Raw genomic sequence first — 72089 nt, 5'->3', positions numbered from 1 at the left:
CTGATAAAGTCACTGCAGCTATTCGAGTAGCTAGGTCTGCCTTGGTATTTCCTTCAGAGAGAGGACCTGGTAGCCCAGTGTGGGCTCTCAGGTGTCCTATAAAGAATTTACACTTTCTCTTCAAAATTAATTGCTGGCACTGTAAAAACAAATCAGCTGCTTCTGAGGAATGCTTTATCTGTGCAGCAGTTTTTAACAGAGGGATAGACTGAGCTATGTATGAGCTATCTGTATAAATGTTAATGGGTTGATTTGGAAATGCTTGAAACACAGCAATAACAGCATGTAATTCAACCAATTGAGCTGACACAGATGATGTAGCAAAGGAGATTACTTGATCTTTAAAGGCATAAGCAGCTGTTCCTGACGAGGAACCATCAGTGAAAACTAGCAATGCTTCCTTGATAGGTTCATGTGCAGTACGAGATGGAAAAACAAATTCATGATGATTACAAAACTGAACCAATTTATCTGGTGGATAATGATTATCTATCTGACCAGAAAATGAGGCACATGCAATAGGCCAGACTTCAGAATTCTGCATAAGCCAATCAACCTGATGCCTTGTATAAGGTTGTACTATGACATCAGGATCTTTTCCAAAATATTTTTGACTGTTATCTCTGCCTAACATAATCATATCTGCTACAGCTGCATAGTATGGATTAAGAACCTTCTTGGGGGATGAGGGAAGATGAACCCATAATATGGGTGCAGTTTGCCAAAAAACTGCAGTAGGAGTTAGTTTAGTGTTAAAAATAAGAAAATATAAAGGCTTAGAATAATTAATATGAGTTACAAATTGGGATGAAATAGCATTCTCTACCTTCTGTAAGGCTTTTCTACCCTCCTCTGTTAGAGCCCTGCCAGATTTAGGGTCAGGATCTCCCTTGAGAATATCAAACAGAGGCTTCAATTCTCCTGTTGTAAGTTTCAAATATGGTCTTAGCCAATTAATGTCTCCCAGTAGTTTTTGAAAATCATTAAGTGTCTTAAGGGAATCAGTCCTCAGTGTGGCTTTACTATTAATAATACTTGGACCATTAATCTGAAATCCTAAATAGGTATATGGGTCTTGTAATTGCACCTTTTCTGGTGCTATTTGTAACCCTGCAGTCTGTAAAGCTGTTCTAAGATCATCAAAGCACTGGAGTACCTGTTTTCCATCTTTTCCAGCTATCAAAATATCATCCATGAAATGAATCATGTAAATTTGCTTCCACATAGTTCTAACACCCTCTATGGCAGAAGCCACAAACTTTTGGCACAAGGTAGGACTGTTAGCCATACCCTGAGGCAATACCTTCCATTGATATCTTTTCATAGGTTCTCTAAAGTTTATAGAGGGAATACTGAAAGCAAAACGTTTTCTATCATTAGGATGTAAGGGGATAGTAAAAAAAACAGTCTTTTAAATCTATAACTATTTTAAAATAACCTAAAGGTATGTCCACCGGTGTGGGCAGCCCAGGTTGTAAGGCTCCCATTTTAATCATGGTTGCATTAACAGCCCTCAAGTCTTGCAACAATCTCCACTTTCCTGATTTTTTCTTAATGACAAATATTGGGGTGTTCCAGGGAGAGTTACTCTCTTCCAAATGCCCTGCCTGTAATTGCTCCTGCACTAGCAACTGGGCAGCTTGTAATTTTTCGGTGGTTAGGGACCACTGATCCACCCAGACGGGCGAGTCCCCTTTCCAGGTGATGGGATCCGCACAACGTCCTAGGGGTGCAGCTGAATCAGTAGCCCCCATCAAAAATACCCCAAGCCTCTTCTTTCATTGTTACCATAAACTTCAGTAGGATGAATAATTTCATCTTCACCTTTTCCTAATCCTTTGTCTGGGGAAAGCTCAGAGTTTACCATTTGAGCCATGATTACTTCATTAGGGCTGCACATAATCAATCCCAACTGGGATAAGAGATCTCTGCCCCAGAGATTAATGGGAAGGCCTGAGATGACATGGGGTTGTATATTTCCTGTATTTCCTTCTTTATCTTTCCACGTTAGCACCTTAGAGCTTTGTAGTGGATTTTGACTTTGGCCAATACCCCTTAAATTGGTTAAGGTTGGGGTCAGAGGCCAGGTAGCAGGCCAATCACTTTGTTTTAGGATAGTCACATCAGCTCCTGTGTCAACCAAGCCTTGGAATGCCTTTCCATCTAGCCAGATTGTCATCATAGGTTTTTGTTTAACTATAGGCTGTACCCAGTATGCATCAGAGGAACCAAAACCTTGATCCCCTCTTTTAGGATTCTTATATTTGTGATTAGTAGGGTACAATGGAAGTAACAATAGTTGAGCTATCCTCTTTCCTGTAGGAATGGTGACTATGTTCTGAATTGCCTGCACCATTACCTTAATCTCACCCTGATAATCATTATCTATAACTCCAGGAAAAATTTGTAATCCCTGCAGAGTAGTACTGCTTCTTCCCACTATCAGGCCAAACACATTTGGATAGAGTGGTCCAAACACTCCAGTGGGTAAAGCCTGAGGTCCCATTTCTGGGGTTAATACTGTGTGGGTGGCAGAACTGAGGTCCAGTCCTGCGCTTCCTGGTGTTGCTCGACTAAGTTCAGAAAGGGATTGGTATTTGCTGGTAGGACACTGACTGCTCCATAAGCCTGTTTTGGCTTGTGTCGGTTCGGGGCCTGGAGCTGGCCCCTGTTCCCGTTTCCCTGATCATAGAAAAGGGTGTTACCTTGTACGTCTCTTTTAGACATACAATGACTAGCCCAATGCCTTCCACGTTTGCAACGTGGGCAGAGCCTAGGCTGTTTTCTGGGCTGTCTCTGGCTTAACTCATTTTCTACTTTGCAATCTCTTGCAAAGTGTCCAGGTTTACCACATTTAAAACATACCTTTCTGTCTCTATTTACCAAAAAATCTCTTACAGATTTTCCTTGCATAGCAGCTACCATAGCTAAGCCCTGTTGATAAGAGGGACCTATGTCAGAACAGAGTCTGATATATCCCGTAAGGTCTGTCTTTTTCCTATAAGGTCTAATGGCCTCTTGGCAGGCAAGATTAGCATTTTCATATGCAAGTTGTTTCACATAATCTACACCTGCCTCTGCATTGCCAAAAATCCTCCCTGCTGTTGTCATTAATCGATGAACAAAGTCAGAAAATTGTTCATCAGGCCCTTGCCTGACTGCTGTTAAAGATGCACCAGGGTCTCCCTTACCGGGAGTTTACGCCAAGCCTTCATGGCTGCATTTTGAATTTGAGCATATAAACCTGGGTCATATTGCATCTGGTTATCACTAGAAGCAAATTGCCCTTCTCCTACTAAGGCATCAAAGGACCAACCATTGCCTGCCTTAATGTTTCTCCTAGCTGTCTCTTTACAATTCTCATGATACTCTGATTTCCAAATAAGATAGTCTCCACCACTAAGAACTGCCCTCCCTAACATATTCCAATCACTAGGAGTTAGCCACTCCTCTGCAACAGATTCTAAAATTGCAAGAGTAAAGGGAGCAGTGGCACCATATTGAGATACTGCATTTTTTAATTCTTTAATAATTTGAAAATTAAACCCTGTGTGATGTCTCCAAGCAACCCCTTGAGCGTCTCTGGTCTCTGATACAGGGAAAGCCTTAGCGTCTCCCTCCTCTGGCTGATCTGTAGCTGAACTAAAGCTAGAGGATAGGGACTGCCTTTGGACACCAGGTTGAGGAACATGAAAATCCGGGGGATTTTCGCAGTTAGTCTCTTGAGACCTCTTCCCTGTCCTTAATTTCTGTAACTGGTTACTTAAGCCCTGATACTCTTTTTCTAACTCTATCAGTTGTTTAAGGGTAGCAATTTTGTCCTGTAACTCCTTTTTAGGATCTACAACCATTGTCTCCATTGGGGGAGCACTTGGAGGTGGAGGCACATAGAAAGAGGGCATTTCAGCGTCATAAAATTTGACTTCCTCTTCCTCTCGGTCAGCACAATCTGGCTCTGACAAATTGTCATCAACCTTTGGCTGTATTTTGGATTCTAACTTACGCTTCTTTTTATTTTGAACCAAAATGACAGCATTCAAGAACAAAAGCAGAAAATTAACACATGTGAGCAGCAAACAAAACCGAAACAGAGAGTTGAATTCAAGCTGACTAATTTTGGATTCAGGTTGACTAATTTCTTGTCCCATTTTTCTTACCTTTCTCAATGCGGCAGATTCCTGCGGCAACCAACAGATTCTTCTTCCGTAAAGTCCCTCACTGGGTCTCTCGTTCCCGCTGCCTCTCGTTGAGTGCCAAACTGTTGCGAACCCCCCAAGCTTGGGCACCAAACTGTTGCGCTTACTGGAGCCCCACGTTGGGCGCCAAACTGTTGCAGCCCGTACTGCCCGTTCCGGTCCAAGGGTCAGGGTCTAGCGAGAGAAAGAGTGGGGATAAAGGGGAAGAGACGCGAAGAATGGAGACAAGACAGAGGTTCTGATCAAGTCTCGTTTATTGAAGGGAATTCTGAGCTATTTATAGGCTTTTGCCACGTGCCTTGTAGGCGCGTGGATACCACATGCCTTGCAGGTGTTGATATGACGTAAGCCTTACAGGCGTCTATAGCGTGGACAGCACGTGCACCGCAATGCCTTGCAGACGTGGATAGCACGTGTGCCTTACAAGCATGTATGGCGTAGATAGCACGTGGACAGCACGTGAACTGCAATTCCTTGCAGGCGTGGCCACCACGTGCACCTTGCAGCTGGGGCCAGTAAACAGCAACACAAAATATGTGGGCTATCAGAGTGTGCTTCAGCTGTTGTAGGCTATTGAAAACCAAATCTTTCGTCAGGGTATATGGTTCCAGATGGCTGCAAAGTTGATCTAGCCGCTTTCTGCTAAAGTCGGCTCCCAACACTTCATGACATTTCCTACTTGAGCTCTGTTTATAGGGACTCCACAGAGAGTTTGTTTATTTTTTTGTTTCCCCAAACAGGGTTTCTCAAGTGTGTAGGTCTATTATTTGTTTTTCCATACAGGATTACTCTGTGCCCTTGGATGTCCAAAAACATGCCCTATAGATCATGATGTCCTTGAACTCAATGATCTGCTTGCCTCAGTCTCACAAATGCTGGGATTAAAGGCATGGATCAACCCTGCCTCGGTGTGTCACCAGTAATTGGCCTCAATAGTTTTAATGCCAAATTCTCCTCTCTAGAATATGAAACCTCCACAAAGTCCCCTTCTTCCAATACCATATTCAAATCCAATCATAACTTGGAAGAATACATTTAGCTGGAAAAGGACTTCAACTCAGGGAGATCAGCCTTTCTCTGTATCACAAAAAAGTAGTATTTAAGGCATATAACACAAAAATATCTGCAAAAACACATTCAGTTTTTTGTATTCTTTTAGCCATATATGTTTTCCCTGCATAGGTGTTAGCAATGCACTATCCTCAGAAGGCAGAAGACAGTGACAGGGCTCCTATATTTGGAGTTGTAGATGGTTATGAGCTACCATGTGGAAGCTAGGAATAGAACACTGGTCCTGTGGAATAGCAGCTCTTCTTGAAAATTCTGCACCATTTATACAGACCCTAAAAGGTTTTGAACTCATCTCCTGCAATGATTTAATCAAAAACAAAGCTGGTACAGAAACCAAATCAAATCGAAGAAAAAAAGAAAACGAGAGAGAGAGAGAGAGAGAGAGAGAGAGAGAGAGAGAGAGAGAGAGAGGCAGAGAGATAGGGAGCGCTTTTGGAGCTGCTTGGCAGGAATCTGACATTGGGTCACGACAAAGAAGTAAGTTCAGGCAGGAATCCAAGTCGTAAGCTAGAACACAGAAGTAGGCCTCAGGAATGAATATGACTGTGGGCTAGGACAGAAAAGTAGGCTCAGATATTTTTGCCATCCTGATGAGCCCTTAGAAACAGAGATCATGCTGGGCGGTGGTGGCCATGCCTATAATCCCAGCACTTGGGAGGCAGAGGCAGGCGGATTTCTGAGTTCAAGGCCAGCCTGGTCTACAGAGTGAGTTCCAGGACAGCCAGAGCTAACAGAGAAACCGTGTCTTGAAAAACAAACAAACAAACAAACAAACAAACAAACAAAAAAAGTGATCATGAGCATCATTACCTGAGTGATCGCGGGACTTTTTATATTGACTTGTTTGTTCCTTGACTGTTTGTATCTATTGTATTGTTGGTTCCTCAACCTTAAACTGACCTAAATACTTGCATGTAATTAAAAGAGTCTTTAAAAAAGTGGAAATAAACAAACCTGCCTTCAGCCTCAGAACTGGCTGGGGTCATGCTGCAATATTGTCTAATCACCTCTTTTTTAATCTTCACTCCTGCACTAGAGAACATGTTGACTGACTGAGTGGGCTTGGTCAGAGAGAGACATAGAGAGACAGAAAGAAAGTTACAGAGAGAAAAAGACAGACAGACAGAGAGAGGCAGAGAGACCAAGAGAGTCAGAGACAATGGCAGAGAAAGAAACAGAGAGTTATATTTAGTGTTTGCACACTGACTTGCCGAATGGTTCTTCATTTATGGGTCCTGCCTTCCCTGCCTGGAGGTCTAATCATAGTGGACACACCCTAACTCACATCATCACAGTCATTCCTGTTACCCAGACCTGCAAATAAACTCAGGCTACCTAATCATTCCAGAGAGACCTGAGAAGTAGGCTGCAAATTAATGTGGGAGAACAAAAAACATCACAGAGTTCAGACTTTGAGGAGAAATATTCTAGCTGAGCTTGGATTGTGACCATAAGTTCAGATTTTCTACATTCCCACATGAGAATCTGATTCACTCTAGCTAGGTCAAAATAAGATTAAATGGATGGAATCTTCATCATCCTATCAGGTGGCAGCTTTGGCCTGAGAGGTGTGGCTTCAAATGGAAGGTGTGAGGGGGAAGGAGTATATAAGGACTCAGTTGGCTGCAAAGACCCTGTGAGCCTTGGAGTCTGGAGTGACTGCCTGACTTACTGAGATTGGAGCTTCTGAGAGTGGTGTCCAAAGCAAGTAAGTCATTTATACCCATCAGGATACCCCTTCTGACTTGGCTTGACAGTGTACATTTCATCTTAATGGTTTTGGTGTGTTTGTCTCCTTGCATGTTTGCTTGCTTTCTTCTTTGTGTGGTTATTTTGAAGCAGCCAGCCTCATTTAGCCCCAGATAGACCGAAGTCTGTTAGGAGCCATGCTGCGTTTGCTGAAGTAGCTATACGCTCGCCATTAGAAGATGGCGCTGGCTTCCTGTTCCTGGTTCTTCTTGGCCTTGGTGTCTGCAGCTGTGCACACGCGTAGGTGTGAATTTTCCCGCTGATAGTACTATCAGTGGATATGTAAATGAGACCCCAGTCTGTAAGCCAATGAGGACAGATCATGTCTCTTTGATAGTATATAAGTCAGTACATTCTGGGGCTTGAGGTCCTTCCTTTGTCCTTCCTGTCCTTCCTTTGTTCTCCATCTTAACTAAAGGTCCTTCCTTTGTGCTAACTAAAAGTCCTTCCTGTCCTTCCTTTGTTCTCCATCTTGCATCCTTCTAACTAAAAGAGCTGTAACAATAAAAGATGCTGTCAGAAGAATCTTGAATGTGGCGTGCTCCTTATCGGCGAGGTAGCGTGCCACAGAAGTCCATATGGAGTCAAGTGTCATGAAACATTAAATGTTCAGCCTCTACTCCCTGAGACCAGAGGCTGCCCTGCTCTGCTTGTGTACAGTGTTAAGGAAGCACGATTCAAGGACTCAGGCATTGTTGAGGTCCACATTGCCCCACATTGGGGGCCAAAATGTTGAGACCCACTCTGCCCCACACTTGGGGCCAAAATGTTTCAGCCTGAGTTGCTGTTGTAGGCTGTTGAAAACCAAGCCTCATGTCAGGGTATATGCCTCAGGAAGGCTACAAAGCTGATAGTTGCTTTCTAGCCGCTTTCTGCTAAAAGTCTGCTCCCGACAAGGCATACTGGAAAAATGCCACATATCCTGAACTACTCTAATCTACCTTACAAAAATTTTCATTCAAAACAAATACAGATTTATGAAATGACATGAAGGAAAATTTTGTATGGGAGAATACCTGGGTATGAGTTATTAGAAAGCATTAAATTGACAATTTTAAGCATTCAATCTATTTTTTGATGATTGATTGATTTGTACTTTCTGACTGCCATGTATAACCATTCCCTCACTTCCCTAGCCTTCTGCTCTGAGTGGTTGGCCCCTTCCTGGGTATCTCCCCACACTTTCACATCAAGTCTGTGAGATTAGGTGCTTCCTCCCCTGCTGTGGTCCCACACGGCAGAGCAGCAAGATAAATATAACACAAACATATAGTCAACTGCCTTTGAGATAGACTGCTTAACCATTTGTTTGGGCCCATGTGAAACCAAGCTGCATTAAAGCTACATATGTGTGGAGAGCCCTAGGTTTTGTGTCTGCATATTTTTTTCAAGGGGGGGGGGGCTCACTCTCTGAGAGCCCTGAGGGTCTACATTACTTGGCAGTGTTGATCTTCCTATGGAGTTCCTATCCCTTTCAAGGCCTGCAGACCTACCTCCTATTCTTCCATAAGAGTCCCCAAGCTCCATTCCCTGTTTGTCTGAGGGACTCTGAGTCAGCTGCTGGGTGGAGCCTCTCAGAGAATAGGAATTCTAGCCTCATGCCTGCAAGCATAACAGAGTATCATTAATAATGTCAGTGATTGGTGCTTCTCCATGGGAATGGTCTCTTGTTGGGGTCATTATTATTTCACTATCTCTTTAGTATCTGTTCCATGTACCATCCTGGTATTTCTTGGACACAAGATAAATTTTTAGTCATGATTTTGTAATTGGGTGTTGTTCCTATTGCCCTACTGGAGTTTCCACCTGGCCAAAGTGGGAGGCTACTTCAGGTTCAATTTCTCCTAAGCTGAGAGTAACAGATAAATTCCACCCCATATTATTGGGCACCTGCCTTATCTCATTTTTATGTCTGGTGCTGGAGATTCCCCCAACTACCCATCCCTGTCAGATTTCCATTCATTCTCATGGCCAATTTGCATCTTTGCTGTTTCTGGACACACCTGGTCCTGACCTTAAACATTATCCTCCCCATCCTCTCTCCCACCCCATTTCTTCCTACCATCTACCTCTTACAAATATTTTATCCTCCTATGTGAGATTCAATCATCCTCACTTGTTCTTTCCTTTTTGTTTAGCTTCTTTGTGTCTGTAGAGTATAGCATGCTTATCTTCTATATTGAGGCTACTATCTACCTTTTAGTGAGTATATACCATGCATAGTCTTTTCTAACTGGGTTATCTTACTCAGCATGATATTCTCCTATGCCATTCATTGGCCTGGACAACATATTCTGCCTTTGTTTTTAATAGCTGAATAATATTCCATTGTGTAGATGTGCCACAATGTCTTTGTCAGTCTTCAGCTCTGACCATCTCTGCTTGTTTACAGTTTGTGACTATTAACAGAAATCTTCTATAAACATAGTTGAACAGGTGTCTTTGTGCCATGACAGAGCATGTTGGAGGTCACAAGGGATTACAGATTCCATTGGGATAAAACTGTGCTCTGGGCAGCTTAACTTGCCCCAGAGGATTCATCATGTGGAGAAAATAAATGGCTTATCTGTATAGTTCAGGACCCACAAGTCTGTTTAAGGTGTGAGGAGAGGAGGCAAGAAAATTGAGGGTCCCCTGATGTAACGAACGCCCCCAAAATCCCTTTTCGCCCGAGAATAAAGACAGGAGGCGGTAGTCGGGTTTACTGCCACGAGGAACTTTTTTACTGCTCCATACGATAAAGCGGAAAGACCCAAGAAACCGGAAGAGGGTCCCTTAAATACACCCTAGAGTGACGTATTCACTTCTGAATGGCTGTTCGCTCACTACCCAGTATTACGCCTCGGGATAGGCCAGTGGCTTGGCGCTCTTTCTGCCTAGCAGCTGCGCAGAATGATTGTTTACTGCTGGGGAAACATGTGGCCAGCGCCATGTTGGAAAACTCACGTGTGTAGCCACTGAAACAGCGGCTCACTACATCTCTCCCTGTTTAAATTATTAATATAGAACAGCCTTTTGCCCATTAAACGCAGTACCAACTCAGTGAGGGAAAGCAGAGGCCTGATCCCCTGTGCAAAATGAGATATTGTAATTGGTTTAATTCCCATACCCAATCTCGATACCTTTTGACGGGGAAAGGAAGCCTCTATCCTGGGGCGCCACCAGGAGGAGGTAATTGGCATCAAACCTTTGTGCAATCAGGCATACTTTCAAGAAATCTATCCACACTCGTGGAACATTCCCTGTCGAGTACCCACTCGCAAACACCTCTAACTGCTCAGGTACCGGTTATTCAGGCAAGGGCTGATTGGACTTGACCTCTCATCTAACCCAGTGCAATGGGAAACCCCCTGGGGTGCATAGACTGAGAGTCGCAGTCCCGGCCTAGATAGTCAAATTTCAGGGAGGGATGCTTTGCTCCAAGGCTGCGCGTGCTTAGGCTTTGAACTACCTTGTCACGTTTTTGTTGGGCTTTGAGCTCTACAAACCAACCATCTATGAATACTAATTCACATCATAGGGGTGTATCACGCAGGCCTATTCCGGCTCTTTGGAAAGAAAGAAAGAAAGAAAAGGCAGAAGAAGTTTAAGAAGTAAAATCTCCACGGGCAGCAGGTTCCATCCGCTGGAAATCCGGGCTTGTAATCACTGCTGTACCTGGTCCAACTTCCCATTCCACTTTCCTTTTAAATAAGCAGAAAGATTATGGCTTTAAATAAATGTATCATTCACAAATCTCAGAGGTGAAATACCTGGATATGGGGTTGTTGAGACACAGCTCATTTGAGCCACATCTGCAAGCTGTATCAAATGTGCTTGGAGCGAATTAACTCTCTGATTGACCAACACATCCACTTTCTGTGGGAGGGTCAAAGCCTCAGAGGTTTTTTCTGAAGTTTGATTAACAACAGTAGCTGCCGTAACTTGATTAACCATGTCTGAGTCAGCTGTCACAGCTGCAATTTGTAGGGATGGTAATAGCAGCGATAAGGGCTGCAGTTATATTAAAATCTCCTTTCTTGTCAGGATAAAATCAAGGTCTCAGACGTCTGAACGGGGATAGGGATCAGAGTGGTAAACTGGCTATTAGACCTGCCTATAGAAAAGCAGACCAGCACTGTAATATAAAGCGAGTTACATTGGTACAAGTTAGCAGCAGCAACGCCTTTTAAGAAGGCAAGGGCATAGGTTTTTGAGAAGCAGATAGGTTAATCATCTAAATTCACTGTATATACTAGGAACCCGATTTTGGAGAGTCCAAATGGGAGCTGAGAGCGCCTGCAGATGAATCCTTCGGGGGTCTTTTTCAGGAACCGCGAGTCGACGCATCAGTCGCTCTGGCAGCCAAAATGGATTGTCTTCCCCCTGTGGAAACACAAAGACTGCTCCCTGGGATCTTATTAAAATAGGATCCGGGCCTTTCCATAGACCAGTCAAAACATCTTTCCATTTTACCATTTCTTTTGGCCTAGTTGGTTCCAGGCAATGGCGATCAGCCGCTGTATTGCCCTGACTGTCCAAATTCAGAAAGTTGAGGGTAAAAAGTGCCAGAGAAATAGTAGCTCGTGGCACCGTGGGCAAAGCTTCCTCAACTTCTCCTTTTTGTTTTATCAAATAAGTTTTAAGGGTGCGGTGAGCACGCTCAATGATGCCCTGTCCCTGGGGGTTATAAGGGAGACCCGTCAGGTGTGTCACTTCCATATGGCGACAAAATTGTTTAAATTTTTGAGAAGTGTAGGCTGGCCCATTGTCTGTTTTAAGGATTTTAGGCTTTCCCCAAGCACTCCAAGCTTCGAGGCAATGTTGAATAACATGGGCCGCCTTTTCTCCGGTCAAAGAAGAGGCAAATATAACTCCAGAACAAGTATCAATAGAAACATGCAAATATTGTAATTTACCAAAGGACGGGATGTGGGTAACATCCATTTGCCAGATTTGTAAGGGCCTGATTCCCCGAGGGTTAACTCCTGTATGGGGAATAGGTAGGAATTGACAGCAGTTTTGGCATTGAGTCACAATATCTCTGGCCTCCCTTCTAGAGATGTTAAATTGACATCTTAATGTCTCAGCTGTCACATGAAACCTTTTGTGAAAAGCTTTAGCCAAATCTAACTTTGGCGAAAGGGCAATTGCAATTAACCTTGTGGCTCGATCTGCCAGGTCATTACCGCGGGACATAGGTCCCGGTAAGCCTGAGTGAGCCCTAATATGAGTTATAAAGACCGGGGATCTACGCTTAGCCAGGGTAAGCTGAATCTTTTGAAAAACTTCCACAAGTCTGCTAGATGTCTTAATTAACCCAGCAACTTCTAATGCTTTTACTGCATTAACCACATAGAAGGAATCTGAAACAATATTTAAGCGGCCTGGAAAGATTTCCAGAACCTCTGACACCACTAAGCATTCCACAATTTGAGGTGAGGTTTCATGATATTGTTTGGATGTAACTTTATCATTAACCACATAGGCACCTACTCCTGTTTTTGACCCACCCGTATAAACTACCATTCCATCTGGGAGCGGCTCCTGAGACACAATATGTGGAAATATGATAGCTTGAGTTAAAGCAAATTGTAAGATGGGATGCTTAGGATAATGATTATCTATTTGACCATTGAAGGAGGTAACCAGCACTGCCCACACATCAGAGGTCGCCGTTAATATTTGGACTTGATGGGCAGTATAAGGCACTATCAAAACCTTAGGCTCTCTTCCAAAATGAGTAATAGCCAATTTTAGCCCTTGAAGGGCAAGCTGAGCAACTGCATCTGGATACCTTTCAATGATCTTTGCAGGAGACGCATTAGGGTGGACCCATAACAAGGGCCCCTCCTGCCATAATACAGCAGTTGGTAAGTGTCTAGTTTTAAAAACACATAAGTCAAAGGTTTTGGTTTCATCTATGCGTTTCAACTGGGCATCTTGCAAAGCTCTTTCTACTACTTGCAGAGCACGGCTCGCAGCTGGTGTTAAGGCCCTTGGTGAGGAAATATGAGCATCCCCTTCTAAAATATCAAATAAAGGTTTCAGCTCGGCCGAGAGAATTTTTAAAAACGGTCTTAACCAATTTATATCACCTAATAATTTCTGAAAATCATTTAAAGTATGTAAATGGTCTCTACGAATCTCCAATTTCTGAGGAATTATCTTTTCTGGATAGATAACTGTCCCTAAAAAGGAACCAATCTCTGAAAATTGAACTTTCTCAGTAGCAACATGTAGACCCCACTGTTCTAAGGTTTTTAATAATAAGGGGTATGAGGTCTGTAAAGTACCTAAATCCTTATGACACATAATAATATCATCTGTATAATGAGCCAGCAACAGCGAAGGAAATTGCTTCTTAATTGGCTCGAGGGCCATTTGTACATACAGCTGACATATGGTAGGGCTGTTCGCCATGCCCTGAGGCAGGACTTTCCACTGATATCTCTTATCAGGTTCAAAACGATTAACAGTAGGTAATGTAAACGCAAATCTTGGCCTATCTTGTGGACATAAGGGAATAGAGAAAAAACAATCTTTAATATCTATAATTATAATTCTCCACTGCTTAGGCAAGGCAGAGAGTAGAGGCAAACCTCGTTGCACAGAGCCAAATAGTCGCATCTGTGCATTGACCGCTCTTAAATCATGTAAAAGCCTCCACTTCCCGGATTTTTTTTTAATAACAAATATAGGTGTATTCCAGGGGGAGGTAGAAGGTTCTAAATGACCGAGCTGCACTTGTTCTTTAATTAGTTTTGTAGCAGCTTCCAATTTCTCAGAGGATAATGACCACTGAGGAACCCAGACGGCCTCCTCTGTGAGCCAGGGTATGGGCATAGAGCCCTCAGTGGCAACTAGGAAAAACTCAGTCCTTGCCTTCCTGTGTTTGATTCTTGTGAGACAGGATCTAACCTTCCTTGTTCGTTCCTTCCAAGACCTTTTCCTTCTTTAAATCCCATGCTTTTCATAATGTTTACAGCTTGTGGGGAGTATTCACTGGTCAGAACTAGCCCTAGGCCCTGTAAAATGTCCCTTCCCCAGAGGTTGACGGGGAGGGGAAGCACATAAGGTATAAAACTTCCTGTCTGACCCTCTGCTGCCTTCCAAGTCAACGAGCGGGAGCTGACTGCAGGGCTGGCTTCATATCCCAATCCTTGTAGGGAGTGAGATGATTTCTCTACAGGCCATGCCTTAGGCCACCAATTAGCGGAAATGATACTTTTATCTGCTCCTGAGTCCAGAATTCCGGTAAATTTCTTCCCCTCTATTGCTAACTGTAAGGTGGGTCTAGTTTTAAAATCAACCACCAGATGAGCGAAGTCAGTTCCTGAGGAACCAAGCCCCTGAGAACCTCTAAGCTTCTCAGTGGATGGAAAACAATCATGCAAGCTTGGAAGAACAATTAATTGAGCAATCCTGTCTCCAGGGGAGATAGAGAATACACCTTGTGGACTAGCACAGAGAACTTGAAGTTCTCCGGTATAATCCTGATCTATTACACCGGGGTGTACCACAAGCCCTTTTAAGGTGAGAGAGGAACGGCCTAATATAAGACCAATGCTTCTCTCTGGCAGGGGGCCTCTGTAATCGACCGGGATCGGCTGCACCCCCATGTGTGGCATTAATAAGACTCGGGAGGTGGAGCACAGGTCCAGTCCTGCGGAGCCCCTTGTGGCTCTGCAGTGAAAAGAGTCCCCTGAGTGTTCCGCAGTGTCCCATATCTTTTGGGGCCCTGGGATCTCGGGCCCGCATATCCGTTTTTTGAAAAATTTTCCTCCTTAATGGCTGAGAGATTTGGGGGGAGAATTTGACCTTTTATATCTCTAATAGAACGGCAATTTTGAGCCAAATGATAGCCTTTTCCACACCTAGTACAGAGCTTCGTTGGTATTTGATTATTTGGGCACTCCCTTTTCCTATGTCCGGCCTTCCCACAGGCATAGCACCGGGCCATATGTTTTGAAGGGAAGGTTCCACGATTCTGACCCTTAAGCAGCATTGCCGCCATTTCTAAGTTCGCCGCCGCGAGCCCTGCATTAGTAAGGGGACCTCCCAATCCTCGGCAGACTCTTAACCAATCTTGTAACCCCTTAGCTCTCCGCGGGCGCAATAGCGGCGCGGCATTCCGTCGTGGCATTTTCAAAAACCATCTGTTCTATTAATGGCATCGACTGTTCTGGATCCCCAAAGATTCTACCCGCTGCCTCGGTCATCCGCGCCACAAAGTCAGAGAACGACTCATTAGCTGTCTGAATTATCTTGGACAAATAAAGGTTACTGCCTTCCTTCCTAGGGAGGGACTTCCACGCCTTTATCGCAGCTGCTGCTATCTGTGCGTAGACCTGCCAAGGATGAGCGGTCTGGTCATTCGCGTGTGCGCCAACTCCCGCTAGCATATCAAAAGTCCATAATTCCTGTCCCTCAGTATTTGCATTACTCCTAGCTTGTGCTTGTAACGCCTCATGCCACAAGGCCTTCCACTCTAGGTATTGGCCCATATTGTTAAGTACCACCTTCACTGTGTTCTGCCAATCTCCTGGAGTCATGGCGGCTGTAGCTAACCTCTCTACTTGGGCTACAGTAAAGTTAGCTCCAATTCCATATGCGCGCACTGCTTCCGCTAATTCTTTGACCTGTCTATAGTCTACGGGAGCATAAACGCGGGCTCCTTCTGCCGATTCAAAGACCGGAAATGCAAGCTGTAGCTGCCTCTGATCTGCCGGGCTGAGGAATGAGTTAAGGCCTCCGCCCGAATCATAAGTTGGAGGCAAGAGTGGGGCTGAGGAATTCAAAGGCTTTCTTAGTCTTACTTTGGAACCGCCAGCCTTAGTACAGGCCGCTGGTTCCTGCCCCAGGCCCTCTTCCTCTCCTTGTGTTAGATCTTCCTTGGAGCTGCTAAGGTGTATGGAAGCAGGCTCCTTAATTGGGTGCGGGGGTTCCCACTTCTCTTCACCAGCCGGTGAAGGTTTTGTAGCTTTAACAGGCCCTGCAGTGGCCTGTATTCCTCCTGAACATTCTTTCCTATAACCAAACTCTCTGGCCAGTCTCTCTCCAGACTTCTTCATCTGTTTCTCTTTTCCCAACCCTATGGCTGAGCACCTGTTGCCACATCCTGGTTCTGATAGCTTAGAGCAGACCTTTTTTGAAACCTCTCCACTCGCCCTATTAGCTGTGCCTCGAGCTAGTTCCTCACAACAAAAATAGACTGCCAACGAAAACCACACAAGGCCAGCTACTACAGCAGCGGCAGTGAATGAAAATTCGGTCGCAACAAAGGTCTCCACGCCAAGCATACCTTCCAAGATGCACCTCGCGTTCCGCGGTTTTTAACCCGTCCCCAAACTTGGGTGGTCTCCCGCAGCGCCTTAAAATTACCCGGGTTTCTCGGCACCAGATGTAACGAACGCCCCCAAAATCCCTTTTCGCCCGAGAATAAAGACAGGAGGCGGTAGTCGGGTTTACTGCCACGAGGAACTTTTTTACTGCTCCATACGATAAAGCGGAAAGACCCAAGAAACCGGAAGAGGGTCCCTTAAATACACCCTAGAGTGACGTATTCACTTCTGAATGGCTGTTCGCTCACTACCCAGTATTACGCCTCGGGATAGGCCAGTGGCTTGGCGCTCTTTCTGCCTACCAGCTGCGCAGAATGATTGTTTACTGCTGGGGAAACATGTGGCCAGCTCCATGTTGGAAAACTCACGTGTGTAGCCACTGAAGCAGCGGCTCACTACACCCTGAGATAGAAGGATGCTCCAGATAGCTTGGTTTGCCCCAGGGGTCTTGGAGCAGAAAAGATGGGAGAAGGAATAGATCCTTACCTGTATGGTTTCTGATCCACAAGTCTGCTGAAGGCAGCAGCAGATTGTATATCCAGAGGGAACACAGGGTACTTAGGGCAGATTAGGAGGCCTGAGAGGACTCAGGGAGAGGGGAAGATTGTGGGGAACAGAAGGTTCACCAAATGGTTCACATTCCCTTGTCTGATGAAGGTAGGAGGATATGTGGTGGGAAGAATGAAGGAAGCCTTTGATAGAAGGCTGAAGAGGGCATCAGTGCATTCAATCTTTTTTAAAAAAATTTCCAGACAAGGTTTCTCTGTATAGCCTTGGCTCTCCTGGAACTCACTCTGTAGACCTGGCTGGCCTTGAACTCAGAAATCCAATTGCCTCTGCCTCCCAAGTGCTAGGATTAAAGGCATGTGCCACCACTGTCTAGCTCCCATTCAATTTTTAAATAACAATTTAGAGCTCCAGTTTTGGCTCCTGCTTCGAAATATCATGGAAGTAAAATTTTATCCATTTTATACAACATACTGTTCCATTGATTGTAGTAAAACCATAGTTGTTTTCCAGAAATTCATGTGTGACTCTCCTGTTACAGTGTAGAGTGGAACTCACAGGAACATTGTATCAGATTGTGCAGATTTCAGGGAAGATGTGTTTAAATGGTGCTTATATATTACCAGGAGGACCTTGAAGGAACTGTGGCAATGAGAAAGACAGATATCCAGTAATCCAAATTACATTTTTGCAGTGTCACCAGACTAGGGATTAGACCCATGCCTGGTTTATGTAATTAGTGTGTGTGTGTGTGTGTGTGTGTGTGTGTGTGTGTGCGTGTGGGGAGAGGCTTGCTAAAGTTCTTCTAAATGAACTACTTTTTTGGATATTTCCACAGCATCTGCATACCTAAAAGTCATGATGAGCTTCAGGGCCCCACCAACACTCCAGCAGCTGGCAAGAAGAAGCCTTCTTAAAGATGAAGCCTTGGCCCTTTCTGCTCTTGAGGACCTGCCCTTGCATTTCTTCCCACCACTCTTCAAGGATGCATTTACCAGCAAACAACTTAACATCCTGAGGCAGATGGTGGCAGCATGGCCCTTCCCGTGTCTTCCATTAAGAGCCTCGACTGGGACTCTTCATCTGGAGTCTTTGAAGGCTATGCTAGATGGTCTTGATTTGCTGATGGCACAAAAGGATCGACCCACGTAAGTAAGACCTTGGTAGCATGGGGAAGGGGAAAGTTTGTAGTATGGAAGTGAATATAGTATTCAAAATGTGGTCCAAGGTGAATCAGAGGATTCTGATTGTAGGAGTCAGTATCTTCTAGAATGGCCATGAAGAAACAGGACAGTGATGTATGTAGTACAGCTGAGAAGAGAAATAGTCAATATGCAATGAGTCTGTCACTGCCTCTTCCCCAGGCACTAGAAGTTGAAGCTGTGTGTCTTCAAGGAATTGATTTAGGAGAAGTTGAATTATGGGTCATGCAGACTACACATTGTGTCTCCTGCCATATGAATGTCCTTCTACTTTACCCACAGGAGGTGCAAACTACAAGTGCTTGATCTACGAGACACCCGCCACGACTTCTGGAATGGTTGGGCTGGAATAGAGTGTTGGGAGCCGACTTTAGCAGAAAGCGGCTAGATCAACTTTGCAGCCATCTGGAACCATATACCCTGACGAAAGATTTGGTTTTCAATAGCCTACAACAGCTGAAGCACACTCTGATATCCCACATATTTTGTGTTGCTGCTTACTGCCCCCAGCTGCAAGGTGCACGTGGTGGCCACACCTGCAAGGTATTGCAGTTCACGTGCTGTCCACGTGCTATCTACACCATACATGCTTATAAGGCGCATGTGCTATCCACGCCTGCAAGGCATTGCGGTGCACGTGCTGTCCACGCTATAGACGCCTGTAAGGCTTACGTCATATCAACACCTGCAAGGCATGTGGTATCCACGCGCCTACAAGGCATGTGGCAAAAGCCTATAAATAGCTCAGAATTCCCTTCAATAAACGAGACTTGATCAGAATCTCTGTCTTGTCTCCATTCTTCGCGTCTCTTCCCCTGTATCCCCACTCTCTCTCTCGCTAGACCCTGACCCTCGGACCGGAACGGGCAGTACGGGCTGCAACAATAGAGGATATGGACTGCTCTCCAGATGTCATTGGCAACAACGGAGATGTGGGAAATCATCCCATCCTAGGCAAGAAACAGTCCATGACTGTATTGTTAAATCATTTCCTCATGTACCACCATCCTTCTAATTATCTACAATATTTTTATCGGTGGGCCAAGCAGAGGAAAGATGTGATACAGGTGATCTGTCAGAAGTTAGAGTTTTGGGACTTTCCTACCTTTGACCCACGGGATGTTTTGGAAATTTTTGCTAAAGACTCAATCCAGGAAGTGGAAATAAACACATGGTGGGGCATTCACACCCTAGCATTGCTAGCCCCAAGCCTGGGCCAGATGAAAAACCTACAGAAACTCATTTTCCAGAAAATCTATGAACCTTTGGATTTGCCCCAGGACCAAGAGATGGAAGCCTGTTGTTTTACAGAGATATTTTCCCAATTCTCCAAACTGAGTAAGCTCCAACATCGCTTTTTTAATACTGTCTACTTCCTGGATGGTCGCCTGGATCAAGTGCTCAGGTAAGAAAGGACAGTGAGCTTTACCCTCAGGTGAGCAAAGTATTTTGTTGTTGGTTTCCTTTACATTAAACATCAGTTTATATAGTGGTTTGCCAGCCAATGTTAAATTTATATAGATGTGAGCTTAGAGAACTTGATAGAGTACTTTATGCTGTCATTGCATCCTAATTTCTCACCTTAGTAAAGTCAGACTACAACGACTGTGTCTATGATTTAGAAAAGGTGTCTTGAGAAACCCAGATGACAGGAATGTTGATATTACACCACATGTCCACTCATGTCAACTCTGTCCTGATAACTATATGGAAGTTTCCATCTCCTCTGACTTTTCATGGCTAAAGGAAATTTGAGCATAGGAAGAGGCTGAGTAAATGGGAAATGAGTGAATGACTGTGGCCAAAGGAAAACCCTATGAACAGAACAGAGGTTTTGTGTGGAAGCTGGAACACATTGAGATGAAAGTTAGCAGAGCTAGGAATAGTTCTGAGTGGTTCCCAGTTGATCCTTCTGGCTACTCCTGCTTACAGCATCTGTCCCCAAATATGTTCTCTGCTTACCAGTTCAGAGGGAACTGTGGAGCTGAGGCAGTAGCAGACACAGTGATAGCTTATGTCCTACCTAGAAGAACATGACATTAACTGTTAGCCATTCTTCATGGAGCTTCCCGCCTTGATGTTAATAATGGTCTGAGAATGACCTAGGAATAAGGTGACTCTGCTACCTTAAAGTCACAGGGTATTTTTTTTTTTTTTTTTGCAACTATTGATCTTGAGTGATGTAAAGTTCTTATCTTTCTCTTTCTCTCTAGGTATTTGGAGAGTCCATTAGAGATGCTTGCTATCACTCACTGCTTGCTGTCACAATTAGATATGAACTATCTGTCCCAGTGTCCAAGCATCCAGAAGCTCAAACACCTGGACCTGAGTGGTGTCACCTTCATACATTTAAATGATGCATTTCCAGGAAGCCTGCTACAAAGACTGACAGCCACTTTGCAGACATTAAAATTGAAGGGCTGTATGATCATGGACTCACAAATCCTTGCCCTCCTCCCTTCACTGAGCCAGTGTTCCCAGCTCACTGAAGACAATTTTCTGAAGAACTTGTTGTCCATGGGCATCCTGAAGAAGCTGCTTCAGCATACTGCCAACCTCACACAGCTGACCCTGGAGAAGTACCCTGCCTCTGATGAAGTCTATGATGATACTGGTCTTGTTATTTCAGACATATTTGTACAATGTTGTTTTGAGCTTATGGACACTCTCCAGGATATAAGGCAGCCAAAACAGGTCTACTTTGTTAGTTAGATAGTTTAGATTGTCAGAAATTCTTTACCTATAATTTGGAGGCCAGGCTATGTTCTTGTTGGGACTATATAAAGTGAGGTAATTGTTGGGCTCTGATAAATGGAATGCAGGACTCAAGTGATTGATTAGAGGTATTTGCCATGTGTATTCAACCATTTCTGAATGAACTTTGGAAAGATAATTATTTTATTTCATTTTAATTCCAATCAAATTCTTCAGATATAAAGGACCCATTTGACATGGAGAACCAGAAGCTTATTTTCAGCCTTATGTCTATAGGAAAAACACACTGTTGGAGAGCAGTGATCTATGAAAGTTGTATTGCTTCCCTCCCAGCACTTTCATAGTATGAGGGACGTTAGAGGAAGTGAAGGAGATAGAGAGGACATTAGAAAGATCATAATGGACATGAATAGGAGGACTCTGTGTCATTCTGCCTCTGGATGGCATCCACCTTTTGGCTGTCCCCTTACACTATTCTGCAGTGTATGGACATATATTTTTATGAAATATATAAGCCTGACCGAATCCAGGAGCTTTTTGCTATTAGATTGCTATGACTTTTAAGCTGTGTCTCTATCTTGGTGAGGCCCTGCAGCCTGATATTATGTTTTCCTTCACCATTTCAATGATAATTTGTCATATATTCCAATAAATCATTTCTGAATAAGAATATTTTTGTTTTCTTCTTTTACTGAATTAGTTTTCTAACAACATAATGCTTGTGTATTATACTCACCCTGGCCCAAAAATCATGTGTCCCTTTGTCTCTGCCCCTTTCTCCTTCTAGATTTTTAAGAGTAAATAATGACCCTACATGTTCTTTCTTTATAATCTTATGATTCATGAGACCCTATCTAAAATGCTATATGGAATCATTTGGAGACAGTGCTCAGGGGGAAAGCTTGCAGCTCTTCTGGAGGTGCAGGGTTTAATTCCCAGTACCCACAACCTGTATCTCCAATTACAGTTGTGTGACATTTTCCTCTATTCTCTAGGAACACTTGCATCACCTGCACATGCTAAAACACATAAACTGACTTACCTAATTAGAAACAAATGGAAGTAAATATTTAAAAATGAACGTTAATGAATCAAAACAAATATTAAATTTCTCTATACATTGGTTAAACCTATTGGGATCACTTTTACAAAATACAAAAATCAAAAGGTAGTTTGGCTGGTGATGGACCTGTGTAACCTTCAGGACAGAACTCAATGATGAATATGTCCTCTGGATGAGGATATTATGGATTCTAGCCAGGTCCTCCATGAAGAAGTGTGACTTTTAGTGCATTTAGAATGCAGAGTACAATTTTTTTTACTCTTGAGAACTGACAGGACATACACAGAAATCTCATCCCAGTCCTTGCCATCTTGAATGCCTCGGGACAAATGCTCCACAGCAATGTTCTCTTCTTGCTGTCTCTCTCTCTGTCTTTTTTTTCTTTCCTTGTCATTTTGTCTTTCTCTATTTCTGTCTTCTTTCTCTGTCTTTCTCTCTACTTCTCTATCTCTGTCTCTGTTTCTCTATATCTGTCTGTCTCTGTCTCTTTTTCTTTTTGTGTGTGTGTGAATGAGTGTGTGTGTATGTGTAGCTCTGTAGTTCTATAGCTTGCCTGTCTGGAACTCATGGTAAGAAGACTAGCCTCCAGGTCATGATATTCACATGCAATCTGAGTGTGGGGATTAAAAGTGTGTACTACCAGAGCTGGCAGAATAGCTGTTCCTATGCCCAATGAAAGCCCTGGATGCAGTTATCAATACTAAGAAAGAGGAATCCAAAGAAAGAATGGGAAACAGTCCCCAAGAAGGAAGCCAAGCTGTGGCCTGGGTATTGAACAAATATAGAATGTATGCTTGAGGCTTCTCTACATTTTGAGACATTACTGGGTTGAGAACCAACTACAATGTAAATCAATTATTTTTTGTTTTAAAATTGGGGGATTTATACTGGAATTCCCAGAATTATCACTTCTTAGCACATTCCCAAAAGATGTTCCACTATTCCATAAGGACACTTCATTAATAATGTTCATGGCAAGTTAATTTCTAATAGGAATCACAAGAAACTTAGATGTCCCTCAAATGAAAAATAAAGAAAATAGATTTTAAAAATGTGGTACATCTACACATTGGACAACTATTTAGAGATTGAAATCAAGGATATCAGGAATTTTGCAAGGAAATCGATTCAAATAGAATACAAGATATTGAATGAGGTAACCCAGCCACAAAGACATGTATGCTATGCACATGTATGATAAGGAACATTTGAAATGGCTCAGCATGTAAAGTTGATGCCTGCATCAGCATCATCACCCAATTTTAATCTCTGAAAGGAGGGTACTGATTCCACAAAATATACACTTGACCTCCATGGGAGTGTCATGGAATGATCACATGCACCAAATCTCAAAACTAAGAAGGAAACTTTGTTGTTGTTTAACTAAAACAATAATCTGTCTCCAGTTCCAGGGAACCTATTACTCTTTGATAGCTTCCAGGTGATCCGTTCACCCACATAGTGCACAAATGTTAAATACAGGCAGGCAGACAAGTATCTGTTGATGTAATTATTTTAAAATCTGCTGCTGGTCAGGCTGATGAAGCTGCAGTGGCTCTGCCTATCTCAACCACGTGGCCAGAGGCCATGTGTGTGCCACGGCTATAATTGTCCAGCCAGAGACACCAGCCCTGCCACCCACAAGGCACCAGTGTGGGAGATGACTCTGCCTATCTTCCACAGTCTGTGGAAGGCTTGGCAGTACCAAGACTATCCCGACAACCACACAGGTTCAGTACAGATGAGGCTGTAATGCTTAGATTTTACAAAGACTTATATATTTAGCAATGATCAATAACAAGATACCCTTACAATCAGAGGTGTAACCCAATACCCAACCTAGATAAACTAACTACCTTTGACTGCTACACACAAATGAACATCAACCTTCATGCCCCCCTCTGTTGTTCTCGGTCTCCCACTTAGCTCCAGCTCTTCCTTCTCCTCTTCTCTTTTACTCCTTATCTTCCTCTCCTGTACTCCTCCCACATTAGCTCCTCCTACATATCACCATTCCTGTTAAAATAAAAAAATCTTTCTCTCAAAATACAATTAGAGCATAACTATACCAATTTGTATCAGTAAAATACAAGATATACCTAATACCCAGTCCATCATTTTGTTGACTAACCAGAACCTCTGTCATCTCTCCTAACTAAAACACTTAGTTCTGAACCTGGCTTTTTTCTTGGCTTTAGAATGAATGTCAGCTGAAAACCATCCACTGAAATCTTTTGTCTCAAAGTAAATAGCAAGGATTGGCTATGAGACTATAAGTTTTCAACCCCGGAATAAATCCAGAATAACTGAGTTAACTGAAATTATGGGAAGCACAAAGCATGGCTTCTAAATCTTAGCCAATTTATAGAGATGGCTGAACACCTGGACAGTCCCTATACTACAAAACATTGGAGCATCTGATCTTCAGCCTTCTGTCCCAGGACTCTGTATTAGGACTATCTTGTACCTCACTGGTACAAATTGGCATTATTATGCTCTAATTGTATTTTGAGAAAAAAGATTTATTTTAACAGGAAGGGTGATATGTAGGAGGAGCTAAGGTGGGAGGAAGAGAAGGAGTAAGGAGAGGAGGAGAAGAAGGAGAGGAGAAGCTAGGTGATGAGAGAGAGAAAGGGGGTGGGATATGGAGGTAAATGTCCACGTGTCTCCCTCCACTAGTCAAAGATAGTTGATATATCTAGGTTGTGTATTGTGTTACACTTCTGATTGAGCATTATCAAACTTATAAAGCCTCTGATTCATGTTTTTTAAGAAGTGTATAAAAGCAAAAAGAAAAAGGGGCCATAGTATAGGGGTTTTCGGGGGAGGGGTATAATGGGGAAAGGGGATGGCATCTGAAATGTAAATAAAATATCCAATAAAAAATAAACAAAAAAAAAACAAACAAAAAAGAATTTTCTTGTCATGTAATCAATATATTCACTTTGAATGAAAATTTTTGTAAGTTAGATTAGAGTAGATCAGGACATTAGGTGTTTGTCCAATGTGCCTGAGTCCTTGAATATTGCCTCTTTAGCCTGTTGGGTGGTGGGCTGTGAGAGGCAGCTGGGTACTTTGGTGAGTGCAGACCTAGAACCCCAGAACTCTAAAAAGAAGGAAGGAGTTTGGCCTTGCTCCTGGGCCATGGTTCCTTTAATTTATTCACAACCCCTCCCAAAGAAAGGTTTGTGGCCTTAGGTCAACTTGCACAGGTAGTACAGGAAGAGGGAATGACTAGAGGCCATAGAGCCTCAAGAAATCTGCACATTAATGAGATACCTAAAGGCCAGAGGGCAAAGCAATTAAACATTCCTCCCCAGACCCTCCTCCTTGCAAAAGTTATTTAACTTCAGGCTTCCCTTGGGGACACGGGGTACAGCTTTATTCACTTTCTGCCATGACAATAAACATTTTAGAATCATGGAATTCCTCTTGACTTTGGGGCCAGCCATGGGGAACTGTTGAGGCCCACACTGCCCCTCACTTGGGGGCTAAGTGCTCTGGCCTGAGGGAATCAGAAAACAGGATCTAGCAAGAGAGAGTGAGGATGGAGGGGCAAGAGACACAAAGAATGAAGACAAGACAGAAGGTCTGATCAAGTCTCTAGTCTCTTATATTGAAAGGAAATCCTGGGTATTTGTACGATTTACTGTGAGCCTTGCAGCAGTGGATACCACATGCACCTTGCAGCTGGGGGCACTAAACAGCAAAATAAGTTATGTGGGATGGATAAACAAGATGTTTATCAGAGTGTGTTCAGCTGTTGTAGGCTGTTGAAAACAAGTCTCTTGTCAGTATATATGGCCTGAGATGGCTGCCCAACAGGGAACTTTAAAGGGGGCCTTCAACCAATGAGCCACTGCTTAATCTCCTGCCTGATGACCTCTTTGCATTCCAGCCATGGAGGCCACCAACTAGAGCAAGCTAGCTGAGCCAGCTATGACCTAGCCAAGCAAGTCACCTAGACCAAGAGTCTCTACCCTGCAGGGTGCCACCAGAGCTTCTCTTCCTCATCCCCCTCAGCTGCAGGCCAATCCAGCCCCAAGTCTCAACTGACCTCAGGCTCCCAGTGGTGCCTGGGAGCCCAGGAGTCTGAGGCCAGTCAATCCTCACATGCCTTCTTGCCCAGGGGCCACACCCAAGAGCTCTGCACCTGCTGGACTCAGACTGTGCTCTCCCCACACCCTAAGCAGTGTTCTACGACTTCTCATGACTCTGCTTGGAGTGAATTTGGTCAAATTCCTGAGCTTCTGCTCCCTCTCTGAGCTGTGGTCACAGACACATGGGAGACAGAGACATAGGAACCACAATTCACCCAATGGGACCCATGCCCATGCCCACGAACTGGCACCACATACCCAACTTAGCCCACTATAAACAAGCTTGACAGGAAAGAGGCCTCAGAAGGTAGAGGTTGAACATTTAGTGTTTTATGGCTCTTGCCTACATATAGACTTTTGGCTATCCTTGGCTAAGTGAGGTTTGCTTCTTCAAAATAACCAAATAAAGAAAGCAGGCAAACATGAAAGGAAACAAACAAATCCAAAAAAAAAAAAAAAAAAAAAAACCCACCTTCAGATGAAATGGACACTGTCAAGCCAAGTCATAAGGGGTATCCTGATGGGTATTAATGACTTACTTGCTTTGGACACTGCTCTCAGAAGTTTCAATCCCAGAGTAGTCAGGCTGGCAATCCAGACTCCAAGGCTCAGAGGGTCTTGTGCAGCCTTTTGAGTTCTTATATACTATTTCTCCCTCACACCTCCCCTTTGTAGCCACACCTCTCAGGCCAAAGCTGCCATCTGATAGGATGATGAAGATTCCACCCATTTCATCTTAGTTTGACCTAACTATAGTGTATCATGTCCTCATGTGGAAATGCACAAAATCTCATATTATGGTCAGGATCCAAGTCCACCCAGGATAATTTTCCTCAACCTCTGAGCTCTGTGATATTTCTTTGTCTGCCACATTAATTTGCAACCTGTTTCTCAGGTCTCCTTTAAGTATTATGTACCTTGAGCTGACAGGTAGGTCCCAGTAACAGGATTCAATATGGTGACATGAGATAGGGTGTGTCCACTATGATTCGATCTCCAGGCAGAAAATGAAGGACCCATAAATGAAGCACATTCAGCAAGTCAGTGTGCAAACACTAAATATACCTCTCTGTTTATCTCTCTGTCATTTTCTCTGTCTCTATCTCTCTGTCTCTCTAAGTCTTTCTGCCTCTATCTGTCTTTCTCTGTCACTTTATCTGTTTCGGCATCTCTTTTCTCTCTGTCATTCTCTATCTTTGACTCTGTCTCTGTCTCTCTCTTTCTCTTTATGTCTCTCTCTTTCCCCCCACTGACCCTCTCCCTCTCCTTCTGCCTCTCTCTCTCCAACCCTCATCTATCTTGATTTGATTTGATTTCTATACCAGCTTTGCCTTTGATGAAATCATTGAAGGAGATGAGTTCGAAACTGTTTAGGGACTGTATGGATGTCTCAGACTTTTCAAGCAGAGGTCTTCTTCCATAGGACCAGTGTTCTATTCCTAGCTTCCACATGCCAGCTGATAACCATCTACAACTCCAACTATAGGAGCTCTGTCAGTCTCTTCTGCTTTCTGAGAGTAGTGCATGCTAACTCATAAGCAGGGGTAACAAATATTCCTAAAATAATACAAAAACTGCTGAATGGGTTTTTGGAGATGTTATTGTGTTATATGCCTTAAATACTACATTTTTGTGAAGCACAGAAAGGCTGATCTCGCTGAATTTAGTCCTGCATGCTCTCTCTCTCAAGAGTTCAAGGACAACCTTAGCTACACAAAGATACCCTAACTTAAAATAAACAGAGATAAAAGAATACAGAAAACTGAGTGTTTACATTTAACACTTTAATACCAACACAGCACAGGAAGAAGAAGGGAGATCTCAATGTGTTTGACACCAGTCTGTATAAGATATTTGTCATTACCTAGATTAAAAGTTTTTTTCTTAAGAAAAGCCAAAAAAACTGAGACTGGCTTGATAGCCAAGAGCCCATTAACTAAACCAGTCTGATTCACTGAGTTTTAATTCTTCCTTAATTTTGTAGCTCGTTATACATTGCTTTTTACATTTATTTTTGAGGAAGAGACTTTTATTCTAACTGAAGTGATCTGAAACACCAATTAGCAATAATCCTCCTGCCTCAACACTATTGTCTAAATAAAGATACCTACAGCAAATAGCTGGACAGAAGAGAGATGTGTGAGACTTTGGCCCAAGCTTGGGGTCTGAGGAGAGTAAATGAGGAGAAGTGGAGAAAAGAAAGAATCACAACAGCATGAGGGTTGGCCTGATAAAGTAGGAGCAGAGCAGAGACACCATGATAAGTTATCTCCTGGGGATAGTGACAGTGACATAGTCAAAATAGTATAGACAGTTATATGTGCCAAGCTCCAGTGTTATTAAGGCTTCCTAGAAGTATAAAGGTTCTATGTCACTTATTTGGAATCTGAATGATCAAAAATGGTGTAAAAACTCCCAAATAATTTTTATTACAAATGTCCTGGAGAGTTTAGCACTGGCTATTAATCATGGAATCATGGGCTGAGACTTAAATTTTCCTGGTGATCCTTTCCCAGCCAGATGTATTCTCCCAAGTTATGGTTGGATTTGAATATGGTCTCCTGGAAGAAGGAGACTTTGTAGAGTTTTCATATCCTAGAGAGGAGAATTTTGGCATTAAAACTATTGAGGCCAGTTACTGGTGATTCAGCCAGCCAAGGTTGATCCACACCTTTTATCCCAGCATTTGGGAGACAGAAATAAGCAGATCAATGAATGGAAGGACATTGTGATCCATAGGGCATGTTTCAGGATATCCAAGGGCACAGAATAATCCTGTCTGGAAAAACAAATAATAGACCTACACACTTGAGAAACCCTGCTTGGGGAAACAAAAAAATAAACAAACTCTCTGTGGAGTCCCTATAAACAGAGCTCAAGTAGGAAACATCATGAAGACCAACATATGGATGGAATTAACAACGACACCATCATTATGTAGGGTTTTTCTCATGCTTTTGTTAGCAGAAGCTCTTTTTACCTGTGTCTGCTTCAGCTGAACATTCCTTCACCAGTCTCCCTTAGCCTTCTGCCTGTTTCTGCATCCGTGAAACATTCCTTCATGTGTTTGCCAAAACATGCCAAAACACCATGCAGTGGAGTGTCTCAAGAAGGCTGAAGAAATGAGGACATTGTCTTAGGATTGATCTCTATCTCCTTCCTCACTTTAGTTAATCGAATTCACATCCAGGCTAGTGTTGCTGCTCTGGATTTAATGCCCTGAGCCTCTCCTTTACAGGTTTGTCATGGGTCTGTCTCCTCTACAACATCTGGAGTGCTTAGATTAAAAATGTGCACCACCATTCTGGGTTCTTTTTCTTAAAAGAGAATGTTTGTTCTTGGATGCTCTTCATGATGCACTGTGAATGGCCCAAGACAATTAAAAACAGGGGTTTTCTGGGCAGGGCCATTGACAGAGAAGATGACTGTCCTGGATGGATTCAGGATTGAAAAGATGAGTGCCTATGCAAGGGTTTCAGGTTGTATGCATCTGGGACAGATATGACCAGAAGTGAACTTTAGCTTCACAGATTTCCAAAATAATGAAGATAATTTCATTTACACTACTCAATCCAGTTTAGACTGATTTGGCCCTGAACTGAACGATACCCAGATATACTTACTCAGACACTTGAACAGAAATTCCCTATAATTTATTATTACTGAAGGCAGAGAAATGTAAACTATTCTTCAGAGAGTGAAGTATGTATAGCTCTGTATAGGCAGGGCTGACAAGTTGTACATTCTGTTGATGAATTGTTTGTACAAGGGTGTGTGTCTTGGACATGCATATAAAGATGCTGGAATGCTAACTACATTAATGCAAATAGGAAGTGTGTACAACTCATATAATTGGAAACTATTGCCCATGTTTTTCTGCCTTCAAACAACTTCAACCTCTTATTGTCCCTACAGGCAAACATGGAGTTGCAATCTTAGATACCTTAGGGGCTACAGAGTGTCAGATGTGAACAGAAGCCAACAAGTTGAGTTTCTTTCAAAATTTGATCCTTTTAAACTTGTGTTTTTTTATATATTCCACACTAAGCCTGATCTTGACAGACAGCTCAAACATCTTTACCTGCTCTTAAGGTAGAGTTCTTTATGGGACCATAAGGGTCTCCATTGTCTCCACTGAGGATGTTTGTTGTTGTTGTAGATTTTCTTGTGTCCTAGTCTTGGCATGAACATTCTATGGAGCAAAACTACAAAAGGGGTGCAGAGGTCACCTTGGGGGAGTGTCACCAAAATAAAAACAGGCATCTCAAAAGAATAGTGACATCTCAGGTTTGCACACAATAAAAGCTGAAGACAATGAGAGAGGCATTAGTCTTACACTAGTGTCTTTTGTACACAAATGATTCTAAAAGAATATGCACCCATTTACATGTTCTGTGCATTCTGGGTATGGTAGTACTGCACTCTATGAGAGAAAGTAGGTGAATGAGGAGCTCAACGACCATCTGGGATACAGGAGAGAATTTTTGACATCTAAATTAAAATGTAAAAGAAGCAGGAATACTCTCTCCTTTGCTCTTTGAATCTTTCACTGTTACTGTTGAGTCTACCCTCTAGTTGTCCCCATAGAAATTTAGGGTTGTCTTGGATAGAAATCTCCATAATTCCCCAAAATTCCATTCATAGGAGGAAAATTGGCTTCAAACACATTAGTTTCACCATCCTGTAGTTAGAAACCATTCAAGAGCCATATAAGAATATGACTAGTGAATGAGCAAGGGAAACATATAGGATAAAAATGGCAAAATAGCTTTATTTGTATTGATGCCAGTTGGTTATGGAACTCAGTGTGAGACAATAGAGTGAATCTCCTCTACTCAGTATACTGGAACTGACTCAGGCTGCCACAGAGCCCTCAGGATATTTATGAGGTTAGAACAAAGTTGTACTACAATATAATTCATGTCACCATAGCACTACAGAGGGGAAGGATACAGCTCCATGATCCACTGGATCACACTGAAATATCTGCAATGATAGTATCTCTCTCTGTGTATCTCTTTGTCTCTCCATGTCTGTCTCTGTCTCTGTCCCCCCTCTCTCTCTCTCACACACACACACACACACACACACACACACACACACACACACACACACACACTACATATTCGGGGGCTCCATAACTACCAAAACCTTCCTGCATGACTGTTGTTTTGGGGCTACCTAAGATAGCTGGTATAAAATAAAGACTCTGCTGTGAGTTGCATCAGATCTGTTCCTGTCTGCTTTTTAGGGAGTTCAAACACTTCCTTGGCACTATAGGAGATGTTTCACTCTCACAACCAAACATGCCATTCAGCCAAAAACTAAACAAAGAAATCAATCAATCAATCTTTCTTTCTTTCTTTCTTTCTTTCTTTCTTTCTTTCTTTCTTTCTTTTGTTGGTTTTTGTGTTTTGTTTTGTCTTTGGTTTTTCAAGACAGGGTTTTTCTGTGTATCCCTGGCTGTCCTTGAACTCACTCTGTAGACCATGCAGGCCTCAAACTCAGAAATCTGCCTGCCTCTGCCTCCCAAGTGCAGGGATTAAAGGTGAGACCCACCACTGCCCAGCAAGAAATATTTCAAGAGAGTTGTTCATACAATGAAACCTGCTATTGTGTTATTCACAGAAAAAAATCTAGGTGTGGTGTGTGGTGTGGCTCAGCACTTAACACACACATTTAATCCCTTGGATAGAGTATGGACACACCCTTAGTAGACACCTTTAATACCAAAACATGAAGAAAATTTAATTTGTTGGAGAATGAAGGAACCATATTTCAAAGTGGTGTTTAACTGAGTGGCAGAAAAAGTGACAAATCAATGAATGATGCCCAATGATCATGAACAAAATAAGGAAAGACAGTACAGACACAGAGAGGAAGCACTTACACTGAAACAGTTCTACAGAGATAGGTTGCAAGAGTGAACAAGCTAGACACATGCGAATGCAAAATGAGCCAGAGAATGAGAAGGATAATGAGATTAAAACATATTTTTAAAGTTAGTATGAGGTAAATGCAGTCAGAAGCCCAGAGAAGTCAGACTGGATCAATCAGCTCTGCAAGAGTTTAAAGAAGAAAAGCTGAGTTGAACCAGTCAGTCAGAGTTCAGAAAGTTCAAGAAAGCCTGATCATGTTCAGCAAAAGTCTCAAAGGCTGAAAACATTCTAGATCCAGATGAGATCGCACAGAGGCTAGAAGCATCCAGGACTAGATCTATGTTAGCAGAGGGAAGCTGTGAGCCACCAAGATGAAAGTTACATCAGGAGAATAAGAGATAAGTTAACAAACAAACACTGGAAGCTTACAGATACTAACCAAGTGGACATAGCAAATACTATACAATGTTTCACCCTAAACCAAAGCATATACATGTTTCTCAGCACCTCAGAGAACTGTATCCAATATTAACCACATACTTGGTTACAAAGTAAATTTCAACAGATACTAGAAAATTGATAAAAGCTCTGCTTGTCACCAAATTACCATCTATTAAACTTGGATTTCAGCAACAAGAAAAAAAAAACAGAATGATACAAACTCATAGAAACTGAACAACTCTCTACTCAGTAAAACTGTGTCAAGAGAGGAATAAAGAAAGACTTTGAAAATTCAATAAAAATGAATACACAATATAGCCAAACATATGGGTACAATGAAAGTGGTGCTCAGAGGAAGTGCATAAAACTAAACACTTAAATAAAACATAGAGAGATCCAATACTACCATATTAACAACACAGCTTAAAACTATAGAATATAGAGAAGTAAACATATCCAAGTGGAGTAGATGACAGGGAATTATCAAACTGAAGGTTGAAATCGATGGAATACAAGGAGGGGGGGAGAGAGAGAGGAGAAGGGGTGGGAGAGAGGGAGTGAGTGACGAAGAGAGAGAAATACACATAATCGATGAAACAAAAGGTTGGTTCTTAAAAAAAGAATCACCTAGATCAATAAACCCTTATTGAAACTAACTGAATTATGGAGAGAAACTATTCAAATTGATAAAATCAAAAGAGAAAATGAGGACATAACAAATACTTAAGCAAAATCACAAATAATTATGTTATATTTAAAATCATGCAGTGCACAAACCTAAAAAATCTAAAAGAAATGGATCATTTTCTAGATAAATACAACTTACCAAAGTTATATCAAGACCAGATATACTAGAATTTTGTGTTTGTATTTATTTTGATATAAATGTACTTAACTATATGGTGTATGAAAATATTAATTTAAACATATAGATGTAAATATAAAATTTTCAAACCTATAATTGGCAAAAAGAAGAAGAAAGCATTAGTGTCTGTGCAGTGACTTTGTAAAAGGGTTCTCATTTTCATCAGGTCTCAGTTCATTTTCTTATTTTCACAGAGATTGAATCAAACTGTACACATTCTATTTTATAACACTACTCTGAGGCCAGACGATTACTCTGACATACAGGTTAGCATAGCCTATATAATGAGTTGCAGATAGCTGTTAGGGATACTAGGAGAAATTACTTAGGGAAAAACAAAACGTCCAATAGCAAGCTGGTCAGAAGATACTAGAAGGAAAAGTCCAATACAAAGAGGTTAACTATACTCAAGAAAATATAAGAAATAAATGATTTCACATCACTAAAATCAAATAAGAGAGTCACACATACACATACTAACACTAAAAATATACAAGGAATTAGAAAATCTTGGCCATTAATATCTCTCAAGATCAGTGAACACAATTCCCCAAAATAATGATCCAGGCTCACAGAATGGATGTATAAACAAAACCCATCATTCTGCTGTATACAAGAAACACATTTGAGCAACAAAGATAGACATTACTTCTGAGTAGATGGCTGGAAAATAGAGGTTATAAAGTAAATGGTCCAAAAGGGAAAATATAGTAACCGGTTTAATATCTACTAACAAGTTTTCAACCAAAAGTAAGCAAAAGAGACTGGAAAGGACACTTCATGTTCATTAAAGGAAAACGCACCATGAGGACGTCTCCACTGTAAACATCTATGCCCCAAATGCAAGGGCACACACATTCATAAAAGAAACACTCACTATATAATAGTTTGAGAAGGTGAAGGCAGGAAACAGCCTTCCTCAGTGCTGACTTCCACTAGGCTTGAGTTTGGAGTTGAGGCTTCCCCCACTCTTGTTCCCCCTCAGCCTGCAGCATCTGACCATGTTTGTCCCATGGAGAAATGCAGTAATCAGCTTGAACCTGTACTGCTGTGGGGCTAGCCTTGGAGTGGCTGCTTAAGTTGCTCGGCCTCGCCATGCTGCTGGAGGAGGCCAATGCCATCATGTGTCCTGAGTAGGAGCTGGAGGTCTGTTCACAGGAAGTGCTCAGCAGGCTCCAGGCAGCACTGCTCCAACTCAAGTGGCTGCAAAGGGTTCCAACACCTGCAGCTCCTAGGCCTCCTCACCCCTGCCTGAGGAGGAGGATGAGAAACTGTACCTGCAGTCACTAGAGATCATCTCATACTACCTGCAGGAGCATGTGACAAGCTCCAAGGACAAGAAGCTTCTGGGCAAGGCCAGCAGGGCTGGACAGAGGGCTCTGGAGTACCTTATGGCACCTGGGTCATGTCCTGGAGTGCAACCGCAAGGTGGCCTTCGAGGGCATGCTTCAGAAACTGGACATTGAAAATGAAGAGGAAGTGGAGGAGTTAGAGAAAGGACTGAAGAAGCCAAAGGAAGAGCAACAGTATGAAGCAACCAGACCCACAGAGCTCCCATGGATTAAAGCACCAACCAAGGAGTACACATGGAAGGACTCAGTGCTTCATTTGCATATGTAGCAGAGGATGGCCTTGTTGGGCATCAATGGAAAGAGAAGCCATCCGTACCCCAGTCTACAGGAATGCCAGGGCAGGGAATAGGAGTGGGTGGGTGGGTGGGTGGAGAAAAACACCCATAGGAGTAGGGGTGAGTGGATGGGATAGGGTATTCCAGGGACGGGAAGGGGACCAGAAAAGTGGATAAGATTTGAAATGTAAATAGTTAAAATATCTAATGAAAAAAAGGAAAAATACCCAAGATGATGATAAATCTTTTTCTCCAGTGATGGTGTATGTTTTCAAAGATGGCATAACAAACTGGGGTTGAATTGTGACTTATTCCTTTTGGTGCTTTTGTGGCCACTTAAAGAGTATAAACCAAAAAAGCTGCATTGCACCATTAGCAGAAAGTATCACAGATGTTCTTGTATGGATGAAACACGACTCACAAACAAAGTCAAACAAAGGGACTGGGATGGGTTTGTAAAGTTCTTCCACATACAGGACTTAGAAGGCAGCATCAGAAACGTACTGCTGGTTTGTGCTTGTGCTGGAGTAGGGACTGGTCTGGCATATCTAATAACATAGGCTTGAGAGTGCAATAGATGATATTTAAATTTTCAGCCAGCGAACTACATGCTTCTGTGAAAACAAATGTATCTATGAAAGTGGACTTGAAGTTGCCCAGGATTTTAACAGTCCAGTTCTACTTGTAGCAACATTACAGAAAGAAAGTGGTTACAGGATTGTGACCAATGAGAATAAATACATGAGAAAAGTGCTCCCTCTTGAAAAGTCACTGTCTGAATGAAGCGATGTTCACTGTAGTTTAAAACTTTGTCATGATCAGTTCTAGTGTATATGCAGATCCAGTGGTGTTGTGTGGACTGGTTGTAGTAGAACAAATCAAATTTATAACTATGCAGGTTTAACCATACAATCTGTTTTTGTATTTAAGGATCATAGGCAGATATAAGACATTCGATCACCCATTGACTTACTAAATTGTAAAGTGGTTTGGGAAAGTAGGCTAGAATCTTAGCCATGGTGCTATTCACAGGGTTTCCTTGTTTAACACTGGTTTAAGCCTGGTGTCACTAAGATAGATATGTATTTCTTTTTACTAATGATTGCTAGCCTTTGTTTTGAATTTCTATGTTGGTCTCTCTAGGTGTCCTACCTGTAGTATTGAATTAACGTTTACTTCCTCTCCTTCCTTTACATGTTGGCTTGTTATACTTTGTTCCCCTATAGATATAGTCATCTACATTTCCTCTCTGGGCTCTTTACTGGCCATTTTAATTATCTACATTAGAACTCTCACCCCCACCCCCAAGACTTCTAACCTAATAATTCCTCATCCTAATCAGAGTCCGTACAATTTTCTTGTTAGAGGATAGTAATACTTCCTCTTTGAGCCCTGTGACCAACAGTAACAAAGTATGGGTAGTCTTGAATTGTCATGTTTTCTATTATTACTTATCCCATTTTGGTAAGAAAAGCATCAAAGTCCCCTTGGGAAGTTCAAAAGTTGGAGTGAGATGCATCATAGCTTCATACTTTGCTCCAAGTGAATTTGCTCACTTAAGTTTAGAAAACAAGAGGTTTTGTTAAACCCAGTTACATAAAAGCCATTGGTAAACTGAGGGTGTTTGAGATAGGTTCATTTGAGAGCCTCAGCTTGAAAATGTGACATTTAGTCAGGGCTGCAGATGAAAGTAGGCATGAATCAAATGGCTAAGAATATAATGGGGAAGACGTGCCCTGTCTGCCCATCTCAGCCCTAAAGCCATCTTGCTGGAGCGATTTGTACCTATGTATTTATCCTTGATCATAATTCGCTTACGTATGTTCATCTCTTTGGACATAAGAGCACTTTATGTACTTGAATAAACCCTATAAGTTGAAGTGACTAAAAGGTTAGCCTCTCATAATCCAGTCATGGAAGTTTTTTTACTAGGAGCCTGACTTCCCAGCTCACAAGGTGTGAAAGCAGAAGTACAGACAGGATCTTAGTAGGTATTTTAGTGCAGGGCCATGGAGATTTGGAGAGCTCAAGTGGTTGGAAATGGGGTTGATTTAGAGGAAGAAGAAGCATGTGGTCTGAGTGCTGACTAGATGTATAGTTGAGGCACAGCTTCCAAAGAGAAGAGTGAGGGGCTGCTTGGAGAGATGGTCTCAGCAAATTCTGTTTGTCTCACATATCTTTCAGGGAAAAAAGATGCAATCTTCAAGCATCTTCCATGTTCTTCCTGTCTGAAGAAAACACCTAACATTTTAAACAACTGTTCCCACAAGGGTTAGGACCAACTGCAAGTTAATGTGGATTGTAAATATTTCCCTAACTTGTTTCTTCTGAGGAAAAAAATCTTTTTATTCCCCTGAATAAAAGAGAAAGAAAAAAGGAAAGAAAGATATAGTATGAGGCCAGCCTGGTCTACATTGAGAGATCCAGAATAGCCAGTGGTATACAGAGAGCCTTAATGTCAAAACAAACAACAAAACAAACAAATTCCCATGTTTTCATTTCATACATATTAATCTCATCACTCCAGAGTAAGAAACAGGCAGATCTCAATGGATTGATAGGATAGTGTCTAGACTGAATGATTTTCTTTTGGGAAAACCACAAAATTGAAACTGGAGTGGAACTCGAGAGCCCATTAACTAAACCACTCCCCAAAATGAGGATTTTGTTCATTAATTTAGTAGCTATTTATCTACTCATTTTAACTTGTGTTTTGGCAAGGTCTTGATCTGTAGCTAAGGTTGATGTAAAACCCCAATTCCCAGCACTCCTGCCTCAGCATTCCATGTGATAGGATGACTGTTGTAAACCAACACACATGGCTGAGTTTTCTTTGCATGTGATGCACATGGTCCTGAGTGTGTGTCCCATTGGCAATACTCTGTTCCTGACTCTAGACGTGTACACAGATTCTCCTAAAATTATCCTCTGAGGACTTTGTGACAAACACATCATCCCAACTGTGCATTCTTTCCTGTAATATATAACTGAGTTGGATGCTCTGTCATTCATCAGTTGTGTTAGCTAGCTACTCAAGAAGGCTGAGGCAGGAGGATGGCTTGCAACTTTTGGTGTGGAACAGCAATTTTGGACATGCGGTTTCCAGAACGGCTTGATTGAATTTGGTCATAGGTTCCACAGTAGGGAGAGAAACTCACAAAGAGGCTAGCCTTCATTCCTGAAAGGAACAGAGGGCAACAGCCTCTCAGGGAAGACTGACACCTAGCTAGCTCTCTCTAGTTATTTTATTCAAACACCATACAGGGTTAATTGGGGGTGGGAATGGTTCCAGCTGCAAAGGTTATTTTCCTCTTGCTGCTTAAGAGATCACACAAGCCACACAAATCTCAGTCCCATTTGACCTTGGTTAGCTATAATCAAAAGAAAGAACTCCAAGCTTTTTCGGATTGTCTTAGAACCAAGATGAATGCAACTGCAAGCTCTCCTATAGCAACAAGTGCAGATATTCCAAAGGCACAATATTTCTTCAAGGTTCAAACAATCTCATGACAATTTCTCAGCTTCTACTGATTGATCCAAACATACCAAAGACTTATTTGTCCTTTAAAACAGTTTTAAATTTACTTGATGGATAGAGATTATGTCCTGGATGCTCAGTCAAAAGAGGGAGCCTCAGAAGAAATCAGTCAGGACACTAAGTAATAGATGTCAATAATTTGAGCTGAACCAGGCATGGTCAAACACACCTTTAATCTCAGCATGTTGGAGACAGAGGCAGGTTGATCCTTGTGTTTTTATGGCCAGCCTGGTCTACATAATAGGTTCAGAAAAGCCAGAACTGCATGGTGAGACCCTGTTTCAAAAACAATTAGATTTAGGACAGGATGTTGGCTCACACTTATCACAACAGGACCAGAAATGGTGTTGTCAATCCTTCTGGGCAAACAAACAGTTAGTCAAGCTTGTCTGTGTGACTATTTTATTTTAGTGCTCCAGAGGCAGAGCTAGGCTAATCTCAGTGTTCAAGGTCAACCTAGTCTACATAGGAACTCCAATCCCAGTCATGTCTACACAGTGAGACTTTGTCTTCATTAATATTTGCAGCAAGAAAGGTGACTCGTGTTTAGAGCACAGAGTGATCTTTCAGAGGACCCAGCTAGAATCCCCAGCAATCATATTAGGTAGCTCATAGACCCAAAACTCCAGATCCAGAGAAATCCAACTCCTCTGGCCTCTGGGAAGTTTTATCCCTGTGAACATTTCTCATTAAAGACACACATATACACATAATTAAACATAAGAAAAAAAACTTTAAAGTGTGAAAAATAAGACAACCACCCCAGCAATTTAATGAATGAAGAAATGAATAAATGTATATATACAGATGTATGCAGTAAAATTGAATTGAAGATGACGTCTAAGCAGTATTTTTTTTGTGTGTGTGTGCACAGAGGACTCGACCAACCTTGTGATTAAATATTCACAAGCCCATGTATATTGGCTTCTGTTGCTCATCATCTTGCCCTTGCCTCTTGCCATCTGGATGTCCATGGTGTTTGTTGGTCTGGGTGACTCTGTCTAGAGTCTGTCTCTTTTGTCCATGGATTGCTTTAGGTCTTCCAATAAACCTTCGGCTCTGGCTGTAGCACACCACCTGTGAGGCCTTCCAAGTGGGGGCTCTTCAGAGGAGCAGAGAAGTTGCTGCTCCGTTACCCTGGCTGCAGTAGATCTCCTAGGAGGACTTCAGACTATGGGGTCTTCAGTGGAGCAGTGTGTGAAGATGTTCTCCGGGGAGCCTAGGGACCCTGGTTTCTGTTTCCATGTGTGTAGCAGAATTTCAGGGAGGCTTTCAGTCTGTGAGTTCACTTGCCCTGCATGTCTTCAAGCTGTGGTGTCAACTGCTCTGAGTGCAGTGGATCCATGGGAGTAGACCGGCTAAGAGTCTGCCCCAGCAGAAAAGACCAGGGAGAAGGTGCAGAAGGGGAGTGGTATTCAGGAGGGCTGGATTTTGGTGGGTGATGGGTCCTGAGTCCACAGGGCTCGCAGCAGCAGCTCTCAGGCTTCAGGTTGCAGGGGAATGGTTTGGTACCAACTACTCTTAGCGCTGTAGAAGGTGACCCTTGAGTTTGTATATTTTTCAAAGACTCTTCCTGTTGAGAGCTGACTCCTAGTAGAAAGAGGCCGTCTTTGCAGCCGTCTCAAGCCACATACTCTGACAAGAGACTTGTTTTCAACAGCCTACAACAACTGAGCACACTCTGATAAATATCTTGTTTTTCCCATATATCTTGTTTTGCTGTTTTGTGCCCCCAGCTTCAAAGTGCACATTTTATCCACACCTACAATGCATGTGGCAAGGCATATAAATAACGCAGATTTCCCTTCAATAAATGAGACTTGAGACTTGATCAGATCCTGTGTGTTGTCTCCATTCTTTGCATCTCTTCCCCTTCATACCCCTCTCTCTCTTGCTAGACCCTGATGTGCGGACCTGAGCAGCAGCTCAGGCTGGGATATCTTCCTATTCTGCTACATATCTAGAACCATTGGCTACCATCAATGGATGAAAGCCATGCTCCTGCCTGTAACAGTTGTTACAACATGTTTCCACAGGGTTCTCTGAAGATTTTTTGAGAAGGTTTGGTGTGGATGTCCCTACTGTCAAAAAAAAAGTAACAACAGCCTGGTTTACACTGAGAATCATGTGGGTCACTGGGGACTACAATTTAGCCAGGTGTTTTGTCTCTAAACTGTCATCCTAGTAGGAAGAAGGGTGAGGTAGTAGGATTGCTGACAGTTTTTTTTTGTTTGTTTGTTTTTTGAATCAGGGTTTCTCTGTGTATCCCTGGCTGTCCTGGAACTCACTCTGTAGACCAGACTGGCCTCAAACTCAGACATCTGCCTCTGTCTGCCTACCAAGTGCTGGGATTAAAGGCATGCACCAACACTGCCCAGCTCAAATTCAGTCTCTTAAGAAGAACTGGTTGAAGACACTGGTTTTGATTGTAAATGCAATGTTTTCTTTCTTTTCTGTGTTCCCCTGCTTGTGCTTATAAATACCCAAGATTTCCTTGTAATAGTGTCAATGGGAAGTCAATAGGAGAAGTCAATAGGAGGTGAATAGGAGACAGTAAAGGAGACTTGACCACAACCCTGTCTTGTCTACATTCTTCACGTCTCTTGCCCCTCCACCCCACTCTCTCTCTTGACCAGAGCACTTAGCCCCAAAGTATGGGGCATTGTGGACAGCAACATAATAGCCCCAAAGCATGGGACAGTGTGGTCCTCAACCCTTTTCTGTCCTGCTTTCTCATGATTGGGTTGGAGGAGAGCACAATCCCAAGCTTGTAATAAACAGTAACTAATGGTATCATTACATTGGATATGGATTTTTGGTGGTGTGTAGGGGTTCACGAGTGCTTCCTGCCACAATCAGTATTCAGCAGCCACATGATGGCTTACAGCTCCAATTCTAGGACTCTTCTAGACTTTACAAGCTCCAGGCATTCATGTGATACAAAGTGGAGGAAATCAATCATTGTGACTTTCAGGTCAGCCTGGGATACATAACAAGTTTGTCACAAAAACAGAAAAATATTCCATGCACCTAAGAGTCTGAATCAAGACCATAACATATCAAGTGTACATTTGGCTAGCAGAGATTGGCTGTAGACAGTGCTGAGATCCTCCAGCACCCCTTTCAGCCCAGCTATATTGCTCAGTCTAGCTTAGAACTCCCAGATCAAGAAGTGACCTGACCCTCCAAACTCAATAGATGAGAATTTTAGGTACAACACCAGGAGCCTCTTTTGGGGGATGGGAGAAGGAGGGTCTCAGTGGAGGTGAGATACTTATCCGATTGGACAGAAAGCTTTCTTTGCAAGCCAGGCCAAGTGTGATCTCTAGCCCCCAAACTGTGTCTTCTATGGCTTTGTCAAAGCTTACTGAGTTAAACACCTTACTGGTTAAGTCTTAGACTTCACAGCTGGAACTCTGAAAGCAAAGAACTACTAGCTGGTTAAAAATTGGAAACTCCACTGAGATATCATCTTAATGAGGTTTGTTTTTCTTTGTATTTAGTAATTAAAAGTGAAACAGTGAGATTCAAGGGTAAATTTTCAAAGAAAATTCCAAACCTACCAACATTAGTGAAGGCCTGTCTCAAAACACAACCATCTAAACTATATATTCCCTGTGCTGTCTGTGAGGTCTCCTTGTCAGGTAGGAGTAGTAAGCCTGTCACTGCATGAGAATAGGCATCAAAGCACATCTTACAACTTCCACTCTTACAGGGGTTCCTGAGATTTTACTCTGGTTTTCAGCTGGAGGCCTATAAATCCAGCACTCCAGAGGCAGGGGCAATTAGACCTCTGTGAGTTCCAGGTCAGCCTGGTCTACAAGAGCTTGTTCTAAGACAGCCAAGGCTACACACACACACACACACACACACACACACACACACACACACACTGGTCTATAAGAGCTTGTTCTAAGACAGCCAGGGCTACACACACACACACACACACACACACATAAGCACACACATGCTCGTACTCTTGCACACACACAGGTACTTTGTTGAAAAGCAAAATGAAAAAAACCCAAAACAACAAACCAAAGAAATTCATTCTATACTGAAGCATATCAACAAAACAAAGGAAATGTTTTCTCAGCTAATCTAAGAACAGAATTAGACAAGTTTCATCTGCCCATTCACAATTTTCTTTTCATTACCCCACTCAGCCATCCATCCAAAGACATCCTGTAGCATAATCCACTTTCAAACTTGCTGTCTGGATAAGGATGACCTCGAGTTCTTGATCCTTGGCCTCACCTCTCCTTTCACCTCTCCATCCTAATGTAGCAGCCCTTAAAAACAGTTATATACATTGGAGTGACCTGACAACCTAAAACTATTTTCTTGCTACTATATAACTGTAGTATTGCTATTGTTATGAATTTTAATGTAACTATATGATATGTGGAATATTTGATTGCTGTCACAAACGAGTTGCCCTAAAGAATCAAAGAAACAGTACTCTAAATGATGTGATTAGATGCTAAGAGCTGCTGTGTATTTTCTTTAGTGCTGAGGATTGAACCATGTGTCAGGCATGCTGGGCACATCTCCAGGCAATGTGTATCATTGCTTCAGGTAATCCAGACTGTCCATGAACTCTCTGTGTAACTAAGTATGACTTTAAACTTCTTATACTCTTGCCTCTGCCTCACAAGAGTTAGGACTATAGCTGTGTCCAGTACACATGACTTTTAGTATTCTTTCCATCATATGAAATAAGGCTAATTAGCTTAATATTGCTCTTTTAATTCTTTGGAGAATTTCTGAGACTCTCAGGATGAGGTCAAAAGGATTAGTTGAAGCATTTAACCTTTGGAAAGTTGGTCAAAAATGTCAAAATTTTAAAGCACTTAATAAAAACAAGTAGATTCAGACACGATGAAACAAAAGCCTTTCAATTTACCAGAGGGATAACTAGAAGAATATAAAAGTGAAGACAGGGAGTTATATGTTAAATGAAATAAAAGACTGTCTCTGTTTTTTTCTCTATCCAGAACTAGCACTATGTAGACTGGGAGAGACAGGAGTGCTTACAGCTTAAGACAACACTCTGGGCTTGGTTTTCCTCATAGTGATAATGTTCACTAAGAGATGAAGGGGAAGAGACCTATGCCCAGTGCAGAGTGACCCTGGAATGACAGTGAGCTCCCAGTTTACCCTGTTTGAGTTTTTTTCTCAAATCACTCAATTTTAGACTGATGAGTGTCACCATCAATGTGGGATTGTGCGAGTGCACAGTTGTCAGCTACAGTTATTCGGTGACAGGCAGAAACTCAGAGCTGCCCCTAGGACCACAAGGGTACACAAGAAAGAGCAATAAGACCTACATGATCATCCTGAGGTTGTCCCTGGTGTATATTCATTGTGTAAATTTTCCAAAGTTTCTGTTTTCATTCTTACATTGAGGGACTTCTGGGTGGATTCCAGCTTCTGGCTATTATAAATAAGGCTGCTATGAACATAGTGGAGCCTGTGCCCTTGTGATATGGTAGAACATCTTTGGGTGTATGCCCAGAAGGTGTATAGCTATGCCTTCAGGTAGAATTATTTCTAGTTTTCTGAGGAACCACCAAACTGATTTCCAAAGTGTTTGTACCAGTTTACAATTCCACAAGCCATGGGAGAGTGTATCTTTTTCTCAACATTCTCCCCAGTATCTGCTGTCACCTGAATTTTTGATTTTAGCCATTCTGATTGTTACAAGGTGGAAACTCTGTGCCATTTTGATTTGCATTTCTCTAATGACTAAGAACTTTGACTGTGTCCTTCAGTGCTTCTAGGCTATTCCAGATACCTCAGATGAGAATTCTCTGTTTAGCTCTGTACCACATTTTTAATTGGGTTATTTGGCTTTCTAGCGTCTAACTTCTTGAGTTCTTTGTATAGTTTGGATGTTATCCCTTATTGGATGTAGGATTAGTAAAGATCTTTCCCCAGTCTGTTGGTTGCTGTTTTGTCCTATTGATGGTGTCCTTGGCCTTACAGAAACATTTCAGTTTCATGTGGTCCCATTTGTCAAGTGTTGATCTTAGAGAGTGAGCCATTCATTGGTGTCCTGCTCAGGAAACCTTCCCCTGTGCCAATCTGTTCTATTTTCCACTTTCTGACCTATGAGATTCAAAGCAAGCTTTCTATAAAGAGATAGAAATGAATCAATTTACATTCTCCTACTGGAAGACTTCAAGTTAGACCAGCACCATTTGTCGAAGATGCTTTCTTTTTGTTCCACTGTATGGTTTTGGCTTCTTTGTCAAAGATCAAATGTCCATAGGTATGTGGGTATATTTTTGGGTCTTCAATTCTATTCCATGTATCAACTAGTTTGTCACATTATCAATGCCATGTGGGTTTTTCACTATTTATCTTTAGTAGAGCTTGAGGTCAGGGATAGTGATTCTCACAAAAAGTTTTTTTTTTTTTTTGTTTTTTTTTTTTTTGTTTTTTTTTTTTTGTTTTTTTTTTTTATGGTTCAGAATAGTTTTTGCAGTCCTGGGTTGTTTTGTTATTCCATATAAAGTTGAGAACTGCTTTTTTATATCTGCAAAGAATTGAGTTGGACTTTTCATGGGGATTGCAATGAATCTGTAGATAGCTTTCGGTAAGATGGCCGTTGTATTATAGTGATTCTACAATTCTATGAGCATCAGACAGCTTTTCTTTTCTTTTTTCTTTTTCCTTTTTTGGTTTTTTTGAAAGAGGGTTTCTCTGTTTATCACTGGCTGTCCTGGTACTCACTCTGTAGATGAGGCTGGCCTCAAACTCAGAAATTGCCTGCCTCTGCCTGTGCTGGGATTAAAGGCATGTGCTACCACTGCCTGGCTATCAGACAGCTTTTCTATCTCTGAGATCATCCTCAATTTCTTTGTTCATGGACTTGACATTATTCTCTTAAAGACCTTCAGTTGCTTGGTTAGAGTTTCACCAAGATATTTTATATTATTTGACTATTCTGAAGGGTGTTGTTTTCCCTAATTTCCTTTTCAGCCTTTGTATCCTGTATATAGAGGAAGGCTACTGGTTTGTTTGAATTAATTTTATATCTACCCACATTGCTGAAGCTGTTTTTTACTGTAGGAATTCTCTGACAGAACTTTGGCAGTCAGTTATGTATACTATCGTATCATCTACAAAGAGTGGTTCCTAGAGACCTGCTATCAACATTGTTGAGGAAGTGTCATTTTGGCATAGTGGAACATTTTTTTGGAATGTGCTAAGAAGTGATATATCTGGTTCTTCCAGTATAACTATTCCAATTAGAAAACAATAAAATAATCGATTTACATCACAGTTGATTCTCAACCCAGTTATGACTCAAATGGTAGAGTAGCCTCAAGCATATATTCTGTACTTTTCAGTACCCAAGACATCAGCTTAGCTTCCTCCTGTGACTGTTTTCCATTCTTTCTTTAGATTCCACTTTCATAGTTCTAATAACTGCATCTAGGGATTTCATTGGGCCAGGCAACAGCTATTCTGCAAGGTCTGGCAGTATACACTTTCAATCCCCATACTCAGATTGCATCTGAATCTTACGTCTTGGATGAATCTTATGTCTTAGCCTTGTCATCATAATGAGTTTGGGGCAGCCAGAGCAACAGAGCTATTGAGATTGAGGTACACAGACACACATAGACACACAGACACACACACACAGATAGAAAGACAGAGAGTCAGAGAGAGAAGTAGAGAGAATGACAGAGAGAGGAGACAGAGAAGTAATGAAAACAAAAGAGAGGGAGAGAGAGAGAGGGGGGAGAGCAAGACCAGATCATGTCTGTGTAGGTTTTGTCTCCTGAGACATTCAAGATGATAGAGACTGCAAAGAGTTTTCTGTGTATGTCCTGCCATTTCTCAAGAGTAAAAAAATATATATCCTGCATCCTAAAGGCACTAAGAGTTGTCATTCTTCATGGAGGAAATGTCTAGAATCCTTAAAATCTTCATGTAGAGCACATATTCTTTTTTGGGGGGGGGGGATTTTGAGACAGAGTTTCTCTGTGTAGCCTTGGCTGTCCTGGAACTCACTCAGTAGACCAGGCTGGCCTCAAACTCATAAATCCTCCTGCCTCTGCCTCCCAAGTGCTCGGATTAAAGGCGTGTGCGACCACCGCCCGGCGAGCACTTATTCTTCATAGGGAAAGAACAACAGCCATGAAGCACAAACACAGAATTCCTCAGCCTCTGTACTGAAGATTATACACATCCATCACCAACCAACCTAACTTTAGATTTTTGTATTTTGCACAAGTGTTCCCAATGGGTTTAACTAATGGATTGAGAAATTTAATGTTTTAATATTTTGATGTATTAACTTTCATTTTAATTTTTATTTCAAATTTTATACACTTAGGTGTGTGAGATTTTTTGTTTCAGCATGTGCGGGTGACTCAAGTGCTCCCAGAGACTAGAGGAAAATGTCATTCACCTGGAATTGGAGATACAGGTGGTTGTGTGCACTGGGAATCAACCCTGCTATGCAGGAAAAGCAGCAAGCTTTGTTTGCCTCTAAGCAACGTCTCCAAATGATTCCATATAGCATTTTTGATAGGGTCTCATGAATCAATTATAAGATTATAAAATCTCCCCTAGGAAAGAACATGTTGGTCTTTATTTACTCTGAAAGATCTAGGAGAAGGAAGGGGCAGAGACAAGGGGACACATGATTATTGGGGCAGGGTTAGCACAATACACAAGTATAATGTTGTCAGAAAACTAACTCAGTAAAAGAAAATAAAACCAAAAATGTTCTTATTCAGAAATGATTTATTGTAATCTTTTACAAATTATAATTCAAATGGTGGTGGGAAAACATGATATCAGGCAGCAGAACCTCTCCAAGAAAGAGACACAGCTTAAAAGTGACAGCAGTCTAATACAAAAGTACTTCAAGGTTCAGTCAGACTTGTACTTCATAAAAATATATGTCCATACACTGCAGAAAAGTATGTAATGTAGCAGCCAAAGGTGGATGCCATCCAGAGGCAGAATGACACAGAGTCCTCTTATTCAAGTCCATTATGCTCTTTGTAATGTCCTCTCTATCTCCTTCACTTCCTCATAGTGTTTCATTATGAAAGTGCTGGAATAAAAGCTTCACAACTTTTAAATATTGTTGCTTTACAATGGTGGGTCTGTAGTGCAGACATTAGTCTGAGAATTAGCTCATGGTTCTCCATGTCAACACAACTACTTTAAATTTGAAGAATTTGATTGTAATTCAAATAAAGTGAAATAATTATTTCTCCAAAGTCCTTCAAGAAATGCTTTAATATAAATGGCCTATGCCTCTAATCAGTCATTTGAGTCCTACCTTCTATTTGTCAGAGCAAAGAAATGACCTCACCTTATATATTCCCAACAAGACTCCAAATTATAGAAAAAGCATTTCCCACAATCTAAACATCTCTTACTCAAAAAGTAGACCTGTTTTGGCTGCCTTATACCCTTGAGTGTGCCCATAAGCTCAGAACAAAGCTGTACAAATCTGTCTGGAATAACATCACCAATGTTATCATAGACTTCATCAGGGGCAGGGTACTGCTCCATGGTCAGCTGTGTGAGGTTGGCAGTATGCTGCAGCAGCTTCTTCAGGCTGCCCATTGACAATAAGTTCTTCATAAAATTGACTTCAGTGAGCTGGGAACACTGGCTCAGTGCCGGCAGGAAGGCACTGATTTGCATGTCCATGAATATACAGCCCTTCAATTTTAATGTCTGCAGAGTAGATGTCAGTCTTTGTAGCAGGCTTCCTAGAAATGGATCATCTAAATGTAGGAAGGTGACACCACTCAGGTCCAGGTGTTTCAGCTGCTGGATGATTGGACACTGGGACAGATAGTTCATATCTGATTGTGGCAGCATGCAGCAAGTGATAGCAAGGGTCTCTAGTGGACTCTCCAAACACCTAGAGAGAAAGAGAAAGGATTTAACATCACTCAAGATGAATAGTGGCAGAACAAAACCTATGACTTTAAGATAGCAGAATCTCCTTCATCCCTCAGTCATTCTCAGACCATTATTAAGGTCAAGGACAAGATGCTCCCAGATGGAGTGCTAACAACTAATGTCATGTTCTTCTAGGTAGGACGTAAGCTATCACTGTGTCTGCTACTATGGCAGTTCCAGAGTTCCCTCTGAACTGGTAAGCAGAAAACATGTTTGGGGACGGATGATGTAAGTAGGAGAACCCAGAAGGATCAACTGCGAGCCACTCAGAACCATCCCCATCTCTGCTATCATTTATCTCAATGTGCTCCAGCTTCCACACACAGCCTCTGTTCTGTTCATAGGGTTTCCCTTTGACCACAGTCATTCACTCATTTCCCATCTGTTCAGCTCCTTCTTGTGTTCAAATGGTTTCCATTGAACCATGAGAAGTCAGAGGAGATGGAAACTGTTCATACAGTTCTGAGAACAGAGTTGATATTAGAGGACATGTGGTATAAGATCTCATACATTCTCTAGATGTAATTTTTTGTCATCTGGGTTTCTCAAGTGACCTTCTATAAATCATGGACACATGCTTACAGTCTGACTTTACTAAGGTGAGAAATTAGGATGCAATAACAGCATAAAGTACTATATCAATAATTCAAAGCTCAGATCTATATAAATTTAACATTGGCTGGCAAAGCACTATATAAACTGATGTTTAATGTAAAGCAACCCAACAACAAAATACTTTGCTCACCCCAGGGTAAAGCTCACTGTTCTTTCTTACCTGAGCACTTGGTCCAGGCGACCATTCAGGAAGGAGACATCATTCAAATAGAGATGCTGGAGCTTATTTAGTTTGGAGAACTGGGAAAAGATCTCTGTAAAACAGCAGGTTTCTATCTCTTGGTCCCAAGGCAAATGCACAGGGACATAGATTTCCTTGAAAGTGAGTTTCTGGAGGTTTTTCATCTGGCCCAGGCCAGGGGCTAGCAAAGCAAGGGTGTGAATGTCCCAGCATGTGTTTATTTCCGATTCCTGGATTGAGCCTGTGTCAAAAACCTCCAAAACATCCAGTGGGTCATAGGCAGGAAAGGCTCCAAACTCTAACTTCTGACAGATCACCTGTATCACATTTTCCTCTGCTTGGCCCACCAATAAAAATATTTGAGATATTTGGAGGGACAGTGGGACACGAGGAAACAGTTCATCAATACAGTCATGGCCTGTTTCCCACCTAGGATGGGATGATTTCCCACTGCTTGGTTGTTGCCAATGACATCTGAAGAGCAAATGATATGCTGTCTTTCAGCCCAAATATTCCAGAAGTCATGGTGGGCATCTCGTAAATCAACCACTGTTAGGAGCCATGCTGCGTTTGCTGAAGTAGCTATACGCTCGCCATTAGAAGATGGCGCTGGCTTCCTGTTCCTGGTTCTTCTTGGCCTTGGTGTCTTCAGCTGTGCGCACTCATAGGTGCGAATTCTCCCGCTGATAGTACTATCAGTGGATATGTAAATGAGACCCCAGTCTGTAAGCCAATGAGGACAGATCATGTCTCTTTGATAGTATATAAGTCAGTACATTCTGGGGCTTGGGGTCCTTCCTTTGCTCTCCATCTTGCATCCTTCTAACTAAGAGAGTTGTAACAATAAAAGACGCTGTCAGAAGAATCTTGAGTGTGACATGCTCCTTATTGGCCAGGTAGCGTGTCGCATTTTGGTGCCGAAACCCGGGAGTGAAGCCGAACGTCCCCGAGGATCGTCTACCTTGAAGGACCCTGCTTAGCTCGCAGAAACAAGATTCAGAACTGACGGTGCAGTAAGTCTAGACACTTTTCTGTAAGATATGGTGAATCCTATGCTTGGCCTTGCTTTTGCTATCCCTGTCTGAGCGGTGGTTGTTCTCGTGTTTTGCTTTTGCCTTAATTGGCCTATTAAGGGACGGGAGTGTACATGTCCTCCTTTTCAAAGTGAACCGTAAATCACAGGTAGATAACTGTGCAGGTTAGCCCAGTTCTGTAGATAAAGAATTATGGGCAATCAACAGTTTAAGCCGGCTCTTGTGGCAGTGCAGGTGCTGCTGCAGGAAAGCGGCTTGACTATTTCAGATGGGGTTCTTTTGAAGTTTTTTAAAGAGGTAGATAGAGTTGCTCCGTGGTATGGTCCTACAGGATCCCTTACCACTCGATCATGGGAAAAGTTAGGAGCTGATTTAGCCCGGGAAAAGGAAGAGGGAAGATTGAGAGCAGGCACGTTACCTATTTTTAAGATGATTCAGGCATGCATAGCGGATGAGAAATGCCAAGGTCAGGATAGCCTATCAGAAGCAGAAAAGGAAGGGAATGCTAGCAGAAAAAAAGGCAATGATAAACAGCCTTTAAGCCCTCCATGTCAGAAGAAGAAGGAGGGGGAGAAAAGAAAAAAGAAAAAAGAGAATGGAGCTGAGAAAATAGCTCAGTCAGAGAAATATAAAAAAATATATCCAGCCTAGTCTGGGTTTAGAAAATTAACACTGAATGACTCCGCCTCAGAGGAGACGTCCTCTGAGGATGGAGAAAACGAGGACGATACTTTGTCCCAGGATGGGTTGGATTCAGACGAACAAACAGAATTAATGAGGAGGCAGCTCGTTATGAGAAAGGAAGATATCATCCGGATCCTCCTTATGCACCTGGCAGTTTGCCATTGGCGCCGCAGCTGCTTGTGCGGAAGACAAAACAGGAACAGGCTAAGAGACATGTTATTCAAATAGCCACCTCCTTGAATCCAGAAAAGGAGAGAAGAAGGATTAGAGCCTAGCCTTTCTGGTCTTTGAAGATCAGAATCAGCAGAGATACCATTGAAGTTTAGACTTGAAACAAAGTCATTGGCAGAATCGGTGCAAACATATGGCATAAATGCCTCTTTTACCCAAGCCTTAATAGAGAGACTTGCAGAAAGTGCTATGACGCCTGGGGATTGGTGTAGTACTATCAAGGCAATTGTCCCTACAGACAAATATTTAGAATGGAAATCTCTTTATCATGATTTGTGTGCTACACAGGCCAGAGATAACATGGCACAAAATCACCCCCAATGGAGCTTTGATATGCTAACTGGCCAGGGGAGCTAGTTGTGTTTTCCCACAGGAGCAAGAAAATCCGATCTGGGTACCAACAAAATTGACAAGAATAGTGAAGGATGGAGAAAAAGAAAATCCGGATCCAGAGGCTGTGGACATCAATGTTTCTGATATTAACTCTTTGGACTCCCATAAGGAGCAGCCTACCTCTGTGGGCAATAGTGAGAACATGGCCCGTTCCAATGCCTGTACATGCTAATTCGACTAAACTTCCTTTATTCTTATCCACAAGTTGTGCCATGGAAGCACCATGCATCAAAACGCCTAAGTTTGAAACAGAACCATATAATGCCACCTCAATAAAATTAAATACGGCATTATGTTTTACTTTCCAAAATGAGACTATTAGCTCTGGGAAAGGGCCATGTATTAAAATTACAAAAATGAAATTGGGATATTGGGAAGATCCACTTGTTGCTAATAAAATTCCCACAGGGATATTAATGAATGCCCTGTCACAAATAAGTACTGGAGCAACTAGTGGAAGTGGAACTGGTGGTGATAATACATCTTCTAATATCACTACCATTATGCTCACTAGCAATATAACTATACCAATATCTGATAATTCTCCTCTTAATGTGACCGCTAAAAGACAGATACCATGGTGCTATCCATTATTGGATTTTCCTCCAACATTTACTCCATGTCAACCACCAGAATTACGGAAATTAAAACTATCGGAGGGTTTCTATTTTAATCAAAAGTTAAAAAGATTTAAAACAAATAACACTCACTCTGGCCCTGGGAGTGAGTGGCCATTTTTCGAATAGATAATTATAAATAATGATAATTATAAATGATGATAATTATTAATGGATAATTATAAATGATAATTATAAATGATGATAATTATAAATGATAATCTCTAATTATAAATGAGGCATCTACTAGTATATCAGCTTTTGCTAATCTACAAGGAAGCTTCCATACATTTAATAATGTCAGTGGTACACTATTGGAGACCACACAAAGTAATAAAACAAAGATCAGTTTATCTAATTTGAAGATTAATCAACAATATTCTAATTATACGCTTGAGCCATTGCTAGTGTGTGTTCAAGCACCATATTTTTTCCTTATATGTGATGAAGAGTTGTTTGAAAACAGCTAAATAATTAATTGCCATAGTCCTAATATTACATGTTACTTAACAGAATGCTGGAATGGAAAAAACTGGACAGCAATTGTGGTGAATATTCCCACATTTGTACCAGTACCTGTTGAAGCTGACCCCAAAGATTTTCCTATCATACAATTATTGAGACAAAAAAGAGATTTTGGAATTACAGCAGCTATAATCACTGCCATTACTGTTTCTGCTGCAGCTGCAGTGACTGCAGGTATTGCCATGGCCAATCAAGTGCAAACAGCCTCAGTTATTAGTCAAATTACTGAAAAGGCATCTGATGCACTTGAGACAGTGAAAAGAACTGATGCTTATTTGGCCTCAGGGGTCTTACTGGTCAATCAGCGCATTGACTTATTACAACAACAATTACAAGCGCTTGGAGATGTCGTACAACTTTCTTGTGTGGCTTCCACACGTTCCCTATGTATAACCCCCTTACTTTTTGATAATTCTTCCCTTGTTAACAGTTCTATTATTTCAGAATATCTGAAGGGGAATTGGACCCAGGAGTTGGAGTTCCTTCAAGAAGAATTACAGTTGAAGATATTAGACCTCAAAAATACAAGCCTTGATATAATCAGTTTTAAAGACTTTACCTCTTGGCTTTTTTCTGCATTTTCCTTCTTTAAGGAGTGGGTGGGGGTAGGTTTGTTTGGCTGTATGCTACTTGGAGGGACATTGATCTTACTCTGGTTGTTCTGTAAAATGAAAACTCAACAACAACGTGATAAAGTACTTATTGCTCAGGCATTTATGGCCATTGAGACTGGAGCATCCCCTCAAGCTTGGTTGAATATGCTAAAGTGCTGAGACGCTGTTCCATTCATGCATGCTTGTGGGCACAGGATCCCATTGCACCAAGCTGTAGATGGGACAGCCTTTTGATGCCTCCCAGGGCTTGGGTTCCCATTGCACGGGACTAAGGCACAAAAGGTCTCTAGTCACTTTATGCTATTTATAAAGAAGGGGGAGATGTTAGGAGCCATGCTGTGTTTGCTGAAGTAGCTATACGCTCACCATTAGAAGATGGCGCTGGCTTCCTGTTCCTGGTTCTTCTTGGCCTTGGTGTCTTCAGCTGTGTGCAGGCGTAGGCTCGAATTCTCCCACTGATAGTACTATCAGTGGATATGTAAATGAGACCCCAGTCTGTAAGCCAATGAAGACAGATCATGTCTCTTTGATAGTATATAAGTCAGTACATTCTGGGGCTTGGGGTCCTTCCTTTGTTCTCCATCTTGCATCCTTCTAACTAAGAGAGTTGTAACAATAAAAGACGCTGTCAGAAGAATCTTGAGTGTGACGTGCTCCTCATCGGCGAGGTAGCGTGTCGCAAACCACTTGTAGTTTCCACCTCCTGTGGGCAAAGTAGAAAGACATTTATATGGCAGGAGACACAATGTTAATCTGCATGACCCATAATTCAACTTTTCTTAAATCAGTTTTTTGTACAGAGACAGCTTCCATTTCTAGAGCCTGGGGAAAAGGCAGGGACAGACTCATTGCATATTGACTATTTCTGTTCTAAGCTGTCCTACATACACCACCGCCCAGTTCCTTCATTTCTGTTCTAGAAGATATTGACTCCCACAATCAGAATCCTGATCCACCTTGAGCCTCTTTATGAATACTGTATTCATTTTCATCCATAGAAACCTTCCCACCTCCATGCTACCATGTTCATACTTACCTGGGTCGATCCTTTTGTGCCAACAGCAAATCCAGGCCATCAAGCAGAGCTTTCAAGGGCTCCAGGTGAGGCGTCTCCATCAGGGCTCCCACAGGAAGGCATGGGAATGGCCATGCTACCACCATCTGCCTCAGGATATTAGGTTGTTTGCTGGTGAATGCATCCTTGAAGAGTGGTGGGAAGAGTTCCATGGGCAGGTTTTCCAGAGCAGAGATGGCCAAGGCTTCATCTTTCAGCAGGCTTCTTGCCAGCTGCTGGAGTGTTTGTGGGTTTGTGAAACTCATCATGACTTTCAGGTATGATGATGCTAAAGAAATATCCAAAGAAAGAAAAAACTCATTCAAAACATTTTAGCAAGCCTTTCACACCCCACTCCCGCTAAAATTACATAAACGAGGCAGGCGTCTAATCCCTGGTCTGGTGACATTGCAAACCCTGTAATTTGGATTACTTGATATTTATCTTTCTCATTGCCACAGTTCCTTCAAGGTCCTCCTGGTAATATATAAGCACCATTTAAACACATCTTCCCTGAAATCTTCACAATCTGATACAATGTTCCTGTGAGTCCTAATCTACACTGTCACAGGAGACTCATGTATGTATCTAACACTTTTCTGGGAAATAATTATGGCTTTACTACAATGAATGGAACAATATATTGACAAAATGGATAAAATTTTACTTCCATGATATTTAGAAGCAGGAGCTATGCTAAATGCTAACCTGTTCTTTAAGAGATTAAATGCACTGAGGCCCCGAGCAGCCTTCTATCAAAGGCTTCCTTCATTCTTCCCACAACCTTTCCTCCCATCTTCATCAGACCTGGGGAACCTGAACCATTCTAGTAACCTTCCCTTCCCAACCATCTTCCCTGCTCATTGAGTCCTCTCAGGCCTCCTAATCTGCCCTAACCACCCTGTGTTCCCTCTGGATGTGCAATCTCCTGCCACCTTCAGCAGACCTGTGGATCAGAAACCATACAGGTAAGCATCCATTTCCTCTCCTGTCTTCTCTGCTCACTAAGACCTCCGAGGCAAATCAAGTTATCTGGAGCATCCTTCTATCTCAGGGTGTTGTGGCCCGAGCTGCCCCACATTTGGGGCCAAAATGTCAGGTACTGCTGTATCAATGTTGGAACCTGTACTGTCAAAAGCCTTGGGAACTAACTTGTTAGCCCACACTGCCCCAAGCAGCTCCTGTCCGAAAGTTGGGGTTCAGCAAGAGACAGAGAGTGAGTACAGACTCAAAGAATGGAGACCAGACAGAGTGTGATTCAATCCCGTTTATTCTTCAATCTCTCTTCTTCTCTCCAAGACCCAGGTCTTGAGTTCCTAGTCCCTGGTTTCTAGACTTTAGTGCCTCCAAGTTCCAAGGTACTTCTCCCAAGTGCTAAGTGCCTAATATCTAATGCCTAATAATCTGTTGCTTTCTTCTGAGTTCTCTTGTCCAAGTGTTTTCCACCTAATGCCTAATAACTCATTCCAAGTTGTACTCCAAGTTGTACTGAACTCTTCTGTCTGCCTCTCTCCTTTTATATGACTCACTTCTAAGCCACACCTGTGATCCACGCCTTTAAGTCACGCCCTAAGGTCTTATCTCTAAATCTGATCTCTAAGTCACACCCTTAAGTCTCAGCTCTAAATCACAGCTTTAAGTCTCACACACCCAAGGGAAGATCCTGGGTATCTAAAACAAGATGTTATCAGAGTGTGCTCAGCTGTTGCAGGCTACTGTAATCAAATCTCTTATCAGGATACACTGCTCAAGATGGCTGCAAGGATGATACCGACTTCTGTCTGCTCCCCACATCATGGGACCCTCAATTATCTAACCCCCTCTCATTCCACTTAAACAGACTTGTGGGTCCTGAAATATACAGATAAGCCACTTTTTTTTCACCACATGTTGAGTCCTCTGAGGCAAGTTAAGCTGCCCTGATCAGAGTGCTATCCCAATTTAATGTACATTCTCTGGTGACCTCAAACATGCTCTCCCATGGCACAAAGACACCTGTTCAACTATGTTTATGGCAGCTTTCTGTTAATAGCCATAAACTGGAAACAGCCAGAGATGGTCAGCTGAACACTGACAAAGACATTGTTGTACATTTACACAATGGAATATAATTCAGCTATCAAAGACAAAGACAGCATAAATTGTGCAGGCCAATGAATGGCGTCGGATAATATCATACTGAGCAAGATAACCCAGTCAGCAAGAATATGCATGGTATTACTCACTAAAAGGTAGATAGTAGCCTCAATATACAGGATAAGCATGCTATACTCTACAGACACAAAGAAGCTGAACAAGAAGGAAGGATCAAATGAGGATGGTTGAATCTCACATATAAAGAGGAGAAAACACTCTTAAGAGGCAGATGTAGGAGGAAATGAGGTGGGAGAGAGATGGGAAGGATAATGCTTGGGGTGAAGAACAGGTGTGGGCAGAGACAGGAAAGATGCAAGATGGCCATGAGAGTGAATGGAAATCTGCAGCTGATGGGATGGGTAGTTGGAGAGATCTCCAGGATCAGACCTAAAACTGATATAAGGTAGGTGCCAAATAATATGGGGTTGATCTTAGCTGTTACTCTCAGCTTAGGGGAAATTGAGCATGAAGTGCTACTTACTTTAGCCAGGCAGAAACTTCAGTAGGACAATAGGGACAATAACCCAACTACAAAAACATGACTCCAAATTTACCCTGTGTACAAGTAATGCCTGGTTGGTACATAAAACAGACTGAAGGAACAGCAAAGTAACAATGATAGCAACAAGAGATCATTCCCATGGACAAGCAGCAATTCCTGACTTTATCAATGATACTCTGTTCTGCTTGCAGACATGAGGCTAGAATTTCTATTCTCTGAGAGGCTCTACCCAGACGCTGACTCAGAGATCTGCAGACAAACAGTGAATGGAGCTTGGGGACTCTTATGGAAGGACAGTGGGTAGGTCTGCAGGCTTCAAAAGGTATAGAAACTCCACAGGAAGATCAACACTGCCAAGTAACATAGACCCTTTGGGCTCTCAGAGACTGAATCCCCATTGAAAAAATATACAGAGACTAAACCTAGGGTTCCCCATATATGTGTAGCTTTAATGCAGCTTGGTTTCACATAGGTCCAAACAATGTTTAAATGGTCTATCTCAAAGGCATTTGCCTATATGTGTGATTTATCCATTTCCCTGCTCTGCCTTGTGGGACAACAGCAGGGGAAGAAGCACCCAACCTCACAGACTTGATGTGACAGGGTTGGGAGATACATAGGAAGGGCCAACCCAGTCAGAGCAGAAAGCTAGGGGAGTGAGGGAAGGATTGAGGGAGGGGTTAGTGAGTGAGAGTCAGAAAGTACAAATCAATCAATTAATCAAAAAAACAGATCGAATGTTTAAAATTGTCAGTTTGATGCTTTCCCAGAACTCATACCCAGGTGTTCTCCCATACAGAATTTTCTTCCTTGTCATTTCATAAATCTATGTTCACTTTGAAGGAAATTTTTTGTAATGTAGATTAGAAGAAGTTCAGGAGATGTGGCATTTTTCCAGTATGCCTGAGTCCTTGAATATTGCCTCCTTAACCCACTATACACAAGCAGAGCAGGGCAGCAACAGGTCTCAGGAGGTAGAGGCTGAACATTTAGTGTCATGACAATTGGCTACATATGGACTTCAGTCTACCTGGGGCTAAATGAGGTTGGCTGCTTCAAAATAACCACACAAGGAAAGCAAGCACGCATGCAAGGAATCATACACACAAAAAATATTAAGATGAAATGGACAAGCAGCAATTCCTGACTTTATCAATGATACTCTGTTATGCTTTCAGATAAGTTAACAAACAAACACTGAAGCTTACAGATACTAACCAAATGGACATAGCAAATACTATATAATGTTTCACCCTAAACCAAAGAATATACATGTTTCTCAGTACCTCAGAGAACTGTCTTCAAAATTAATCACATACTTGTTTACAAAGCAATTTTCAACAGATACTGGAAATTGAAAAAAAATCCCTTCTTTTCACCAAATTACCATGGATTAAAGCTGGATTTCAAGAACAAGAAAAAATAACCAGAAACATAAAAACTCATAGAAACTGAACAACTCTCTACTCAATGAAACGGTGTCAAGAGAGGAATAAAGAAAGACTTTGAAAATTCAATAAAAATGAAAACACAATATAACCAGTCTTCTGGGCACAATGAAAGTGGTGCTAAGAGGAAGTAAATAGAACTAAATGCTTACATAAAATATAAAGAGATCCCATACTACCATAATAACAACACAGATGAAAACTATAGAATATAGAGAAGTAAACATATAAAACAGGAGTAGATGGCAGGGATTTATCAAACAGAAGGTTGAAATAAATGAAATACAAAGAGAGAGAGACATAGACAGAGAGAGGGATGGGGAGAGGAAGAAGAAGAGAAAGAGGGAAAGATAGGAGAGAGGGAGTGAGTGACAGAGAGAGAAGTACATGTAATCGATGAAACAAAGAGTTAGTTCTTTAAAAAACATCGCCTAGATCAATAATTCCTTAATGAAACTAATTGAGTGATGGAAAGAAAATATACAAATTGATAAAATCAGAAAAGAAAATGAGGAGATAACAAATACCTAAGCAAAATCATGAATAATTATATTTAAAATCATGTAGTACACAAACCTAGAAAATTTAAAAGAAATGAATGATTTTCTAGATAAATACCACTTACCAAAGTTAAATCAAGACCAGATATACTCGAATTCTGTGTTTGTATTCATTTTGATATAAATGTACTAAACTATATGATGCATGAAAGTATTATTTTATGTAAATATAAAATTATTCAAACTTATAATTGGCAAAAAGAAGAAGAAAGCATTAGTGTCTGTGCAGTGACTTTGTGAAAGCGTTCTCATATTCACCAGGTGTCAGTTCATTTTATTGTCTTCACAGAGATCTAATCAAACCGTACACATTCTATTTTATAACACTACCCTGAGGCCAGAGGATTACTCTGACATACAGGTTAGCATAGACTACATAATGAGTTTCAGATAGCTGTTAGGTATACTAGGAGAAATTACTTGGGGAAAAAAAAAATGTCTAAGAGAAAGCCGGTCAGAAATTACTAGAAGGAAAAGTCCAATACAAAGAGGTTAACTACACTCAAAAAAATATAAGGAATAAATGATACAACATCAATAAAATCAAAAGAAGACAACCACACATACATATACTTTTGGACTCTAAAATCCAAAACCAGGGAATGTATTCTCCCAGTAACTCACATGGACAGGGTTTGCTGCAATAACATGTGGTTTAATGATAATAATAATTCAGTGCACTGGGGTTCTCTCACATGCAGGCAAGTAGAGCCCCAAGTTGAGGTTAAGGGCAGTTTTTATACAGCTTAAGGGGTGGACTAGAGAAACAGTGACTAGGCACAATATGATTGGCAGGGCAGTGTGACTTTTAAACTGATTGGTCTTTGGGAAATGAGGTGGCAAGGACCTCCCTTGTCTGTAAGTGTCAAGGGTTAGTCTGTCTACATGCTCTGGGCCTTCCCCACATGCAGGTGGGTTCCCTTCCCTGTGGTCTGAGGAATGTTAATCCCTTTTTCCTCTGAATATTAATCTAGCTGGGTAATGCAGCAGGTGTCCTTTTACTAAGGAATGTGTTCCTCCCAGGATGTGTTTTGGGGCAGTTAAGCATTAACTAAAAATTACCTTTAAATTTTCCTAAAATACTAGCACCAAAAATATACCAGGAATTAGAAAATATTGCACATTAATATCTCTCAAGATTAATGAACTCAATTCCCCAATAAAATGACCCAGGCTCACAGAATGGATGTATAAACAGAACCAATCATTCTGCTGTATACAAGAAACACATTTGAGCAACAAAGATAGACATTACTTCTGAGTAGATGGCTGGAAAATAAAGGTTATAAAGCAAGTGGACCAAAAGGGAAAATATAGAAAGCAGTCTAATATCTACTAAAAAGTTTTCAAGCAAAAGAGACTGGGAAGAACACTTCATGTTCATTAAAGGAAAACGCACCAAGAGGACTTCTCCATTGCAAATATCTATGCCCCAAATGCAAAGGCACCCGCATTCATAAAAGAAAAACTCATTATAAAATAGTTTGAGAAGGTGGAGGCAGGAAACAGCCTCCACTGTTTCTACTGTGACTTCTCACTGATGACTTCTACCTGTCTTGAGTTTGGAGTTGAGGCCTCCCCCACTCATGTTCCCCAACAGCCTGCAGCATCTGACCATGTTTGGCCCATGGAGAAATGCAGTAATCATTTTGAACTTGTACTGTGGGGCTAGCCTTCGAATGGCTGCTTAAGTTGCTTGGCAGAGGGCAAGAACCTCTTGGGGAAGACTGACACCTAGCTAGCTCTTTCTATTTATTTTATTCAAACATCATATAGGGTTAATTGGGGGTGGGAATGGTTCCAGCTGCCAAGGTTATTTTCCTCTTGCTGCTTATGAGATCACACGCCACACAAATCTCAGTCCCATTTGACCTTGGTTAGCCATAATCAAAAGAAAGAACTCTAAGTTTACTCAGAGTGCCTTAGAACCAGGATGAGTGCAGCTGCAAGCTCTCCCATAGCACCAAGTGCTGACATTCCAAAGAGACAATAGTTCTTCAAGGTTCAAACAATCTCATGACAATTTCTCAGCTTCTACTGACTGACCGAAACGTACCAAAGACTTATTTGTCCTTAAAAACAGTTTTAAATTTACATGATGGATAGAGATTATGTCCTGAACTCTCAGTCAAAAGAGGGCGCCTCAGAACAAATCAGCCAGGACACTAAGTAATAGATGTCAATAATTTGAGCTGAACCAGGCATGGTCAAACACACCTTTAATCTCAGCATGTTGGAGACAGAGGCAGGTTGATCTTTGTGTTTTTATAGCCGGCCTGGTCTACATAAAAGCTTCAGAAAAGTCAGAACTGCATGGTCAGACCCTGTTTAAAAAACACAGATTTGAGACAGGATGTTGGCTCACACTTATCACAACAGGACCAGAAATGGCTGTCAATTCTTCTGAGCAAACAATTAGTCAAGCTTGTCTGTGTGACTCTTTTATTTTAGTGCTCCAAGGGAATAGCTAGGCTAATCTCAGTGTTCAAGGCCAACCGGTTCTATATAGGAACTCCCAACCCAGTCATGACTACACAGTGAGACTTCATCTTCATTAATATTTGTGGCAAGAAAGATGACTCATGTTTAGAGCACAGACATTAAGAGGACCCACCTAAAATTCCCAGCAATCATTTTCAGTAGCTCATAGACCCAAAACTCCAGATCCAGAGGGATTTAACTCCTCTGGCCTCTCAGAAGTTTCATCCCTCTGAACAATTCTCATTAAAAACACACATATACACATAATTAAACATAAGAAAAAACTTTAAAGTGTAAAAAATAAGACCATCACCCATCAATTTAATGAATGAAGAAATAAATAAATGTATATATACAGATGTATGCAGTAAAATTATATTGAAGATGGTTTTGTTTTTGGTTTTGTTTTTGGTTTTGGTTTTTCAAGACAGGGTTTCTCTGTGTATCCCTGGCTGTCCTGGAACTCACTCTGTAGACCAGGCTAGCCTTGAACTCAGGAATCCACCTGCCTCTGCCTCCTAAGTGCTGGGATTAAAGGCATGTGCCACCACTGCCTGGCTTGAAGATGACTTCTAAGCAGTATGTTTTTTGTGTGTGCACAGAGGATTCAACAAATCTTGTGATTAAATATTCGCAAGCACTTTTCAGTTAAAAAGTATTTTTTTTATTGTGGCTTTTTTGGGTTTTGGTCTTCAGTCTGTCTGTCTTTCTTTTGACAGTTTATTTTTGTAGTACTGGCTCTCCTAGAACTTGCTCTGTAGGAAAAGCTGGCCTCCAACTCAGAGATCTCCCTGCCTCTACCTCCCAAGTGAAGTTGAAACTTGGACTTTCTTTGGAAAGTTACTCCTGTCAAATGATGCTTTCCTGGGGCGCACAGGTGAAAAAAATGTCTTGCTAAAGCAGACACTAGAAAGAATGTTTTCTGGAAGCACACACGTGTGAAAGTGTGTTTTGATATAGCAGCCATGTGAAGGGATGCTTAATAGAGGACACAGACAGCGGGAGACCAGCATGGAGGACAGGTTTGATTTTTTTTGTTGTTGTTGTTGTTGTTTGTTTTTTTTTTTTTTTCTTCCTCATTGTATTTGAATAACAGCACCCAATGTGAAAATATCCCCAGGGAGAAAAACTTGTCAAGAAATGTTGTGGCCCAAGCTGGAGCCTCACTTTGGGCGGCCAAAAATGTTGCGGCCCTCTCTGCTCCAAGCTTGGGGGCCAAAAATGTTGAGGTCTGCTCTGCTCCACACTTGGCGGCCACTGTGTCCAGGCCCAAGCTGCTGCTCTGGTCCTCGGGTCAGGGTCTAGAGAGAGAGAGAGAGAGAGAGAGAGAGAGAGAGAGAGAGAGAGGATGGAGGGACAAGCAACAAGAAGAATGGAGACTAGACAGGGTGTGTGGTCAAGTCTTAAGTCTTTTTTATTGTGTCTCTTCTCTCTTATTGTCTCTCCTAGTAAAGGGAAGTCTGGAGTACTTATATGATTTTGCCACGTGCCTTGTAGGTGTGGATATGACATAACCCTTACAGGCATATATACCATGGATAGCATTTGCACCTTACAGGCCTGTATGGAGTGGATAGCACGTGTACCTCATGTCTTCCAGGCGTGGATACCATGTAGGCCTTGCAGCTGAGGTCACTAAACAGCAAAACAAGCTATGTGGGATAAACAAGATGTTTGTCAGAGTGTGCTCAGCTGTTGTAGGCTATTGAAAACCAAGTCTCTTATCAGGGTATATGGTTCCAGATGGCTGCAAAGATGATCTAGCCGCTTTCTGCTAAAAGTCGGCTCCCAACAAAGAAATGCTCCTGAAATTCCTGTGTCAGCTTGCTGCTTCTGTAGCCTCTTCTAAGGCTAATTTGCAAGCCTGGTGGTTCCTTCAGTATCAAACTACATCTGAAGATTTCTGTCTGCAATATGTTTGCAAAAGGCCTGGACTGAAGCTGCTGGTTCTGAAGAATGAAAAATTATAAAAATCATTTTTATAGAATATATACATATATAGATGCCTTTCAAGTTCTTTTAGGGACATGGAAAATTTTCTCTGAAACAAGCCAGGCCAGTTCCAGGAACTGGCTGTAAGGAGTGAAAGTCATTCAGGTGGTAAAAACACAATGACAGGACTATGGCTTTACAGCTGGAGCTAGTGAGAATAAATAGTTGATAAATGACAAGGTAGGGCAGTGACTTGGTGAAACCAGATTTTTGAGAAAATGATTGTACTGGGTAATTTCCATGGCCATTAACCTTTTAGGGTGGGTTTCTTTGGAATGTATCACTATTCTCATGTTATGTATCCTTGGTAGCCTCTTACCCCCTCCCCCACTCCCCTGGTTTGTGGTTTTGCTCTTTAAAAGACCCCGGTACCCATCACTCAGGGCCAAAAACCCTGCTCTTGGAGCCAAAGAGCTTGTCGTTTTTTGACCGCCGGCTCCTCCCCTAATAAACCTCTGCTGATTGCATCCAGGTATGGTTTCTTGTGATTTTTGGGTGGTCACGATCCGGAGGCTTGAGGAAGGGTCTCCCGAGTTTGGGGGGTCTTCAGTTCCTGTGTCTTGGACTGGCTTGGGCTGCATTCAGGCACTGGGTATTCATGAGCACAGGACATCATTCAGCATACTTGTACACAGGGAAATGCCTGAGTCAGAAGGGGCTTGGTAAAGCACTCAGGTGCCATATATTCATGCAATGTCTTAGGAACTGTAAGTCTCACCAATTCCAGGAACCACCAGAAGGCCAGAGTCCCTGCTCTGCAATAGTAGAGAACTCTTTGTGCCCTGTTGTACTAGAGGTCTCAATTCCAAACATTCATCAGTCTCAGCATATGCAGGCTCTCACAAGAACCAACACAGCAATTAACCTTTATCCCACCAGAATAAAACCCTGTTCCTTTGAATCCCATTCCACTTTGGAAAGGTTGTACAGGAGAAAGCAATGTGACCAGACACTTGTCACTGCAAGAAGGTACTGAACAAATACTAAGGCCCTAAAAAGAAACACTACTACTGTCATATGTCCAACAACACAGGTTCTGCTTTCCACAGGTTGAGTTGGCCAAGGATGGACTGAGGAGAATCGCTGAAATGTAAGGCATTACTCTTTACTTTTGAAGTTATTCCAATATATCAGGTATATTCCATATACCCTGATGAAAGACTTGGTTGTCAAAAGCCTATAACAGCTGAAGCACACTCTGATAAATATGTTGTTTACCCAACATAGCTTGTTTTGCTGTTTAGTGACCTCAGCTGTATGGTGCACGTGGTAAATGTTTTCACCTGTGTTCTCCTGCTTGTGTATATAAATACCTCAGAATTCCCTTCAATAAGAGAGACTTGAGAAAATAGAAGAGACTTGATTACACCCTGTTTTGTCTCCATTCTTCTCGTCTATTGCCCGAAGAGCCCCACTCTCTCTCTTGACCAGAGCACTTAGCCCCAAAAGTGTTGAGGCAAAACCGTTGAGGTAGAGTAAAGGCCGCAACACATTTTCATTGTAATTTCCATGATGACTAAGGATTTGAACATTTCTTTAATGCTTCTGAGCCATTTGAGATTCTTCTATGATTGAGTTAGTGTAAGGATTGTACAAACTGAAGGAGAGGACAACCCTCTAGGAAGACCAGCAGTCTTATCTAAATTAGACACCTGGGAACTCCCAGAGACTTAGCCACCCAACCAGGCAGCATACACAAGCTGGTCCAAAAACCCCAGCACATATATAGCAGAGGACTGCCTGTTCTGTCTTCAGGTGCAAAAGATGCATCAACTCCTTTAATAAACTTAGACCCTGGGAAGGCTGATACCTGAGTGTGGGGAAGGGAAGCACCCTCTTGGAGGCAAAGGGGAGAAAGAATTAGATGAAAAACTGTGTGTGTGTGTGGGGGGGGGGCAAGATCTGGAATGTAAATGGAATTAAACTAAATAAAATAGTTTGTCTGGCCTCAAACTCACAGAGATTCTCCTATCTTGGCCACCTGAAGGCTGTTTAACCAGAATATACAAGTGACTTCTCTATTATATCTAAGTATTAATTGGGTCATTGTGGTTTCCGTGGGGTATTTTTGTTTTGTTTTGGTTTTGGTTTTTGAGGTAGTCTCACTAAGAGTTTCAGGGTGACCTTTTTAACTCAAGGCAATCCATGGTGGAATGACAGCTGTGAGTTGCACAAGTGCCTTGAATACTGATCTTTATGTCACATTAAGTCTGGCATTCTTTGGTGTGCCTTTAATCCCAGCAACAAACATGCAGAGTGAGGCTGATCTCTGAGTTTGAAGCCTAAATGATTGTCAAAACAGCCAGGTATTATATGTGTCTTTAAAAAGGCAAAAGAAGGGTCTGGAGAAAAAGCTCAGTGGTTAAGAACACTGAGTGCTCTTCCACAGGTCCTGCGTTCAATTCCCACTAAACACTTCATAGCTCACATCCATCTATAATGGGATCTGATGCCGTCTTTGGGTGTGTCTGAAGACAGGAACAATGTACTCACATACAATACATGAATGAATGAGGCAAAACAGGCAAACAAACACAAAATACCAAAAACAAATGGCATTTGCATCTCCTCCCTGATACACAGTGTCTTATTTTCAAGGTGCTCACGAAGTTCTCAAACTGGCAGAAAGAAACCTGCATATATATGTATGTATACATGCATATATATACATATATATGTGTATATATATATATATATATATATATATATATATACCTGTGTGTGTGTCTGTGTGTTTATATATATATGCACATATATATACGTATGTATATACAAATATGTGTGTGTGCTTATATAATAGACTTGACATCATAAGCACTGTCTCTGTGATTATGGATTTCTCTGTGTATCCCTGGCTGTCCAGGAACTCACCCTGTAGACCAGGCTGGCCCAGAGATTAGATATCTGCCTACATCTGCCTCTTTTGCACAAAGATTGTTTTTATTTGGATAGTTTATTTATATTTCAAATGTTATCCACTTTTTGGTTTTACCCTCCGAAATGCCCTATCTTATCCCCCCTTCTCTGCCTTCTATGAAGGTGTTCCCCCACCCACCCACACATTCCTTCCCCCCTGCCCTCACATTCTGCTACAGTGGGACATTGAGCCTTCACAGGGCCAAGGGCCTCTCTTTCCACTGATGTCCAACAAGGCCATCTTTTGCTGCATATGTGGCTGGAGCCTTGAGTACCTTGAGTAAACCTTGGTTGGTGGTTTAGTCCCAGGGAGCTCTGGGTGGCTTTTTTTGGTTTTCATTGTTGTTCTTCCTATGAGGTTGCAAACCCCTTCATCTCCTTCAATACTGCCTCTAACTCCTCCACTGGGGACCTCATATTCAGTGAAATGGTTGTTAGTATCTATCTCTGTATTTGTCAGGCTCTGGCAGAGGCTTTCAGGAGACAACTATATCAGGCTCTTGTCAGCATGGATTTCTTGGCATCCACATCAGTGTCTGGATTTGGTGACTTTATATGGGGTGGATCCCCCAGTGGGGCAGTCTCTGGATGCACTTTCCTCCAGTCTCTGCTCTGAAACTTCAACTCTCATCAATCCTCCTGCCTCAGTTATGGAACTTGTTGCCAGCCTGACAATAGCAAACATGGCCGTGGCAACTCTTTTCCTTTTTCCTTGACACTGTGCCTGACTGAAAACTATTAGTTTATATTTTGAAAGGTATCCCCCAAAGTTCATTTCTTTTTATGGCAGCTTCCTCTTCTTGAGGCTCCCAACCAGGGCCCAGCTTTCCAGTCATTTGCCTTACATAATTATGAAGCCCAATTAAAATTAAATGCCTCATTCTCACATGGAGTTTACCTTTTACCTTTATAACAAGCCTTCCTCCTATAGGCTAGCCATTCTGTCTCTTCTTTATCCTGAGGCAGTTCTTTGCTCCTGCCCTGTCCCTCAGGGACAAACAGTCCATTACCCTCTCCCCTGTTCCCTTCCCTTTCTATTTTTAATCACTGTTTTCCCCCTTAACCTTTGTCCCTCTGGGGCACATAGATCTTCTCTGTGCTGAGAAGTAGGTGTTAGGGTATCTTAGGCAGACTCTGAGGATAAGAACATGATTCATTCCTGACTCCAGCCATAAACACCTTTCATTCTGTATGGGCATCCCTTCAAAAAAAAAACGTATGGTTTTAAATTGTATTAGGCTATTCATAGAATCTCATGAAGAGCAGCCTGGCACTTTTTTTTTTTTTTTTCAAAGAAAACAGCTTGGCATGGAGGTGAATATATTTAATCTCATCTTTCCAGGGGGCTCTATAGTGGAAAATTAGACCCATAACAAGCCAGTGAGGAAGAGCCCCAGGGCATTAGGTCCAGAGACATTGGCCAGCCTGGATGTTAATAAAATGAACTGAAGAGTATAAGGAGACTGTGGGAAGTTCCATAGAGAACATCCTCTTCTCCTCAGCCTACTGTGAGTCACCTCACTATCTGAAAGAAGCTGCACTACACATGAAGGTTGGAGTCCCCAACAAAGACACGTCACAGGGAACCAGGGCAGGTGTTAGGACATATTTCTCTACCTAAGGAGTGAAGCTTTTCCTAGCCAACAAAAAAACTGTTTTAAATCTATGAAGAGCTCGGAGTTGGTGGCACACGTCTTTTAATCCCAGCACTTGGGAGGCAGAGACAGGCAGATTTCTGAGTTCGAGGCCAGCCTGGTCTACAGAGTGAGTTCCAGGACAGCCAGTACTACACAGAGAAACTCTGTCTTGAAAAACCAAAAAAAAAAAAAAAAAAAAAAAAAAAAAAAAAAAAAAAAAAAAAAAAAAAAAAAAAAAAAAACTATGAAGAACTAGATTAAGGATTAAGGTAACATCATGTTCTTCTCATTTTGATATCAGGTCTCTGAGGGTTCATTTGTTGCAAATATTTTTTCAGCAAAGGTTAAATACAAGGACATACTTCCTAAAATGTGCCTGCCTTGGTCCTCAGTTCTCATGCTTCCTGAATATGCCTCTCCCCTCATCCCATTGTTCTCTATAATGAACTCAGTTGTTGTGATCTGAGTGTACTACATACTAATTTCTTTCCAAAACATTGAGCACTTTATGAAGCTCTGTGTTTGGGTCCCATTTATGAGACTGTTCCTGGGATGCAAGGAACTGTACAAATCTGAGATTGTTCTAATTATGGTGATGAGGAATGAAGAAACCAGATACAGGTGCAGAAATGATAAGGATAATTATGTTCTGTGCTCTAATAGAGACATACCATCAACCCAAAATATTTATTAAATATCAAAATATTTATTGCATAAATCAAAAGGGGAGGCAATGTCCTCATGGAAGATTACCTCTATTATAATACACACAAACTACAATAATCCTAGAAAAGTAAAGAGTGCTTGACATTTTCTGTAGATGCTACATTCATTTACCAGCTCAGAGAAAGATCTTGCCTTTCCAGTGTGTTTCAGGCCTGTAAGTGATTAGCATTTCCATGCTCCAATCAGCAGTGGACATTCACTTAGGGTTTCATCAATCTCCAATAATCAGCTTCCATTTCTGTCTTCCACAATCAACTTTACAGTAGTTATATTTCATAATGGCAACTTTCGGTCTCCAGATCATAAATATAGTAACCACCACAATTGAAGCATTGGGATGTTTCAAAGGTGACCTCCTTGGGCATTCTTTTGGCCCTGAGTATATCCAGGAGCTCCGGACACAATTTTTCTAATCTGTGTTTAAGTATTACATCCCTGTCATAGCACTCTAGAGGGACAGGGTATGCCTCATTTTCCAGCTGGCTCAGCTGGGCTGTGTGGTGTAAAAGTTCTTTCAGGAAAAGCAGAGAAAAGTCATTATCATTGAAATTGACAACTCTGAGCTGGGAACATTGGCTTAGGGCAGGCAGCAGGGTATTCAACTGAGAGTCCTGTATACCACGTGACTCTAATCCCAGGAATTTCAAGGTATGTCCAACTCTCTCAAGGAAAAACCCAAGAGGCTCAAAGAGTAAATCACATAAATTAATACTATCAAGGTTTAAAGATTTGAGCTCAAAAATATTTGAGCAATAGGACAGGCAATCCAAGTCTGACTGTGAGAAGTTACAGTCAGTGATGCTGAGTGACGCCAAGGGTTTCTTCAGGCACCTGAGGAGAGAAAACATTATTGCTTTCTGTCAAATTGTGTTGAAGAGGGTGGATAGGATTGACAGCTATGCAGATGACATTCCCCCCCCCCAAATCATTCTGAATGTATATTGAGAACAACCCTCAGGACATGGCCTTTTGTTTTCTGCTCACATACCTCCCAACATTCTAGTCTGAGTCCTTAAGATTCATTATAGTCATGACCCAGGGCCTGACAGAAAACCAAAACAATGGATATATCTGGGTAACATGGTCTATGTAAGAAGGACTAGCTACCCAAAACAAAATTCAACAACTTCCTAGTACTATTTTTAAGAGTTCTATGAGGTTTTGTTTCTCCAAGTTCCATGATCCTGTCTTCACCTTGAAACCCATTGTCCCATATTTCTCATCCACTCAATCTTCTTCTGAACTTAAAACTATTTACACATAAGCAATAAGAGGTTGCTTGTGTCTAGTCATACAGATCTTGGCACAGGGCTCATTGCCTCGATATGCTAGGTCTCTGAGAGTGATAGGTTTATATTTGCCAGATGATAAAATCTTCTATAACTTGCAAAAAACAAAACAAAACCACATCAAAATCAAGGCAAAAGAAAAGAGATTAGTTTTTTTCTGGTCTACTACGGGACCCTTCCTTACCTGAGGAATCCTTTTAGGTTGCCATATATATAAGGGGATTCATTTACAGAGAGTTTCTGGAGACAGTGGAATGGGGGAAGTAGAGACATGTCAGAATCACCCATCCTTAGGGTATCTGTGATGTGACATACTGTGAGATTGAGAAGATTGTTCAGCTGTCTCAGGAAGGGATTAAGAAAATCAAAATCTTCTATAGAAAGATGACATAGCATTAGATCTTGTACACAGTCTGCATGTAAAAACTTGAAGATTTCTATGACTGTAGCTTTGGTTAAACCCTGAATCTCTAGATTTCTATTGCACAGATGAATGTAATCTTTTCTCTGCTGGGCCCACTGAAACAAGTATCTGTCAGATTCATCAAGTCTGCCCTCCATGATTTCAAGTTGTGTTGTCACCTTCAATTCCTTCTTCACCCCACAGCCAGGACTATTCTTCACTGGCTGCTTCTGTGTCATTAATCTTGGTAAGAGTTCATGGGATCCAGCACATATGCCCGTAACATCGTGCTATTCATTCCTCCAATTGATCTCTCTGAGTTTACACCTACTGTGGGAGAAATGAGTATAACTATCAGATGGTAAAAGAAGACACATTTAATAGTCTGATTCTACTCTACATATTACATTTAAGCAGCTTCTTTCAAAACTTTGTTTTCCTGTGTCTAGAATCAAACCCTGAAACTTAAGCTCAGTGAATGAATAGCATTCTTTGCAAGACAGGCATCTTTAGCCCTGTCTTACTTCCCTTCATTCCAAGCTCCTTAATCCCAATGTCATTTCTCTTGTACCTTTGAGGGATGCAGGAAAAGACCCACTCCTCTTGGGTGTGTCTATTCTTTTCTGTCTTCTACATTATTTATTATTTGCCCAGAGAGTTGAGACTAAGCACAAACCTTTACACCTTCTCAGCCTCTACATTCAGAAGGTAACAGTCTAGACTGTGGGTTGAAGAAAGAATTGATGATCAGAAGGTTCTGATCCAAAGGTGGCCAAATATTCTGTGTCCCTAGTTTCTCCTCCGCAGTCAGAGACCCATCCTCCAACCCCAGCCAATCTTGCCTACCTGGAGCGAACCTTTTGTGTAATCAGTATATCTAGTCCCTCAAGCATAGCCTTCAAAGTCTCCAAGTTGCGGTTTTCTATCATTATTCCTACAGAAAGGTATGGGTAAGGCCACACAGGTATCATGGCTGTCAAGACCTTTGTATGCCCATTAATGAAGGCCTCCTCAAACATCACTGGGAACAGAAGATGGGGCAGGTCCTTGAGAGCAGAAATGGCCAAGGCCTCCTCCCTCAGTAGCCTCTGCATTGCCAGCTTCTCAAGGGTGAGTGGAGAGTAGACTTTCTTTGTGTCTTCTGAAGAGTCATCCTAGGGAAGCCAGGAAAAATATACCATGAATGACAAGAAACTTAGGAAGCCCTTCTGTACACGCAAGGAAATGTGAGAGCTAGATTACTAAAGATGAGGGCAGAGAACCCAGTTTGTCACTTTGAATAACCAATTTTTTTTTCATTTGTTCTTTGAGATAATATCTTTACAGAACTACCTATATCCCTGGCTATCCTAAAACTAGCTTTATAGATCTCAGTGGCCTGGACCCACAGAGAAATACCTGACTGTACCTCCCAAGTGTTGACATTACATGTTTCCATCTCTGCTCGGCCTGGGCCACCACAGCATGACTAATCAAGCACTGCTTGTTCTGGCCTGTGCTGGTTTTAAACCCATAATTCTCTCTGATGCTATGAATTTTCTCCAAAGTATCCTAGTTCCCAAAGGCCACATCCAATCGCAGCCAGAGATGGGGTAAATTCATCCCACTGGGAAGGCATCACGAGGAACTCTGAAGCTTCAGCCACTTGTTGGATGATGACTGTGCTTAGCTTTCCAGGCCCTCAAAGAAAGCAAAGAAAATCAGCTTCCAAATTGTCTACAATCTTTATCTATCCAGCTACATTGCATAGATTGAGTCACCTCATCTTTGAAATACCCATCATTAGTTATTGACATCAATCTTTGATTGTGACCCTTACATGTCTTT

The 72089-nt window shown here is 41.8% G+C and overlaps 2 protein-coding genes and 2 pseudogenes across 2 annotated transcripts; 2 read left to right on the top strand and 2 right to left on the bottom strand.

Annotated features, from left to right (window-relative positions):
• Positions 1-17707: 17707 nt before the first annotated feature.
• Positions 17708-20760, top strand: LOC117709407 (PRAME family member 12-like). The gene is given in 4 exon segments (XM_034503771.2): positions 17708-17994; positions 18331-18404; positions 18937-19453; positions 20262-20760. Coding segments are annotated over 4 exon segments (1377 nt in total).
• A 12077-nt stretch (positions 20761-32837) lies between these two features.
• LOC117708385 (induced myeloid leukemia cell differentiation protein Mcl-1 homolog pseudogene) lies at positions 32838-35298 on the top strand (annotated as a pseudogene).
• Positions 35299-37770: 2472 nt separating this feature from the next.
• On the bottom strand, positions 37771-54438 carry LOC117708384 (PRAME family member 12-like). Its single transcript, XM_034501979.2, is given in 6 exon segments — positions 37771-37916; positions 47690-48183; positions 49000-49348; positions 49351-49569; positions 52907-52986; positions 54155-54438. Coding segments are annotated over 6 exon segments (1572 nt in total).
• A 14398-nt stretch (positions 54439-68836) lies between these two features.
• LOC117709215 (oogenesin-3-like) overlaps positions 68837-72089 on the bottom strand; it is a 5796-nt pseudogene continuing 2543 nt past the window's right edge.

The sequence above is a fragment of the Arvicanthis niloticus genome, chromosome 5 (genome assembly GCF_011762505.2).
Source record: "Arvicanthis niloticus isolate mArvNil1 chromosome 5, mArvNil1.pat.X, whole genome shotgun sequence".
Lineage (NCBI taxonomy): Eukaryota > Metazoa > Chordata > Mammalia > Rodentia > Muridae > Arvicanthis > Arvicanthis niloticus.
Note: the sequence above shows the minus strand (reverse complement) of the source record. Positions and strands in the feature narration are given on the sequence as shown.